At 44.5% G+C, this 71,890-nt stretch overlaps 3 protein-coding genes across 3 annotated transcripts; all 3 read left to right on the top strand.

The window, feature by feature from the left end:
• The first annotated feature begins 8,512 nt into the window (after positions 1-8,512).
• LOC144482851 (extracellular calcium-sensing receptor-like) lies at positions 8,513-19,757 on the top strand. The gene is made up of 6 exons (XM_078201698.1): positions 8,513-8,625; positions 10,393-10,684; positions 13,898-14,734; positions 15,992-16,219; positions 18,628-18,751; positions 18,844-19,757. Exons 2-6 carry the CDS (start codon positions 10,427-10,429, stop codon positions 19,755-19,757), a joined length of 2,361 nt encoding a protein of 786 aa, XP_078057824.1. The 5' UTR covers positions 8,513-8,625; positions 10,393-10,426.
• A 4,760-nt stretch (positions 19,758-24,517) lies between these two features.
• Positions 24,518-31,552, top strand: LOC144482861 (extracellular calcium-sensing receptor-like). The gene is made up of 6 exons (XM_078201705.1): positions 24,518-24,630; positions 25,493-25,784; positions 27,059-27,895; positions 28,359-28,586; positions 30,423-30,546; positions 30,639-31,552. Exons 2-6 carry the CDS (start codon positions 25,527-25,529, stop codon positions 31,550-31,552), a joined length of 2,361 nt encoding a protein of 786 aa, XP_078057831.1. The 5' UTR covers positions 24,518-24,630; positions 25,493-25,526.
• A 25,453-nt stretch (positions 31,553-57,005) lies between these two features.
• Positions 57,006-65,823, top strand: LOC144482870 (extracellular calcium-sensing receptor-like). The gene is made up of 5 exons (XM_078201712.1): positions 57,006-57,284; positions 61,197-62,024; positions 62,827-63,051; positions 64,698-64,821; positions 64,910-65,823. Exons 1-5 carry the CDS (start codon positions 57,027-57,029, stop codon positions 65,821-65,823), a joined length of 2,349 nt encoding a protein of 782 aa, XP_078057838.1. The 5' UTR covers positions 57,006-57,026.
• The last annotated feature ends 6,067 nt before the right edge of the window (positions 65,824-71,890 follow it).

A 71,890-nucleotide genomic window follows, 5' to 3' on the forward strand; every position in this document is an offset into this window, starting at 1 on the left:
TGGAGGAGTTCAGAGAGGTTCACCAGATTGATTTCAGAGATGAGGGATTTATCACGTGAAGAGAAGGGAGCTTGGGGACATAAATAGTGATGTCTTGAGGAGTGTACATATTACAGAGAAGGAGGTACTGGAAGTCTTAAAGTGCAGCAAGGTAGATAAATCCCCAGGGCCCAATGAAGTGTATTCCAGGACATTGTGGAAGGCGAGGGAGGAAATTGCGTGTCTCCTAGCAGAAATATTTCAATCATCAATAGTCACAAGTGAGGTCCCTGAAGATTGGAGGGTGGCAAATGTTGTGCCTTTGATTAAAAAGGGCTGCAGGGAAAAGCCTGTGAACTACAGGCCAGTGAGCCTCACATCTGTGGTGGATAAGTTGTTGGAATGTATTCTGAGAGACATGATCTGCAGGCATTTAGAGATGCAACGACTGATTACAGACAGTCAGCATGGCTTTGTGAGTGGAAAATCATGTCTCATAAATTTGATTGAGTTTTTTGAAGTGTTAACCAAGAAGGTAGATGAGGGCAGTGCAGTTGATGTTGTCTACATGGATTTTAGCAAGGTCTTTGACAAGGCACCGCATGATAGGTTGTTGCATAAGGTTAAATCTCATGGGATCCAGGGTGAGGTAGCTAAATGGATACAAAACTGGCTTGATGACAGAATGTGGAGATGCCGGCATTGGACTGGGGTAAACACAGTAAGAGTTTTAACAACACCAGGTTAAAGTCCAACAAGTTTATTTGGTAGCAAATGATGACAGAAGCCAGAGGGTGGTTGTAGAGGGTTGTTCTTCAAACTGGAGACCTGTGACCAGCGGTGTGCCTCAGAGATCGGTGCTGGGTCCCCTGTTATTTGACTCTTATATTAATGATTTGGATGAGAATGTAGGAGGCATGATTAGCAAGTTTGCAGATGACATCAAGATTGGTGGCATAGTGGACAGTAAAGAAGGTTATCTTCGATTACAACGGGATCTTGATCAATTGGGCCAGTGGGCTGATGAATGGCAGATTAATTTAGATAAATGCGAGGTGATGCATTTTGTTAGATTAAGCCAGGGCAGGACTTACTCAGTTAATGGTAGGGCACTGGGGAGAGTTACAGAACAAAGAGATCTAGGGGTACAGGTTCATAGCTCCTTGAAAGTTAGTCACAGGTGGACAGAGTGGTGAAGAAGGCATTCAGCATGCTTGGTTTAATTGGTCAGAACATTGAATACAGGAGTTGGGACGACTTGTTGAAGCTGTAAAAGACATAGGTAAGGCCACACTTGGAACATTGTGCACAGTTCTGGTCATCATATTATAGAAAGGATATTATTAAACTAGAAAGAGTGCAGAAAAGATTTACTAGGATGCTACCGGGACTTGATGGATTGAGTTATAAGGACAGGCTGGATAGACTGGGACTTTTTTCTCTGGCGCATAGAAGGCTGAGGGATGATCTTATAGAGGTCTATGAAATAATGAGGGACATAGATCAGCTAGAAAGTCAATATCTTCTCCCAAAGGTAGGGGAGTCTAAAATTGAGGGCATAGGTTTAAGGTGAGAGGGGAGAGATACAAAAGTGTCCAGAGGGGCAATTTTTTCACACAGAGGGTGGTGAGTGTCTGGAACAAGCTGCCAGAGGTTGTAGTAGTGGCAGGTACAATTTTATCTTTTAAAAAGCGGTTAGACGGTTACATGGATAAAATGGGTATAGAGGGATATGGGTCAAATGCGTGCAATTGCGACTAGCTTAGGGGTTTAAAAAAAAGGGTGGCATGGACAAGTTGGGCCGAAGGGCCTGTTTCCATGCTGTAAAGCTCTATGACTTGAAGAGCGATTGAACAGTTTAGGCCTGTACTCTCTGGAATTTAGAAGAACGAGGGGAGATCAAATTGAGGTATTCAAGATGATAAAAGGTATGGATAAAGTAGATGTGGAGTGGATGCTTCCGCTGGTGGAGTATTCTAGGGCGAGAGGCCATAGTCTTAGGATAAGGGGTAGCAAATTTAAAACAGAGTTGAGGAGAAATTATTTCTCTCAAAGAGTTGTGAATCTGAAATTCACTACCCCAATGGGCAGTGGATGCTGGGACAGTGAGTAAATTTATGGAGGAGTTGGACAGATTTTTAATTGGTAATGGGTTGAAAGGTTATGGGGAGGGGAGGCAGGATAATGAGGATGAGGAGCATGTCAGCCATGATCGAATGGCAGAGCGGACTCAATGGGCCAAATGGCCTAATTCTGCTCCTATATCTTCTGAACTTGAAGGTAAACCAAAATTACAAAGCTCTTACTTTATTGCCCCAGAATCGCCACTATCCTGCCAGAATAAATCAATTGCTTTAACAATATAAACGGCCATGTTCTATCATTTTATCATAGCTTTATCTTCTCCTCACTTAAAGAAATTCAGAACATAACTATATATACATATTAAACAAGAGGAGGTGATGGCCTAGTGGTATTGTCCCTGGACTATTAATCCAGAAACTCAGCTAATGTTCTGGGGACCCAGGTTCAAATCCCATCATGGCAGATGGTGGAATTTGAATTCAATAAAAAAAATCTGGAATTAAGAATCTACTGATGACCATGAAACCATTGTCGATTGGCATCTAGTTCACTAATGTCCTTTAGGGATGGAAATATGCCATCCTTATCCTGTCTGGTCTACACGTGACTCCAGAGCCACAGCAATGTGGTTGATTCTCAACTGCCCTCAGTCAACCAGGGATGGGCAATAAATGCTGGCCAGCCAGCGACGCCCACGTCCCATGAATGAATAAAAAAAGAATTTAAAAAATAAACAACTTTAAACAATTAAAGGAAACAGACCACAGAGGGCTAACTAATACAATTCAAAGACACAGACCCTGGGGACAGACTCACAGTCAAGAAAAACCATACAGACGCTGTAACACAGACTAAAACATACACAAACACGAGCTTTCCTTTTCACCAGTATGTTAACTTTAGAACAAAGAACATAGAAAAGTGCAGCACAGGAACAGGCCCTTCGGCCTTCCAATCCCGTACCGATCATGATGCCCTAACTAAACTAAAAAAAAACTTTTGCCCTCACTTGGACCGTTTTCCCCCATTCCCTCCTTATTCATGTACCCATCTAGATGCCTCTTAAATGTTGCTAATGTGCCTGCTTCCACCACCTCCTCTGGCAGCGCATTCCAGGCACTGACCACTCACTACGTGAAAAACATCCCCCGCTCATCTCCCTTAAACTTTACCCCCCCCCCTCATCTTCATTGTGAGCGTCCAAACCATTTTCTTTCAATCTCAAATGCTACAGCTGCATATCTGATCAGTTAAAATATTTGGATGACAATTAACTCTCGTTGCTTTGCACTGAATGAATGCCAAAACACCGTCGGAAAGAACTTGCATCTCAGACTCAAATACTTAGACATGCACTGAGTAATTCCTTGACGGTATCAACTTCTCACGCCCTGTCCCGTTTTTCCTGGAAGGTGAAGAAACACGAAAGCTTTCCTCTTATCACCTGATATTATTCCAGCACTTCTGTACAAATGATTACCGCGCATTGTTATTGATTTACTGACCTCACCGTTCTACGTCCAGCGTTCTCCTATCGGTTCCCTTAACTGAATCTAAAAGGCTAATCAAACTAATTAGACCGAGGTCCCACTTGCCAGTCATTCAAATTTAGCTTTTCTCAATGTCAGACCCCACATTGGGGCCAATATGTAGGGTTTGAGGGTTTTATACCTCAAAACCGTAAAATCCTACAGAGGGACCTCGGGGTATATCTGCATAAATTGGTGAAGGTGGCTGAGCAAGTTGAGACAACGATTGAAAAGGCAGAAGGGCATGCACTGAAGAAATTGCCGCATAGCGTTACAAAGGTAGGAAGTTATGGCGAACCTTAAAGTCAATTGGAGTATTGTGTTCAATTCTTGGCAGCACACATTAGGAAGGATCTAAAGGTAATATTGAGCGTTCAGGGATTTTACACAGAAATGGCTCCAGAGATGAGGAACTTCAGTTACATGGATACACTGGAGATGCTGATTACTGTAGAGAAAGTTGAAAGGAGATTTGATAAAAACATTTAATTGCACGAGGACTTGAATACAGGGATAAAAATGCCTTGCTACAACTGTACAGAGCCTCGGTGAGCCGGCGATGTGCGGGTTAGGTTGATTTGCAATGCTAAATTGACCCTAGTGTCAGGAGATTAATAGGGTGAATATGTGGGGTTTCAGGAATAGGGCCGGGGTGGGATTGTGGTCAGTGCAGACTCGAGGGGCCGAATGGCCTCCTCTTGCACTGTAGGGATTCTATGATTCAATGTTGAGACTACTCCTGGAGTATTTTGGTCTTCTAACCCAGAAAGAATATACTTACCACAGGGTGAGAGCAGCAAACGTTCATCAGATTGATTTCTGCAATGGCAGGATTGTTGTCTGAGCAGAGATTGGGTCATTTAAGCCTATATTCACCAGAATTTAGAAGATCGAGAGGGGATCTCATTAAAACATAAAACATTCTACCAGGATATGACAAACTCGATGCATGGATGATGTTTTTTCTGGCTGGGGGGGGGGGGGGGGGGGGGGGTTCTAGAACAAGAGGCTCCAGTCGCAAGATACAGGGTTGGTCATTTAGAAGTCAGATGAGGAAAACTTTCTTCATTGGAAGGGTGGTGAACCTGTGGAGATGTCGACGTTGGACTGGGGTGGGCACAGTAAGAAGTCTCACAACACCAGGTTAATGTCCAACAGGTTTATTTGGTAGTACGAGGTTTCAGAGTGCTGCTCCTTCATCACGTGAATGGAACATTTACCTGATGAAGGAGCAGTGCTCTGAAAGCTCGTGTTACCAAATAAACCTGTCGGACTTTAACCTGGTGTTGTGAGACTTCTTACTGTGCACATAACGTCATGGATGCCAAATCACTGAATATATTTAAGAAGGAAATAGATAGACTTCTAAGATATCAAGGGGCATATGCAGAGTATGGGCATATGGTGTTGAGCTAGAGCATCTGCTGTGATCATAATGAATGGTGGAGGAAGCTGAAAGAGCCAAATGACCTACCCCTGCTCATATTCGGATTGTTTCTATGTAAGATACAGAGGGGACTTGACAGTATGGGTGCTGAGAGGCTTGTGTCCCTTGTGGTGAGCAGAACTAGGGGACATACTTTAAAGATAAGGCAGAGATCAGGATATTTTTTCCTTCTCAGAGGGCTTTGATTCTTTCGTACTCTCTTATCCAGAGAGCTGTAGATAGAGATTCATTGACTATTATAAAGTAGGTGTAGATAGATTCTTGACTAACAAGGTGGTTAAAGGGTATGGGGGTAAGCAGGAAAATGGCATTCATGCCACAATCAAGCCAGCCATGATCTTACAAAATTGTCTGAGGCCCAATGGACTATTCCTGCTCCTGATTCATATGTTTATATGACATGCGGGAAAACCTATTTTACAGAAAATGGTTAGAGTTCAGAATGCACTACCTGATTGTTATTGTGGAGGAATGATGAAGCTAAGTTAGTTTGAATTAATATCTATTTGTATTCATGGTCATTAGAAATAAAGTACAACTTTAACTAAGTTTACTTTTGTGTTTCCGTGGTAATGAAGAGTTAACAATTCAGTCAGTTCATTTCAAACAATGGTGCCTAAATGGCTGTGAGTTCTGGCTTCATTTTAAACTGTGCCTGCATTGTAATTGAAGGGTTTACGATGTGCAAAACAAACAGGGTTTAAAGAAAGACTACGCTGTTGCTTAGCACCAGGGACCCAAACTGAAAAGCATAAGCACTGGTAGTTCAGTTGGAACCAGGGTTCTGAGAAGAAAGGAGCTCATGGAAACTGCCAGCACAGAGTCAGGACAATGGAGTAAGGGACAGAAAACAAGTTCCAGAAACTAAAGAAGATATAGAGATAGAAATCAGAGGGTGAAAAGAGGAGTCCCAGGAAGACTGAAGTCAAAAGGAAAAATAACTGGAATCTAAACAAGGTACTGCTCACTCAAGTAAAATATAGGGGCAGAGAGAGGCTCTCAGCTAAAGATAGAGTGGAAAGGTGCAGACCTGGTGAAGTTGGCTGATGAGAAACCAGAGATGTGAAGTAACCCGAAGGTTAGTGATACCTTAATACAGCCTGCGGAACAGTGGCATCCTGTTGGTATGGCTGGGTATCTGAGAGATTTTCTGGAAGCTTAAATGCAAGTGACAATCCAAGGGACAGTAATCTGAAAGGAGAAATTGAAATCCTGGAAGTGGATTCTTGGCGAAAGCATCTGGGAGAAAACATTGTTTGCCAGAAGTTTCTAAGGTGTGTTTTTTCGAGAGTGGAGTTTGGAAACACTGGTGTGGAAGTTGGAGTTTCAGTGAGATCAGTTGGCTCACAGTGTAACAAGCATCTGGGAGGTTTGATGAGCAATCCGCAGAAGTTATATTTGTTGTCATTTGCCACTTGGTTTCAGAGTGCGGCATGTCTGATCATAACAGGGCTATTGGTTTGCAATCGACTGTGGACTTAGCGAGAACATTAGAGTATATGGTATATTTTGTAAGTTGCATTATCCTCAACATCGGTGTACATTGTGAAGAGATAGATGGGGAGAAGGAGTATTGCATTCTAGTCAATGTTTTTTTATGTTTAATATGTATCTTGTTCTTTAGTTTTAAGCTGATTGACAGTCCTATGACTCTGTTCACCCACTCTCTAAACAAAACATTAGAGTTATGGTCTGTTGAGTCTAACTGTCCAGTAGTGACATTAGCTGGGATCGTAACAAAAGCAGATTCAATCACGTCTTCCAAAAGAGAATGAGATAATTATATGAATAGAAATAATTTGAAGGACTATTGGGAAAACGCGGAAATGTGGGAGAAACTGTGATTATCTTGCAAAAAACCGGTACAGACACTTCGGACTGATCAACCTCGTCTGCGACTTGACCATTGATTGTGCATTTATTGACTTTCCTAAGACAGCTGAATTCTCCCGCCTGAACGATATGTCATTATAACCATTGAGAAATATTTGTTCCTTGGCGCAGGTACTGGACAAGCAATATAATCCTTGTAAATTCTAGTCTCACACACGCCACTTCCGAATTTGAATTCAATAAACTCATTAATGTTGGTGTTGGGCTGGTGTTCGAAACATACGACCTTGATCGGGCGAGGCTCGTAAAATCCCGCCCGAGAACAACGGAGAATTCCGTTCTGCGAGCCGCGCCCGTCCCGATTCCTGGGCCAGCGTGGCGGTAAAATATCCAATTAGCTGACTAACACCTATCACCCTGATGTGACAGCGCCCCGCTCTTAGTAGGTGGGGACTCTTAAAGCTCTCGAAGGGTGCCCAGTATGATATTGAGTTGCAGAAGCAATTCCTGCTGACATGCGCCTCAAAGGCCGAATACCTTCCAGGACAATTCGGCCCGGAATTCAATGGTGCTGTTTTGGCATCAGCTTGTTTTCCTTATCTTGAATATCAGAAGTATTATCCCGTTTTTATCTTAGTTAAATGCAGCTTTACGACTGGATCTGCTCTGCTGAACGAGATTCATCTTCCGAGTACGCTGATTCGTTTGTCTGGCGTCAGTTCACACTCTTTCTTCCCTTGAGAGTGGTGTGGACGTTGGAGGGACTCATCCCCCCCTCCCTCTCCCCCACCCCCACCCCACCCACCCTTACAGTCGGCTTCGCTCCTTGAAGAAGCCTGAATCATTCTTCGGTGGCCCACACGCTCTGGAGTGGGAACTGAACAATTGAATTATGGAGGAATTCTAATATCAGACATGTGTTATGATTTGAAATTATGGGCCCAATGCTCCGACAGCGCCCGCAGCTGGAAATCCCCCGGTCCCATTGCAGTGACCGGAGATTTGGCTGGGCTCCAAATTATCCGTTCTCGGCGGTGGTGAGGTGTGAACCGTCGGCGAATTCCCCGGCCTATGTCTTAGATTGACTGGGAAAGCAAAACAAGGGATGACAGTTTGATCGCTCTGCACTCTATACCCTTGAAAAAACAATAGCACGGTGAAGGGTGTAACTGCAAAATAAATAATATATTCCTGGCACGGGTGACTGGTTTTTAATGCTAGATTATGTAAGAAAATCCACAAGCGTCAATAAATCCCTGCCCTCATTATCTGTTGTAGTTTCCAAATGAAACAATTATAACTAGAGTTCTTACTCATCTGGGTATATCTGGTTCTCATTAAGAGAATATTTAATATCTTTCTCCATTTCCCTTCAGGTGGAGTTTTCTTCTGGGAATTTTCACGGAACAATCCAACATTTCCGTATTTAAGATCGATTTACGTTCGTCTTACCCAAGTACAGGCCATATATTGCAACACGTCAATCCGTTTCAGTTGCCCACATCTTAACTCGGTGTCCTGCTCTGCAAGGAGTAACATGTACCACCCTTTAACATGGGGGATACTTCTATCCGTCGTTGCTTCGCTGTGGGGAAATGATAAAAATACCTGCAAACATTGGGGAACATTTGATTTGCCTGGCGTGTTCAAGGGTGCGGATTTTGTCTTAGGCGGATTATTTAGTGTTCACTCTAATGTGGAACATCAGGAACTTTCCTTCCAGACCCAACCCAATGCAATTAAATGCAAAAGGTGAGTTGTTGAATTGGTGAGTTTCTGTCAAACTTTGCATTGCGTTTAATGAAGGAAGTTATTTTATTGACGGTTCTATTTATTTCATACCGCATTGCGCTATTGACCAGGGTACAAACACAGAGAATACAATTGGGAGAAAATATTTTTTTATCATGTTGGTTATTGAGTATTTCACTTAAATAAATTACGTTTTTGTATTAAACAATATGTTAAATTAATAACAGTAAAAGAGTTGTAATGCATCAGTAATCTGCTATCGACCAGACCAACCTCATGCCCAGGAGTCGCAGTTATTCTCTCATTTTTCTTTGACGAGTTTATGTTCGGCATTTAGACATGAGATTATTCCGAAAAAAAATCTTGTTGTTCATCTGGCGTCAGTAGGAGCTGGTTTACGAGAATGATAACATTTAGACGATTTCAAAAGATATGTGCACCATAATTTGTATCATAGAAACCCTACAGTGCAGAAGGAGGCCATTCGGCCCATCGAGTCTGCACCGACCACAATCCCACCCAGGCCCTACCCCCACATATTTTACCCGCTAATCCCTTTAACCTACACATCCCAGGACACTAAGGGGCAATTTTTAACCTGGCCAATCAACCTAACCTGCACATCTTTGGACTGTGGGAGGAAACCGGAGCACCCGGAGTAAACCCACGCAGACACGAGGAGAATGTGCAAACTCCACACAGACAGTGACCCAAGCCGGGAATCGAACCCGGGACCCTGGAGCTGTGAAGCAGCAGTGCTAACCACTGTGCTACCGTGCCGCCCGTATGTTTTCTCTAGACAGAGGCATCTAATCTTCAATCCGCTAAGTGATCCATTTTCTACTATTGCGCTTCTAAGTAGCTGACCGAGAAGTCAGCAATTCATCTTTATCTCCCAAATTTATTCTTGCTGGCGTGGGGGCGCCAGTGACAATCATTTGTTGCCCATCCCCAATTGCTCTCGAACCAGGCGGCTGTCTTGAGTTAAATTACAAATTTTATTCATTAGCAGGGTGCTATTAGCATAAAAACATATAAACATAGAAGATAGGGCCAAGAGGAGGCCATTCGGCCCTTCGAGCCTGCTCCGCCATTAATCACATCATGGCTAACCTTCCAACTCAAAACCCATTCCTGCTTTCTCCCCATGACCTTTGATCCCGTTCGCCCCAAGTGTTATATCTAGCTGTCTCTTGAATACATTCAATGTTTTGGTATCAACTACTTCCTGTGATAATGAATTCCACGGCCTCACCAATCTTTGGGTGAAGAAATGTCTCCTCATCTCAGTCCTAAATGGTCTACCCTGTATCCTCAGACTGTGACCGCTGGTTCTGGACACCATCGGGAACATCCTTCCTGCATCTACCTTGCCTAGTCCTGTTAGAAGTTTATAAGTCTCTATGAGATGCCCCCTCATTTACTCCAGTGAAAGCAATCATAACCTAGTCAATTTCACTTCATACATCAGTCCTGCCATCCCCGGGATCAGCCTGGTAAACCTGCTGGACTCCCTCGAGAGCAAGAACATCCTTCCTCAGAAAAGGAGACCAAAACTGCGCACAGTACTCTAGGTGTTTGAACCCATGTCCCCAAAGAATGAGTCACTGTATTACTTGTCCAGTGGCATTAACAATACGCCACCATCTCCCCATCGTGATGCTATTGAAAAATGCATTCTCAGTTACACCTGCATGAATATTTAGTTCAGCAAATATTTGCGTTTTTTTGTGTACTCAACGCGCCAATCTGTGTTGTGTTCTGCAGCTTTGACTTCAGAGAGTTTCGATTTGTGCAGACGATGATATTCGCTATAGAAGAAATAAATAATGATTCGTCCTTACTTCCAAATATTACACTGGGCTACAGGGTTTATGATTCATGTGCCATGACGCACCTGTCCATTAAAGGAACACTACAGATGATAAACACAGCAGAGGCAGACTCTTCAGAGCCCCTCTGTAAAACATCTTCGGCGGTCTCTGCTATTATTGCGGCTTCTGGATCGACGCAATCTGTAGCAATAGCAAGTTCCATTAGTCCTTTTAGAATTCCCGTGGTAAGTTCGACAATAGAAGATTTACCTCGTGTCATTTTTAAAATTCTAAGACAAAAGTCATGAACGATGTGTTTGACATTATGATATAGTTTCAGGAACGTTGCCTGCACGTTGCTTACTTTAAAACTTCAGGTACAACATAATCCACAATCTATGGCGGTCCTACAAGGCTGAGAAAGTAATTTTGTGTAAGTAGTGCTGCATCAAGTGCGCTTGATATGTTACCACATCAAAGTGAAGTAAAATTCAATCACTGGGGCAGGGGGTTTAAATTCAATTATTTTGATGACATTGAAACGGTTTCATGTGGTAGACACATGGAAGATGGTACAATTGTCGGGGAGACCACAACTAGGGTCACAGCTAGAGGAAAGTCAGTAATCAATCCAACAAGGAATTCAAGAAAATAGTACCTAACTCAGTGGGTAGTTGGATTGCTGAAGTCGCTGCCACAAAGAATAGTTGAGGTGATTAGCTTGAATGCATTTCAGGTGAATCCAATTGAGAGTCTGAAGTAGAAAGGAATCGAAAGATATGCTGATGTTCTTGAATGATGATGGGTGGAAGAAGTTCCTGTGAAATACAAACACCAACCTGTGGAGTCCAGTGCCCTGTTTTCCCACTGCACACTCTATCTAATATGTCTGCTCATAATTCTGGTCACCAGAGGAAGGCTGAGAGAATGCCGCTGTTACTCAAGTTAACAAACTGCAATTGGTAAATTACATGTATTTTGGAACTGCAACAACAGCTTCTATTTACATTGAGTCTTAATGTAATTAAACCTACCCAGATTATTCACGTGATCAATATGGAGCAAAATATGATATTGAGCCACAATAAAGGAGACATTGGGTCCAATGACCCGACGTTTGCTCAAAGAGAATTTTCCCGCCCCGCCCGCCACTGGATTGGTAGCGGGCGGGCGGGGGATGGGCCATGCAACGGTCCGTTGACCTCGGGCGGGATTTTCCATTTTTGGGGCGACGCGGTCGGAAAATCCTGCCCTTTAAAGAGCAGAAAAATGAGGTAGCGAGATGGAGCAGTGTACAGTGGGTATTGCAGAGCATAGGGTCGAGGCAAGCGGTAGAGTGATTCATGAAGAGGAGAGAATTCGATGGGTGCAGACTCCTGGGATGGTTGTGGGGCTAAGAGGAAATTAGAGATATTAGGACGAACGGGGACATTGCGATATTTGAAATCAATGTTGGGAATTTTAAAATTCAAGACAATACTTGACCTGGAACCACTGTAGGTCAGTGAACACAGCATGGTAAGTGAACGGGATTTGGTGCGACTTAGGAAATGGGCAGCAGCGTTTTGACTGACCTCAAATTGACGGAGTGTATAATGTGTCAGACCACCCAGTGGTGCGTTCGGATAGACAAGCCTACAGTCACCAAAGGATGAAGGAGGGGTTAAGAGCAGAAAGGCGATGCTGTTACAGTGGTGGTGTTAGTGAGGGCACGAATATGTGGACAAAGTTTAGGACAAGGAGGGACTATGGCAGCGAATTTCCAGGGACTTTCCCAAGCTCATCTTGTGGGAGAGGCAGACAGCCGTTTCCCTGAGTTTTCGCATCTTCCACCAACGTTACAGCGTTTAATGGGGAGGAATAAAGATAGCCCCGCCCTAACAGCACTGTGGATGTACCTACACCACAGGGATTGCAGCGGTTCAAGAAGGCAGATCACCACCACCTTCTCAAGGGCAATTAGGGATGGGCAATAAATGCTGGTCTAGACAGCGATGCCCACATTCTGCAAACGAGTACAAAAATCACACGCTATTTTACATGCCACATTGGCTCAGTGAGAGCACTCAAACTCACCAATCGGAAGAGTGTGGGCTGCAGAATCACTCCCAAGTTATTCATGCAGCACTGAAGGTTGCCCTGAATTGCTACTGGTGTCATACTTGTGATCAAACTTTAAAGCCAGGGCCTGATACCTTTTAAACGCTCTTAAACTGATCTCATCTGAGATGTACTGATAGAGTGGGATTGTCCAACCATTTTAATCCCACCAATTCCATCAGCGTCAATGGTTAAGTGAAGTCCAGTTGGGTGTAATCCAATGAAAATCCCAATCACCAGTCTTCCCCGGGCAGGTTGGGATCATTTATTTCTCTCACAGGAAGAAAATGTACTTTTGCAAGAAAAACAAATCAGTTCCCATGTCAAAATTTCCTCCAATTGAGGGAGTGAAAACAATTGTAATCGCTTAACTATTTGCGCAATTGGGCTATTTTCTACTCTGCAACAGTGACCAATCGGAGGAATTTTAATCCCGCGGGTCATGGACAGTAAAAGGGCTGTGCTGAAACTCTTACCCAACTCACCTCCAACACGCCCGTTTCCGGTTTTGGTGAGGCGAGTGAAGGGACTGGCAGTTAACATACTTTCTCGAGACAGGTCTTCTATTTGAATATACTAAAGAGACTGCGCCCATAACGGACAATTAAATGTAACTGCTGCAGATTGGGTTTCCAACTACCGGGGAACCCAGAGTGCTGCTTGTGGTCCTGGAGCTTCTCCACTCTCAATCAAGCTTACTTTCCTTCTCGCGATCGCCCTCTCCTGGTGATCTTTAAACTGCACCATCTCTTCTGTGCTTGCAGTCCCTTTAACCCCACCATGCCCACTCTCTGTCTCTGCCGCACTCCTCTTTGCTCCCTGAGTATGGGCCACAGGCCCACCCATCCCGACATTGAAAGTAGACAATTTTCATGCTGACTCTCCTGTTAGAATCGGCGGATCTCCGCATTACCGGCAAGACAGGAACACGGGAATTGGGAGTAGATTTAGACAATTTCAGCCCTTCGAGCCTGCTCTGCCATTCAATCAGACCATGGCTGATTTCTCACTGGTCTCAAATCCATCTCCCTACTTGTTCTCCATATCCCCTTATCCTTCTTTTATTAGAAATATATCTATCTCCTTCTTGAAACCATTCAACGATTCAGACTCCACCGCGCTATGGGGCAGCGAGTTCCACAAATTCCCTACCCTCTGCGAGAAGTAACTACTCCTCATCTCAGTGTTTTCCGAGATTCCTGTTCCCGCTCTTTCTATTGATCTGAAATAGATTAGCATGGTTGTGCTGAATGGAATATATTGTAACAAAACCCATTGACCCTGGTTCAAGGGAAAGCAATGTCCAACGAAAGGATATTTCACTCCATTGTAACTCACTTTGATTATAATTTCCTCAGGTTAGCTACTTTTCCACGTGTGCCTGTCTCAGCAATAAAGTGGAATATCCTTCCTTCCTACGAACAATTCCGAGCGATTACTTTCAGGCCAGAGCATTGGCCAAGCTGGTAAAACGATTTGGGTGGACTTGGATCGGGACAATTAGAAGCGACGATGATTATGGTAACTTTGGAATGCAAGCTTTCACAGAGGCCGTGCAACAATTAGGTGTTTGCATTGCATATTTTCGGTCTTTTCACAGAACATACCCGAGGGAGAAATTGCTTAAAACTGTCGAGGTTATAAAGCAATTTAGTACGAAAGTTGTCGTGGCATTTCTTGCACAAGCGGATATGGCCATTCTTCTGAGGGAAGTTGCAAGACAAAACATCAGTGGCATTCAATGGGTAGGAAGCGAAGCGTGGATTTCCACTTCACTGGTCACTCCCCAAGAAAACAGGCAATTCCTAACCGGAGCAATAGGGATTGCAATCCGCAAAGGAAAAGTGCCAGGCTTAAAAGAGTTTCTAATTAACGTCCATCCTTCAGCTTATCCGGGAAACATTTTGATGAAAGAATTTTGGGAAACGAGTTTTGACTGTATTCTGAGACGGACGGAAAATAAATCGGAAGGATTGAAGTCCTCCCCACAGACAAATGAATGCAAAGGGACAGAACATCTTCAAGAATTAAGCAATGCATACACTGAAGTATCACAGTTCAGGATTAGCTATAACGTGTATAAAGCGGTCTATGCTATCGCCCACGCTCTTCACAATATGTTCGCCTGTGAGCGCGGTCAAGGTCCATTTGCGAACAAAAGTTGTGCAATGATTTCAGCTTTCGAACCATGGCAGGTAAACGACCCTCTGATTTCAGCCTCTCTGCCGTTTGGCCTTTCACACCTTCTATTCTCTGTATCGACTGCCAGTAGCAGCCTTTTCCCCTTGTTTTTGTGGCTATGACTCATCTTTCATTCCCTCACCCTACAGATTGAATATCTCCCACTTTCTATGCCTTTTAGCTATGACAAAGGGACATCTGGACTCAAAAAACAAGTGAGGTAATGCATTTTGGATGGTCTAATGCCGATAGGAAATACACAGTAAATGGCAGAACCCTGAAGAGTATTGATAGAGGGATTTGGGTGTGCAGGTACACAGGTCACTGAAAGTGGCAACGCAGGTGGAGAAGGTAGTCAAGAAGGCATACGGCATGCTTGCCTTCATTGGCTGGAGCATTGATCTTAAAAATTGACAAGTCATGTTGCAGCTTTATAGAATCTTAGTTAGGCCGCACTTGGAATATAGTGTTCAATTCTGGTCGCCACACTACCAGAAGGGTGTGGAGGCTTTGGAGAGGGTACAGAAAAGATTTACCAGAATGGTGCCTGGTATGGAGTGCGTTAGCTATGAGGAGAGGTTGGAGAAACTTGGTTTGTTCTCACTGGAACGACAGAGGTTGAAGGACGACCTGATAGAAGTCTACAAGGTTATGAGGCGCATGGACAGATTGGATAGTCAGAAAATTTTTCCCAGGGTGGAAGAGTCAATTACTAGGAGGCATAGCTTTAAGGTGCAAGGGGCAAGGTTTAAAGGAGATGTATGAGGCAAGTTTTTTACACAGAGGATGATGGAGGCCTGGAACTCGCTGCCAGGGGAAGTAGTGGAAGCAGACACGATGGTGACATTTAAGGGGCATCATGACAATACATGAATAGGGTGGGAATAGAGGGATACGGTCCCCGGAAGGGTAGTTCAGTCGTGCAGTGTGGTCAGTGCAGGCTTGGAGGGCCGAAGGGCCTGTTCCTGTCTGTAATTTTCTTTGTTCTTTGACCCGAAACGTCAGCTCGTTTCTCTCCTTCCAGACCTGTTGAGATTTTCCAGCATTTTCTCTTTTGGTTTCAGATTCCAGCATCCACAGTAATTTGCTTTTAAATGAAATGCATTGCTCTTGGGATTGAAAACTCATTTAAGTTATGTTTCTAAAAAACTGTTGGGCCAATCTGAAACTATGTTTAAATATTGGTGCATAGCATTGAGTATTTAAGTAATTCTAAAGAATCCAGTTAAGATTTATTATCTACTGCCTATTCATTTTATTTTTCTCGGCAGCTCCTTCATTACATAAAAGCAGTGGATTTCACAACCAAGACTGGTGAAAGAGTGCATTTTGATGAAAATGGAGATCCAGTCCCAACATATGACATTGTGAACTGGCAGCCCAATGACTCTGGCGGTGCTGATGTTTTGACTGTCGGAAGGTACGATGGGTCTGCACCTCCGGGAAAAGAATTAACATTAAAGGAAGAGCTGATTGTTTGGAGTGGTGGCACAAGCGAGGTAAGATCACAGCTGTAGTTGGGCACAAATGCGGAGGCGATGGCACTGCCAGAAAAAAGTAACCAGGTTCAGTCAAACCACGTGTTTGCTTTCTCCTGACCCCCCAAAAATATACTTCACTCATAAAATTCATATGGCAAAATATTTCAACTTGAATTTACAGAAAGTGCCATAAAATTCGACTTGTTTCCAACAGTTTGTTCCACACCTGGGTGCTTCTATATCGTGTAATTCTCTTGATAGTCACAGTATAGATTCCATGTCAGGCACACAGCCTGAGGGGAAAGGTTTACACTGAAAAATAAAGTGCCATAAAATTCAACTTTACTTGATACTCCATTTTCCTTGCTGAGATGCCGCATTACAATTTCAATACTATTGATATTAGAAGCACAGAACCATAGAAAAGTTACAGCACAGAAGGAGGCCATTTGGACCATTTTATCCATGCCCACCCGAGGACACCAAGGTGCCCTTTCGAATCCCATCTTCTTGCACCCTTCCCATAACCCTGTATCTTACAGCACTTAAGGTACATATCCAGGTATTTTAAAAAAAAAGGCTTTCATTAACACTGCAATGAAGTTGCTGTGAAATTCCCCCAGTCGCCACAGTCCGGTGCCTGCTTGGGTCAATACACCTGACCAGTATATCTTTCAGAATGTGGGAAGAAACCGGAGCACCCAGAGGAAACCCACGCAGACACGGGATGAACATGCAAATTCCACACAGAGTGACCCAAGGCGGGAATCAAACCCACGTCTCTGGTGCTGTAAGGCAGCAATGCTAACCACTGTGCTACCATGCCACCCACAATACTTTAGGGTCTCTGCCTCCACCACCAACGCAGACAGCGAATTCCAGACATGCACCACCCTTTGCATAAATACAGTTCTTCCTCATGTCCCCTCTGCACCTACTGCCATTTACCTTGAATCTAAGTCCCCTGGTTCTAGAATTTTCCACCAAGGGAAACAATTTTATCCTGTCCAACCATTTCTTCCCCTCATAATTTTCAACACCTCTATCAAGTTATCCCTTCTTTGTTCCAAGCAAAATAACCCCAAACTATCCAATCTCTCCTCATAGCTGCACTCTTCGGACCTGGAAACATTTTTGTAAACCTCCTCTGCACTCTGTCCAGAGCAATTATGTCCTTCCTGTAATGTGGTGACCAGAACTGCACACAATACTCCAGTTGTGGCCTCACCAGTGCTTTATACAGTTCCAACATTATATCACAAGAATGATCCCAGGAATAAAGGGGTTGTCTTATGAGGAGCGGTTGAGGAATCTGGTTCTATACTCGATGGAGTTTAGAAGGTTGAGGGGGGATCTAATTGAAACTTACAGAATACCGAGAGGCCTAGATAGAGTGGACACTGCGAGGATGGTTCCACTAGTGGGAGGGACTAGAACTGGAGGGCACAACCGCAAAGTGATGGGATGCTCCTTTAAAACTGAGATGAGGAGGGATTTCTTCAGCCAAAGCGTGGTAAAGCTGTGGAACGCATTGCCACAGAGGGCTGTGGAGGCCAGGTCATTGAGTGTCTGTAAGACAGAGATAGATAGGTTCTTGATCAATAAGGGGATCAAGGATTCGGGGAGAAAGCAGGAAAATGGGGATGAGAATCATATCAGCCATGATTGGATGGCGGAGCAGACGCGATGGGCGGAATGGCCGAATTCTGCTCATATACCTTATGGTCTTATGGTCTACCCTTACTCTTATATTATACCCCTCTGCCAATGAAGGACATCATTCCGTATGCCTTCTTTACAACACTGGGTTTAGCGAGCTGTGCACTTGTATGTCAAGCTTTCTCACTTCAGCTACCCCTCTTAGTATATTCCAATTTATCGTGTATTCCCTATAAGTGTTTGATCTCCCTAAATGCATTACCTCAAACTTCTCTGTATTCAAATCCATCTGCCACTTATTTGCAAATTACGTTCAGTATCAAGAATACAACTTTCTTTTTTGGCGATAAAGATCCTTTATTCATAAAATCTCAAAGAATATTACGAAACATTTCAAACTGGCCACAACAGAAAGTGCATTGGTGTTCCCTGTTTCTACATAGACCATGTTACACACTGATACTTCAAACCGCTTTACACGGTAACACAGTAGTGCAGTGGTTAGAACTGCTGCTTCACAGTACCAGGAACTCGGGTTCGATTCCGGCCTTGGGTCACTGTCTGTGTGGGGTTTGCACGTTCTCCCCGTGTCTGCGTGGGTTTCCTCCGGGTGCTCCAGTTTCCTCCCACTTTCTAAAAAACGTGCTGTTTAGGTGCATTGACCCGAACAGGCGCCAGACTGTGGCGAGAGGGGAATTTCACAGTAACTTCATTGCAATGTTAACGTAAGCCTTGTGACTAATAAATAAATTTTAACTTAACTTTAGATTCCGCGCGCAGTGTGCTCCGAAAACTGTCTCCCCGGAACGAGGAAAGCAGCAAGAAAGCACCAGCCTCTATGTTGTTTTGACTGCCTTCCGTGTGGCGACGGAGAAATCAGCAACACTACAGGTGTGTACAGGTTTATCAGCTGCAGATCCTTTTCGAAAGATTCGGTCCCAAAATAAATTGCTGTCCTTTCCCCTCCCTTTGCCTCACCTTAGATTCGATACACTGCATCAAATGTCCCCCCGAATATTGGACTGGCCTGAGGCGAGATCAGTGTATCCCGAAACAAATTGAATATCTCGGCTTTACAGATATAACAGGAGTTGTATTGATGGCACTCACAATAGTTGGAGCATTCCTCACAATGGGTGTAGCCGTTCTCTTCTTTGTTTACAAACGCACTCCTATTGTTAAAGCTAACAATTCTGAGCTCAGCTTTTTCCTGCTCTTTGCACTCACGTTCTGTTTCCTTTGCTCATTTACTTTCATTGGTGAGCCAACATTTTGGTCATGTATATTACGCCACGTGACTTTCGGCATTAGTTTTGTTCTTTGCATCTCCTGTGTTTTGGGGAAAACCATTGTTGTGGTCATGGCATTTAAGGCCACGGTTCCGAACAGAAATATGATGAAATATTTTGGTCCCACCCGACAGAGACTAACCGTTTGTACACTTACAATGGTGCAGTGTTTCATATGCACAATGTGGCTAGCTACATCGCCACCTTTGCCACGGAAAAACACCAATTATTTTAAGGATAAAATCCTTCTCGAATGCGATGTGGGATCGGCAACAGCCTTCTATTGTGTGCTAGGCTATATTGGCTGTCTCTCCTGTGTGTGTTTTGTCGTTGCGTTCCTCGCTCGAAAACTGCCCGATAACTTCAATGAAGGCAAATTCATAACCTTTAGTATGCTTATATTTTGCACAGTGTGGATAACATTTATTCCAGCTTACACAAGCTCGCACGGGAAATATACCGTAGCTGTCGAGGTGTTCGCTATTTTGGCATCTAGCTTTGGTCTTCTTTTGTGCATTTTCGCGCCTAAATGTTACATTATTTTACTAAGGCCAGAAAATAATACAAAGGAACATATGATGGGCAAAGTGAGTTCCAAGAAGTTGTGAGAACTATTCGGCTATAGTTTAATGCCGATACAATTTGCTATTAAATAAATTGGCTTTAGTACATTTCACAGTGTTTCCATACTTTGTTCAAAACATGCCTTCATATCTGATCTTGATGTGTATGTGTTTGCATTGTAAAATGTTCAGTATACTATAAAAATAAAAATGTTTTCAAAAATCTCCAAGGAATACAATGTTAAATTAACATAAATCCGTCCAATTTCATTCACGAAATTACTATTAAGCTTTAGAAATAAAGTAACACTTTGCACAAGATTTAATGAACGAAAATTTTCTGTTATTAAAGAAAGGCGAGAAAAGCAAAGTACAATTCACGAATTTTCACCATTTCCAAGAAAATATCGTGACGACACAAGCAACAAAAATACTTCTCATAATTTTTTGAACAAATACTTTTCACGTTGTACGAATTTGTAAAAGACTTTTACATCCGGAACGGAAGACTGTGGATTCAGCAGGAAGGCACGGTGCACTGCGGCCTCATAGCTCCAGGGACCTGGGTTCAATTCCCAGCTTGTGTCATTGTCTGTGTAGAGTTTGCACGTTCTCCCCGTGTCTGCGTGCGTTTCCTTTGGGTGCTCCGGTTTCCTCCCACAGTCCAAAAAAGTGCGGGTTAGATGCATTGGCCATGCTAAATTGCCCCTTAATGCCCCGGGGATGCGTAGGTTAGCGGGGTTAAAATGTGGGGTTGCGGGGATAGGGCCTGGGTGGGATTGTTGTAGGTGCAGACTCGATGGGCCGAATGGCCTCCTTCTGCACTGTAGGGATTCTATGGAAATTCAGAAGACTCACTCATTCCACAGCCTAATGCTGCACTTACGGACTGCATCACTTAAAAACCTTGCTGAGACCCCGACAATTATCTTCCAAAGTTCTCTCATTTTGGGAAATGAATGCCACTCGCTATTTTAGGGCGTAGAGAGGGAAAGCAGCGAATTATAGACCTGTTAGCGTGATATCCGTTATCCGTGAGCCACTAGAGTCTATCATTAAGGATAGAGTGACCTTGGAAATTTTCGGCTGAACCAGGAGAGTTTAGATAGATTTGTAAAGGGCAGGTCATGCCTAACAAAGCTGGATAATATGTCGAAGAGGTGACTGAAGTATTTGACAGCGGGAAATCCAGCACGAGGGGGCATGGCTTTAAATTGAGGGGGGGTAGTTATAGAACCGATGTCAGGGGTAGGTTCTTTACCCAGAGGGTGGTGAGGGATTGGAATGCCCTGCCAGCATCAGTAGTAAATGCGCCTAGTTTGGGGGCGTTTAAGAGATCCGTAGATAGGTTCATGGACGAAAAGAAATTGGTTTAGGTTGGAGGGTCACAGTTTTTTTTTTTAACTGGTCGGTGCAACATCGTGGGCCGAAGGGCCTGTTCTGCGCTGTAATGTTCTATGTTCTATGTTCTATGTCTGTGGATGGTTTTTATAGGGACTCCCAAAAGGCACTTGATAAAGTTTCTCGGAAGAAACTGTTGAATAAAACTGCAACTCATTGAATTGCAGGCAAGTTATTTACCTGGTTACGGAATTGGTTGGGCGACAAGAGATAGAGAATAGCAGTAATGGGAAAGTCACCGAATTGGCAGAATGGTGTCTCAAGGATCTGGGGCTCCCAATATTCACTACTGCTAACAACTTTAGCTGAGGAAATAAGAAGCACCATATCCACAGTTGCGGATTATGCAAAGATAGGCAGTATTGTCAGCAGTTCTTGATGGAAGCACAAAGTTACAAAGAAATATTAATGAATGGGTGAAACTGGCAAAAGGAAGCAATGCAAGATCACCTACTTTGGACCTACAATGCCACTTTTTAAATCGTGAAAAGCCAGAAGCAGTGGTGATCTTAGGGTCTTTGGGGTTTTATTTAGATAGATCATTAGCCTGTCTTTAGCAGGTACCGAAAATATTCAGGAACGCCAACAGAATGTTGATCGTTCTATATACTGGAATGAGAATAAGATGAGAGAAGTGATGTGCCAGTTATACAAAGTCCTGGTTAGACCTCATCTGGCGTAATGTGAGCGGTGCTGCAAGCTTGGAAAAGATATGTTGGCAATGGAGGGACTGTAACATAGATTCACCAAAATGATAGCTGCATTCAAGAGTTATCTTTACAGGGTCACTAATTGGCCTCTTAATGGCCTCAATTAGCGGTGGGGTGGGAAGGTCATCTTGGGAAATCATGGTTTCCGCCCAGAATTTAATTGTGGAAGGGATGAGAAGGTGGCAGAGTTCAGGTAAGCAGGATTCCGCCTAATTAAATGCTCTTCCATCTCCAAGCGGGGCACCAAATACAACAGATGATTCCACTCTTTAATTGCACTATTAGTGCTTACTTTAGGGACTCATCAAACCACTGCTGGTATTCAACCAGTGGAGGGAGGAGAATTCATCATACGGGGAGCCTAAAATCAAAATCAATCCTTGCTGTGTTTGCTTGTGAGCTCCCAGAATGTGTGAGGGGCATGGGTGAGGCGGGCATTGTCAGCGCCAGGGCCTGAAGAAGTGAATCAGCATTGGGAGGTGGGGGGTAAGGTGGTGGTTGTCGAGAGCCAACCCTCCGGCTTTATGTCAGTTCCCTCCCGCCCCAGTCGCCTGTCCCAACCCCCAATCTATGACCCCCATTTTGCTCTCTCTTACCTGAGGCCTGGCTCTGTCCATTACCCTGGGCCTCTCCCTTGGTGCATTGTTGTCAGTTCATATCAAACAATGATGCCTGTATGACTGTGAGTTCGGGTTTCATTTTAGATTGTGCCTGCATTGTAAGTGAAGGGTTTACGATGTGCAAAACAAACAGGGGTTAGCGAAAGACCAGGCTGTGGCTCAGCATCAGGGACTCAAAGTTGGAACCAGGTATCTGAGGAGAAAGGAGCTCTCACAGAAGCTGCCAGCACAGAGGCACGACAATGGAGTAAGGGACAGAAAGCAAGTTCCAGAAACTAAAGAAGATATAGTTTGAGAAATCAGGGGGTTAAAAGACAAGTAAGACTGAAGTCAAAAGAAGGATGGGGTGGTGGGGAGGGGGGGGGGGGTGGCGGGGGAGTGGGGGGATCTTATTGAAACTTACAGGATACTGCGAGGTCTTCCAAAAGAGAATGAGACAATTATGTGAATAGAAATACTTTGAAGGACTATTGGGAAAAGGCGGGAATGTGGGAGAAACTGTGATTATCTTGCAGAAAACCAGTACAGACACTTCGGACCGATCAACCTCGTCTGCGCCTTGACCATTGATTGTGCATTTATTGACTTTCCTAAGACAGCTGAATTCTCCTGACGAAACGATTATGTCAGTTATAACCATCGAGCAATATTTGTTCCCTGGCTCAGGTACTGGACAAGCAATATAATCGCCGGAAATACTAGTCTCACGCAGGCCACTTCCGAATTTGAATTCAACAAACTCGTTAATGTTGGGCTCACTCGGGCGAGGCTCGTAAAATATTGCCCGAGGACAACGGAGAATTCTGTTCTGCGGGCAGCGCCCGCCCCGATTCCGGGGCGGGCGTGGTGGTAAAATTCCAATTAGCTGACTAACACCTATCACCCTGATGTGACACGGCCACGGTCTTAAGTAGGTTGGAACTCTTAAAGCTCGTTAAAGGAGCCTGGACTGATATTGAGTTGCAGAGGTAATTCCTGCTGACGTGCGCCTCAAAGGCCTAATATCTTCTGAGCCCATCCGGACCGGAATTCCAGAGGGCTGTTTTCCTTATCCTGAATATGAGAAGTATTATCCCGCTTTTTTCTTCGTTAAATGCGCGCTTACGACTGGGTCTGCTCTGCTGAAGGAGATTTATCTTGCGAGTGCGCTGATTCGTTTGTCCGGCGTCACTTCACACTCTTTCCTTCCTCGGAGAGTGATGTCGACGTTGGAGGGACTTTTTCCCCCCTTGCAGGCGGATTAGCACCTTGAAGAAGCCTGAACGATTCTTCGGTGGCCTACACGTCCCGGAGTGGGAATTGAACAATTGAATTGTGGAGGAATTCTACCAGCAAATATCAGGCATGTGTTGTGATTTGAAATTATGGGTCCAATGCTCCTACGTCGCCCGCAGCTGGAAATCCCAGGTCCCAGTGCAGTGACCGGAGATTTGGTTGCGCTCCCAATTCTCCGTTCTCACTGGCAGCGGCGGTGAGGCATAAACCGTAGGAGAATTCCCAGCCTATGTCTTAGATCGACTGGAAAAGCAAAACAAGAGTTGACAGTTTGATCACTCCGCACGTTATAAGCTAGAAAAAAAACAATAGCACGATGAAGGGTGTAACTGCAAAATAAATAATATATTCCTGGCACGGATAACTGGTTTTCAATTATAGATTATGTAACATAAACTACAAGCGTCAACAAATCCCTGCCCTCATTACCTGTTGCAGCTTCCAAATGAAACAATTATAACGAGAGTTCTTACGCATCTGGGTATATCTGGTTCTCATTAAGAGAATATTTAATATCTTTCTCCATTTCCCTTCAGGTGGAGTTTTCTTCTGGGAATTTTCACGGAACAATCCAATATTTCCGTATTTAAGGTCGATCTAGGTTCGTCTTACCCAAGTACAGGCCATATATTGCAACACATCAATCTGTTTCCGTCGCCCACATCTTAGCTCGGTGTCCTACTCTGCAAGGAGTAACATGCACCACCCTTTAACATGGGGGATACTTCTATCCGTCGCTGCTTCGCTGTGGGGAAATGATGAAAAGGCTTGTAAATATTGGGGAACATTTGATTTGCCTGGCGTGTTTAAGGATGGGGATTTTGTCTTAGGCGGATTATTTAGTGTTCACTCTAATGTGGAAAATCAGGAACTTTCCTTCCAGACCCAACCCAATGGAGTAAAATGCAAAAGGTGAGTTGTTGCATTGGTGAGTTTCTGTCAAACTTTGCATTGCGATTAATGAAGAAAGCTATTTTATTGACGGTTCTATTTATTTCATACCGCATTGCGCTATTGACCTGGGTACAAACACAGAGAATACAATTGGTGGCAAAAATATTTTTTATGATGTTGGTTATTGAATATTTCCATTAAATAAATGATTACTTTTTGTATTGAAAACGTATCAAATTAACAACAGAAAAAGAGTTGTAATGCATCAGTAATCTGCTTTCGGCTTGACAAACCTCATGCCCACGAGTCGCAGTTATGGTTTCATTTTTCTTTGACGAGTTTATGTTCGGCATTTAGACATGATATTATTCCGAAAACAAATCTTGTTGTTCAGCTGGCGTCAGTAGGAGCTCGATTCCGAGAGTGATAACTTTTAGACGATTTCAGAAGATGTGTGCACCATAATTTGCATGTTTTCTCTAGACAGAGGCATCTAATCTTCAATCTGTTAAGTGATTTATTTTCATATTGCGCTTCTAAGTAGCTGACCAACAAGTCAGCAATTCATCTTTTTTTCCCAAATTTATTCTTGTTGGTGTGCGGGCGCCAGTGACAATCACTTGTTGCTCGTCCCCAATTGCTCTCGAACCGGGCGGCTGCATTGAGTTAAGTTACAGATTTTATTTATTACCAGGGTGGTGTTTGAACCCATGCCCCCAAAGAATGCGTCACTGTATTATTTGTGATACAGTGACATTAACATTAGGCCACCATCTTCCCATCTTGATACTATTCTCAGTTATACCTGAAGCAATATTTTGTTCAGCAAATATTTGCGTCTTTTTGTACTCAACGCGCCAATCTGTGTTGTGTTCCGCAGCTTTGACTTCAGAGAGTTTCGATTTGTGCTGTCGATGATATTCGCTATAGAAGAAATAAATAACGATTCGTCCTTACTTCCAAATATTACACTGGGCTATAGGGTTTATGATTCATGTGCCATGACGCATCTGTCCATGAAAGCAACACTACAGATGATAAACACAGCAGAAACAGACTCTTCAGAGCCCCACTGTACAACATCTTCGGCGGTTTCTGCAATTATTGCGGATTCTGGATCTTCGCAATCTGTAGCAATAGCCAGTTCCATTAGTCCTTTTGGAATTCCAGTGGTAAGTTCGACAATAGAAGATTTACTAGTATAATTTTTAAAATTCTGAGACAAAAGTCGTGACCGATGTGTTAGACATTATACCATAGTTTCTGGAACAGACGCACGTTGCTTACTTTAAAACTCCAGGTACAACATAACCCATAATCTATGGCGGTCCTACAAGGCTGAGGAAGTAATTTTGTGTAAGTAGTGCTGCATCAAGTGCGTTTGATATGTAACCACATTAGAGTGGGTCAAAATTCAATTGCTGGGGCAGGGGGTTTAAATTCAATTATTTTGATGAAATTATCAAACGGTTTCATGTGGTAGACACATGGAAGATGGTACAACTTGTCGGGAGGCCACAACTAGGGTCACAGCTAGAGGAATGTCAGTAATCAATCCAATAGGGAATTCAAAAAAAAGTACCTGACTCAGAGTGGTTGGATTGCGGAAGTCGCTGCCAGAAAGAATAGTTGAGATGATTAGCTTGAATGCATTTCAGGCGAATCCAGGTAAGAGTGTGAAGAAGAAAGGAATAGAAAGATATGCTGGTGTTCTTGAATGATGATGGGTGGGAGAGGTTCCTGTGAAATACAAGCACCAACCTGTGGAATCCAGTGCCCTGTTTTCCCACTGTACACTCTATCAAGCTTACTTTCCTCCTCGCGACCGCCCTCTCCTGGTGATCTTCAATTTGCGCCATCTCCTCTGGGCTTGCTGTCTCTTTAACCCCACCATGCCCACTATCTGTCCCTCCTGCACTCCTCCCTGCTCTCTGAATATGGACTACACACCCCTGCAATGAAAGTAGACAATTTTCATTCAGACTCTCCTGTTAGAATCGGCGGATCTCCGCATTATCGGAAACACAGGAACATGGGAATTAGGAGCAGAAGTAGGCAATTTCAGCCCTTTGAGCCTGCTCTGTCATTTAATCAGATCATGGCTGATCTCTCCCTGGCCTCAAATCCACCACCCCACCTGTTCCCCATATCCACTTATCCCTTTTTTAAAAATGGAAATATATCTCTCCTTCTTGAAATCATTCAACCATTCAGACTCCACCGCGCTTTGGGGCAGCGAGTTCCACAAATCCACCTCCCTCTGCGAGAAGTAGTTCCCCTCATCTCAGTGTTTTCCGAGATTCCTGTTCCCTCGCTTTCTATTCATCTGAAATATATTAGCATGGTTGTGCTGAATGGAATATATTGTAACAGATCAAGGGAAAGCAATATCCAACGAAAGGATATTTTACTCCATTGTAACTCGCTTTGATTATAATTTCCTCAGGTTAGCTACTTTTCCACGTGTGCCTGTCTCAGCAATAAAGTGGAATATCCTTCCTTCCTACGAACAATTCCAAGCGATTACTTTCAGGCCAGAGCATTGGCCAAGCTGGTAAAACGATTTGGGTGGACTTGGATCGGGACAATTAGAAGCGACAATGATTATGGTAACTTTGGAATGCAAGCTTTCACAGAGGCCGTGCAACAATTAGGTGTTTGCATTGCATATTTTCGGTCTTTTCACAGAACATACCCGAGGGAGAGATTGCTTAAAACTGTCGAGGTTATAAAGCAATTTAGTACGAAAGTTATCGTGGCATTTCTTTCACAACCGGATATGATCATTCTTCTGAGGGAAGTTGCAAGACAAAACATCAGTGGCATTCAATGGGTAGGAAGCGAAGCGTGGATTTCCACTTCACTGGTCACTCCCCAAGAAAACAGGGAATTCCTAACCGGAGCAATAGGGATTGCAATCCGTAAAGGAAAAGTGCCAGGCTTAAAAGAGTTTCTAATTAACGTCCATCCTTCAGCTTATCCGGGAAACATTTTGATGAAAGAATTTTGGGAAACGAGCTTTGACTGTATTCTGGAACAGACGGAAAATAAATCGGAAGGATTGAAGTCCTCCTCACAGACAAGTGAATGCAAAGGAACAGAACGTCTTCAAGAATTAAGCAATGCATACACTGAAGTATCACAGTTCAGGATTAGCTATAACGTGTACAAAGCGGTCTATGCTGTCGCCCACGCTCTTCACAATATGTTCGCCTGTGAGCGCGGTCAAGGTCCATTTGCGAACAAAAGTTGTGCAATGATTTCAGCTTTCGAACCATGGCAGGTAAACGACCATCTGATTTCAGCCTCTCTGCCGTTTGGCCTTTCACACCTTCTACTCTCTCTATGGAATGCCATCAGCAGCCTTTTCCCCTTGTTTTTGTGGCTATGACTCATCTTTCATTCCCTCACCCTGCAGTATAAATATCTCCCACATTTTGTGTTTTTAGCTTTGACAACGGGTCATCTGGACTCGAAACGTCAGCACTTTTCTCTCCTTACAGATGCTGTCAGACCTGCTGAGATTTTCCAGCAATTTTTCTTTTTGTTTAGATTCCAGCATCCGCAATAATTTGCTTTTAAACGAAATGCGTTGCTCTTGGGATTGAAAACTCATTCCAGTTATTTTTCTAAAAACCGTTGGGCCAATGTGAAGCTATGTTCATAGCACTGAGTATTTAAATAATTCTAAAGTATCCAGTTATGCTTTATTTCCTACTGCCTATTCGTTGTATTTCTCTCGGCAGCTCCTTCATTACATAAAAACAGTGGATTTCACAACCAAGACTGGTGAAAGAGTGCATTTCGATGAAAATGGAGATCCAGTCCCAACATATGACATTGTGAACTGGCAGCCCAATGACTCTGGCGGTGCTGATGTTTTGACTGTCGGAAGGTACGATGGGTCTGCACCTCCGGGAAAAGAATTAACATTAAAGGAAGAGTTGATTGTTTGGAGTGGTGACATGAGCGAGGTAAGATCACAGCTGTAGTTGGGCACAGATGTGGAGGAGATGGCACTGCCAGAAAAAAGTAAAAGCGAAACCACTTGTTTGCTTTCTCTCACCCCCCAAAAAAATCCTTCACTCAGAAAATTTACACGACAAAATATTTCAACTTGAATTTACATAAATTGCAATAAAATTCGACTTGTTTCCAACAATCTGTTCCACTCCTGGGTGCTTCTATATCGTGTAATTCTCTTGATAGTCACAATATAGATTCCATGACAGGTATACAGTCCGAGGGGAAAGATTTACACTGAAAAATAAAGTGCCATAAAATTCAACTTTACATTTTCCTTACTGAGATGCCGTATTCCAATTTCAATACTATTGATGGTAGAAGCATAGAATCATAGAAAAGTTACAGCTCAGAAGGAGGCCATTTGGACCATTTTGTCCACGCCAGCCCGAGGACATCAAGGTGCCCTTTCTAATCAGGACCATCTTCCTGCACACAGCTCATAGCCCTGTAGCTTACAGCACTTAAGGTGCAGATCCAAGTATGTTAAAAATATTTCAGGGTCTCTGTCTCCACCACCAATTCAGGCAATGAATTCCAGACACCCACCACCCTTTGCATAAAAAAGTTCTTCCTCATGTCCCCTCTGCACTTACTGCCACTTATCTTGAATCTATGTTCCCTGGTTCCAGAATTCTCCACCAAGAGAAACAACCTCATCCTGTCCACTCCATCTCTTCCCCTCATAATTTTGAACAAGTTACCCCGTCTTTTTCCAACGAAAATAACCCCAATCTATCCAATCACTCCTCATAGCCACGCTATTCTGGTCCTGGCAACATTCTTGTAAACCTCTTCTGCATTCGGTCCAGATCAATTATGGCCTTCCTGTAATGTGGTGACCAGAACTGCACACAATGCTCTAGTTGTGGCCTTACCAGAGCTTTATACAATTCCAACATTATATCACAAAAATGATCCCAGGAATGAAAGGTTTGTCTTATGAGGAGAGGTTGAGGAGTCTGGGTCTATACTCGGTGGAGATGAGAAGGATGAGGGGGGATCTAATTGAAACTTACAAAATACTGAGAGGCCTAGATAGAGTGGACGTGGACTAGTGGGAGAGACTAGAACTGGAGGGCGCAATCTTAGATTGATGGGACGCTCCTTTAAAACTGAGATGAGGAAGAATTTCTTCAGCCAAAGGATGGGGAATCTGTGGAACTCATTGCGGCAGAGGGTTGTGGAAGCCAGGTCATTGAGTGCCTTTAAGACAGAGATAGATAGGTTCTTGATCAATAAAGGGATCAAGCATTCCGGAGAGAAGGCAAAAGAATGGGTGTGAGAATCATATAAGCCATGACTGAATGGTGGAGCAGACACGATGGGCTGAATGGCATAATTCTGCTCCTATGGTCTTCTGGTCTATCCTTACTCTTATATTCTATACCTCTGCCAATTAAGGAGAGCATTCCATATACATTCTTTACAACACTGCCTTTGGGGAGCTGTCTACTTGTTCGTCCAGGTCTCTCATTGCAGGTACCCTTTTTAGTATATTCCAACTTATCGTGTACTCCCTGTAACTGTTTGACCTCCCTAAATGCATTACCTCACACTTCTCTGTGTTAAAATTCAGCTGCTACTTATTCGCAAAGCACGTCCAATATCACCCATACAACTTCCCTTTTTTGCGATAAATATACTTTATTCATAAAATCTCAAAGAACATTACAAAACATTTCAAACTGGCTACAACAGAAAATGCGTTGATATTCCATGTTTCTACATAGACCATGTTGCTCGCTGAGGTGCCTCAAGCTGCTTTCTTTTTGCTTTGAACACAGATTCCGCGCGCAGTGTGCTCCGAAAACTGTCTCCCCGGAACGAGGAAAGCAGCAAGAAAGCACCAGCCTCTATGTTGTTTTGACTGCATTCCGTGTGGCGACGGAGAAATCAGCAACACTACAGGTGTGTACAGGTTTATCAGCTGCAAATCCTTTTCGAAAGATTCGGTCCCAAAATAAATTGTTGCCTTTTCTCCTCCCTTTGCTTCGCCTTAGATTCGATACACTGCATCAAATGTCCCCCCGAATATTGGACTGGCCTGAGGCGAGATCAGTGTATCCCGAAACATATTGAATATCTCGGCTTTACAGATATAACAGGAGTTGTATTGATGGCACTCACAATAGTTGGAGCATTCCTCACAATGGGTGTAGCCGTTCTCTTCTTTGTTTACAAACGCACTCCTATTGTTAAAGCTAACAATTCTGAGCTCAGCTTTTTCCTGCTCTTTGCACTCACGTTCTGTTTCCTTTGCTCATTTACTTTCATTGGTGAGCCAACATTTTGGTCATGTATATTACGCCATGTGACTTTCGGCATTAGTTTTGTTCTTTGCATCTCCTGTGTTTTGGGGAAAACCATTGTTGTGGTCATGGCATTTAAGGCCACGGTTCCGAACAGAAATATGATGAAATATTTTGGTCCCACCCGACAGAGACTGACCGTTTGTACACTTACAATGGTGCAGTGTTTCATATGCACAATGTGGCTAGCTACGTCGCCACCTTTGCCACGGAAAAACACCAATTATTTTAAGGATAAAATCCTTCTCGAATGCGATGTGGGATCGGCAACAGCCTTCTATTGTGTGCTAGGCTATATTGGCTGTCTCTCCTGTGTGTGTTTTGTCGTTGCGTTCCTCGCTCGAAAACTGCCCGATAACTTCAACGAGGGCAAATTCATAACCTTTAGTATGCTTATATTTTGCACAGTGTGGATAACATTTATTCCAGCTTACACAAGCTCGCACGGAAAATATACCGTAGCTGTCGAGGTGTTCGCTATTTTGGCATCTAGCTTTGGTCTTCTTTTGTGCATTTTCGCACCTAAATGTTACATTATTTTACTAAGGCCAGAAAATAATACAAAGGAAAATATGATGGGCAAAGTGAGTTCCAAGAAGTTGTGAGAACTATTCGACTATAGTTTAATGCCGGTACAATTTGTTATTAAATAAATTGGCTTTAGTGCATTTCACAGGGTTTCTATGCTTTGTTCATGTCTGATATTGATGTGCAGTTGTTTGCATTATAAAATGATTACTATACTATAAATATAAAAATGTTTTCAAACAAGTCCAAGCAATAAAATATTAAATTAATATAAGTCCATTCAATTTCATTCACGAAATTACTATTAAGCTTTAGAAATAAAAAACACTTTGCAGAAGATTTAATGAACCAACATGCCTTGTAGATATTCAGTTATTAAAGAAAAGCGAGAAAAGCAAAGTACAATTCACCAATTTTCACTATTTCCAAGAAAATGTCGTGGCCGACCTCAGTAACAATACGACACAAGCAAGAAAAATACTTCGAATCATTTTTTTAACAAATACTTTTCGCGTTGTATGAATTTGTAAATGCAAACTTTTACATCTGGGGCAGAAGATTGTGGATTCAGAGGCCTCACTGCAGAGATGTAAGCACATTATCTCATTCCACAGCCTAATGCAGCACTTACATCACTTAAAAACCTTGCTGAGACCCCCGACTATAATATTCCAAAGGTCTCTCAGTTTGGGAAACGAATGCCTTTCTTAAATTCATTTGTGCGACATGGGCATTGCTGGCTGGCGAGCGTTTATTGTCCATCCCCAGTTGCCCTAGAATTGAATGACTTTGTCGGCAATTTCAGAGGGCCGTTAAGTGTCAACCACATTGCTGTGGCACTGGAATCATATTTAGGCGAGACCAGGTAAGGACAGCAGATTTCCTTCCCTAAAGGACATTAGTGAACCAGATGGGTGTTTCGGCAGTGGTTTCATGGTCATCGGTTGATTCTTAATTCCAGACGTTTTTATGGAATTCAAATTCCACCATCTGCCGTAGCGGGATTTGAACCGGGGCCCCCAGAACATTAGCTGAGTTTCTGGATTAATAGTCTAGCAATAACGCCACCAGGCCATCGCCTCCCCAGAACAACTCGCTATTTAAGGGAGCAGAGAGGGAAAGCAACGAATTATAGACCTGTTAGCGTGATATCTGTCACCCGTGAGCCACTGGAGTCCATCATTAAGGATAGAGTGACCGTGGAAATTTTTGGCTGATCCAGGAGAGTTTAGATCGATTTGTAAGGGGCAGGTCATGCCTATCAAACCTGGATAACATGTCGAAGAGGTGACTGAAGTATTTCACAGAGGGACGACTGTGGATGATGTTTGCAGGGACTCCCAAAAGGCACTTGATAAAGTCTTTCAGAAGAAACTGTTGAGTAAAGCTGCAACTCACTGAATTGCAGGCAAGTTATTTACCTGGTTACGGAATTGTTTGGGCGACAAGAGACAGAGAGTAGCAGTAATGGGAAAGTCACCGAATTGGCAGAATGGTGTCTCTCAAGGATCTGAGGCTCCCATTATTCACTCCTGCTAACAACTTAGCCGATGAAATAGGAAGCAATTGCGGATTACGCAAAGATAGGCAGCATTGGCAGTCTGGATGGAAAGCTACATATAAATATTAATGAATGGGTGAAACTGGCAAATAGAGGCAATGCAAGATTACCTATCTTGGACATACAATGGCACTTTTAAAATGGTGAAAAGTCAGAAACAGTGGCGATCTTAGGATCTTTGGGGTTTATTTACATAGATCATTAGCGTGTCTTTAGCAGGTACCGAAAATATTCAGGAACGCCTCCAGAATGCTGATCTTTCTTTGTAGTGGAATGAGAATAAGGTGGGAGAAGTCATGCTCCAGTTATACAAAGCCCTGGATAGGCCTCATCTGGCGTACTGTGAGTGGTAATGCAAGCTTCGAAAGGCTATATTGGCATTGGAGGGAGGGTAACAGATTTACCAAAATGATAGCTCCATTCGAGGTCTTTCCAAATTCACTAACTGGCGGTGGGGCGGGAAGGTCATCCTTGGGAAACCATGGTCTCCGCCTAGAATTTAGTTGTGGAAGGGATGAGAAGGTGGCGGAGTTCAGGCACGCAGGATTCCGCCTAATTAAATACCCTTCCCATCTCCAAACGGTTCACCAGATACAGGAGACAATTCCACCCCTTAAGTGCACAATTAGGGCCTCATCGGACCACTGCCGGTATTGAACCAGTGGATAATTCATCATACGGGGAGCCAAAATCAATAACAATCCTTGTGTTTGCTTGTGGGCTCCCAGAATGTGTGTGCGCGAGTGTGGTGCGGGTATTGTCAGGTACCCAGGACCTGAACAAGGGGCCCAGCATTGGGAGGTGGTGGTGGGTGGAGGGGGGGAGGGGGTAGGGTGAGGGGGACAGTCGAGAGAGCCAACCCTCCGGCTTTATGTCAGTTTCCTCCCGCCCCATTCGCCTGTCCCAACTCCCACTCTACGGCCCCCATGCTGCCCTCTCTTACCTGAAGCCTGGCTCTCTCCATTATCCCGGGCCTCTCCCTGGGTGCATTGCTGGTAGCCGTCACCTCTCTCGCTGGTGCTGGCTGCAATAGGCAGCTGTCAGCCAATAATTGGTCGACAACGTTTGCGGAGAGTGATTTATATGATCGGAGTCCTTGATCACAAGGAAGGCCTGCCACGAGCACTGAGAGGCAGTTAGTTCCGGCGGGCCTTCCCCAGAGGAAGTGCTTTGTCATGGATGGGGTTGTTGGAGTTTCATTCACGCCTTGCAGAGATGGTGGGTAGGCTTTTCTCAGTCGGAAGGTGAGTTGATCGCTTTAGAATTCCTAGCCTTTGACCGATTCTTGTAGCCACAGTATTTACATGGATGGTACACGTCAGTTTCTGGTCAATGATTATCCCCAGGATGCTTATCAAATTCAAAGACCATCGGAAACATTATTCTTGCATTAACCTGTCCAGTAACAAATGTATTGGTTTCTACATGATTTCCTCCCATTCTTCTGAATGCAGCGAATGCAATCCTAACCGACTCAACCTCCCTTCATACATTAGTCCCACCACCCCAGGAACCAGACTGGTAAACTTTCTCTGCACTCCCTTCAGAGAGTAAAAAATCATTCTTCAGATAAGGAGAACAAAACTGCACACACTACTCTCGGTGTGGCCTCACCACGGTCCCATATAATTAAAGCAAGGCACACCTTCTCCTGCACTCGAATCCTCTCTCTATGAAGTTCAACATACCATTACATACCATACAGTGGCTATCACTGCTGCCTCACAGCACCAGGGATGTTGGTTCGATTCTTGGCTTGAGTCACTATCTGTGTGGAGTTTGCACGTTCTCCCCGTGTCTGCGTGGGTTTCCTCCGGGTGCTCCGGTTTCCTCCCACAGTCTGAAAGACGTGCTGGTTAGCTACATTGACCCAACCAGGCGCTGGAGTGTGGCGAAGAGGGGAATTTCACAGTAACTTCATTGCAGCGCTAATGTAAGCCTACACTAATAAACTTTAAAATATTGCTTTTTTTACTGCCTGCTGCACCTGCATGCTTACCTTCAGAGACTGGTGTAGGAGGACATCCAGGTCTCGTTACACATTCCCCTCTCCTAATTTATAGCCATTCTGATAATAATCTGCATTCCTATTTTTGCTACAAAGCGGATAACCTTAAATTTATCCAAATTATACTGCATTTGCCATTCATTTACCCATTCACGCAACTTGTCAAAATCACACTTTGTCTTTTAAAAAACATTTAGACAGTTACATGGGTAAGATGGGTATTGAGGGATATGGGCCAAATGCGAGCAATTGGGACTCACTGAAGGCTTTTAAAGAAAAGGGTGGCATGGACAAGTTGGGCCAAAGGGCCTGTTTCCATGCTGTAAACCTTTATGACTCTATGGCTCTAGTGGATCTCTGCATCCTCCTCACAGCTTGCTCTCCCATCCAGCTTTGTGTCAGGTGGACTGGAAAATCAGGTAGGCAGTGTATCCCAAGAAAGTGAATTTGTGGAATGTCGAAGAGCTTTTTTTTGGAGCAGCTTGTGACAGAGCCCACTCGGGAACAGGCAATTCTGGATTTGGTCATGTGTAATGAGGCAGACTTGATTAGGGAACTTAAGGTGAAGGAACCCTTAGGGAGCAGTGACCACAATATGATAGAATTTACCCTGCATTTTGAGAGGGAGAAACTGTAATCAGATGTAACGGTATTACAATTAAATAAAGGTAGCTACAAAGACATGAGGGAGGAGCTGACCCAGAGTTGATTGGAAAGGGAGACTAGCAGGGAAGACAATGGAATACCAATGGCAGGATCTTTTGAGGGTTATTCGGGAGGCACAACAGAAATTCATCCCAAGGAGGAGGAAACATGCTAAAGGGAGGACGAGGCATCCATGGCTGACAAGGGAAGTCAAGGACAGCATAAAAGCAAAAGAAAAAGCATACAAAGTGGCAAGGATTAGTGGGAATCCAGAGGATTGGAAAGCCTTAAAAGTGAGCAGAGGACAACTGAAAAAGCAATAAGGGGGTAGAAGATGAAATAGGAGTGTAAGCTAGCTAGTAATACAAAATAAGATAGGAAGAGTTTTTTTCCAATATATAAGAGCTAAGAGAGAGGCAAAAATAGACATTGGACCACTGGAAAATGAGGCTGGAGAATTAATAATAGGAAACAAAGAAATGGCAGAGGAACTGAATAGTTACTTTGCATCAGTCTTCATGGTGGAAGACACCAGTGGGATGCCAGAGCTCCAGGAGCATCATGGGGCACAGGTGAGTGTAGTGGCCATCATGAAGAAGAAGGTTCTGGGGAAACTGGAAGGCCTTAAGGTGAATAAATCATCTCGACTGGATGGACTACACCCCAGGGTTCTAAAAGAATTGCTGAGGAAATTGGTGGTGATCTTTCAGGAATCACTGGAGGCAGGGAGGGATCCAGAGGACTGGAAATTAGCTAATGTAACATCGCTGATTAAGAAGGGAGGGAGGCAGCAGACAGGAAATTATAGGCCAGTTGGCCTGACTTCAGTCATTGGCAAGGTTTTAGAGTCCATTATTAAAGGTGAGATTGCGGAGTACTTGACAGTGCATGATAAAATAGGACTGAGTCAGCAAGGCTTCGTCAAGGGGAGGTCATGTCTGACAAATCTGTTCGAGTTTTTTGAGGAGGTAACAAGGAAGTTAGATAAAGGAGAACCAGTGGACGTGATTTATTTAGATTTCCAGAAGGCCTTTGACAAGGTGCCGCATAGGAGACTGTTAAATAAGGTAAGATTATGGTGTTAAGGGTAAGATCCTGCCATGGATAGAGGATCGGCTGACTGGCAGAAGGCAGAGAGTGGGGATAAAGGCGTCTTTTTCAGGATGTCAGCCGGTGACTAGTGGTATGGCTCAGGGTTTGGTGCTGGGATCACAACTTTTCACCATATATATTAACGATTTGGTAGAAGGATCTGAAGGCACTGTTGCTAAGTTTGCAGATGATACAAAGATGTATAGAGGGACAGGTCGTATTGAGGAAGTACGGGGGAGGGAAGGTTGTGGCTGCAGAAGGTCTTGGACACGTTAGGAGCTGGGGAAAGAAGTGGCTGATGGAATACAATGTGGAAAAGTATGAGGTTATGCACTTTGAAAGGAGGAATGGAAGGATAGACTATTTTCTAAATGGGGAAATGCTTAGGAAATCAGAGGCACAAAGGGAATTCGGAGTACTTGTTCAAGATTCTCTTCAGATTAACATGCAGGTTCAGTCAGCAGTTAGGAAGGCAAATGCAATGTTAGCATTCACGTCGAGAGGGCTAGAATACAAGTGCAGGGATGTACATCTGAGGCTGTTTGAGGTTCTGGTCAGACCCTATGTGGCGTATTGTGAGCAGTTTTGGATCCCATATTTAAGGAAGGATTTGTTGGTCTTGGAAAGGTTCCAGAGGAGGTTCATAAGAATGATCCCTGGAATGACGAGCTTGTCGTATGAAGAATGGTTGAGGACACTGGGTCTGTACTCGTTGGAGTTTAGAAGGATGAGGGGGGATCTTATTGAAACTTACAGGATAGAGTGGACGCGGAGAGGATGTTTCCAGTAGTAGCACACACTCGAACCAGATGGCACAACTTCAGACGAAAAGGACAATCCTTTAAAACAGTGATGAGACAGAATTTCTTCAGCAAGAGAGTAATGATTCTGTGGAACTCTTTGCCACAGAAGGCTGTGGAGGCCAGGTCATTGAGTGTCTTTAAGACAGAGATAGATAGGCTCTTGATTAATAAGGAGATCAGGGGTTATGGGGAAAAGGCAGGAGAATGGGGATGAGAAAAATATCAGCCATGATTGAATGGCAGAGCAGACTCGATGGGCCGAGTGGCCTAATTCTGCTCCTATGTCTTATAGTCTGATGGTCGTATCTGCAAATTTGGGGATATTACATTTTGTTCCCTCATCTAAATCATTAATGTGTATCGTGAATAGCTGGGGTCCCAGGACTGATAGACACTGATGTGTCTATTTTAACGCCAGGAGTGTAGTGAATAAAATGGATGAGCTTAGAGTGTGGATCGATGCTTGGAAGTGTGATGGGGTGGCCATTACGGAGACTTGGGGACAGGGACAGGACTGGATAGTTCAGGTACCGGGTTTCAGATGTTTCAGAAAGGACAGAGAGGGAGGCAAAAGAGGTGGGGGGGGGGGGCGGAGTGGCACTGCTGATCAGGGATAGTATCACAGCTGTAGAGAAGGTGGAAGCCGTGGAGGGATTGTCTACGGAGTCTCTGTGGGTGGAAGTTCGGAGCGGGAAGGGGTCAATAACTTTGCTGGGTGTTTTCTACAGGCCGCCCAATAGTAACAGGGGTGCTGAGGAGCAGATAGGGAAACAGATCCTGGAGAGATGTAATAATAACAGGGTTGTCGTGATGGGAGACTTTAATTTCCCAAACATTGATTGGAATATCCCTAGGGTAAGGGGTTTGGATGGGGAGGAGTTTGTTAGGTGAGTTCAGGAGGGCTTCCTGACACGGCACGTGGATCAGCCTACAAGAGGAGAGGCTGTACTCGATCTGGTACTGGCTAATGAAACTGGATAGGTGTCGGATCTCTCAGTGGGGGAGCATCTTGGGGATAGTGATCATAACTCTATCTCCTTTACGCTAGCATTGGAAAGAGATAGGATCAGGCAAGCTAGGAAAGTGTTTATCTGGAGTAAGGGGAAATATGAAGCCATCAGGCAGGAGATTAGAGGTGTAAATTGGAAGGAGGTATTCTCGAGGAAAAGTACCAAAGTAAGGTGGCAGATTTTCAAGGAATGTTTGTCTGGAGTTCTGCATGACAAGGTTCCGATGAGACAGGGAGGATTTGGTAGGTTATGGGAACAGTGGTGCACGAAAGCTGTGCTGAATCTAGTCAAAAAGGAAAGGAAAGCGTACAAAAGGTTCAGAGAGCTAGGCGATGATAAGGATCTAGATGAGTATACAGCTTGTAGGAAGGGACTTAAGAAAGAAATTAGGAGAGCCAGAAGGGGTCACGAGAAGGCCTTGGCAGGTAAGATTAGGGAGAACCCTAAGGCGTTCTACAAATATGTGAAGAGTAAAAGGATGAGATGTGAAGGAATAGGACCTATAAAATGTGAAGGTGAGAAAGTCTGTACAGAACCAAAAGAAATAGCAGAGGTGCTTAATGAATATTTTACCTCGGTATTCACGGTGGAAAAAGACCTGGGTGGTTGTACTACAGGATTGAGGCGGACTAAAAAGATTGAGTATGTGGACATTAAGAAAGAGGATGTGTTGGAAATTTTGAATAGCATCAAGATAGATAAGTCGCCGGGACCGGATGGGATGTACCCCAGGTTACTGTGGGAGGTGAGCGAAGAGATTGTAGAGCCTCTGGTGATGATCTTTGCGCCGTCGATGGAGACGGAGATGTTCCGGAGGATTGGAGGATTGCGGATGTGGTTCCTATATTCAAGAAAGGGAATAGGGATAGCCCAGGAAATTACCGACCGGTGAGTCTAAGCTCAGTGGTTGGTAAGTTGATGGAGAAGATCCTGAGGGACAGGATTTATGAACATTTAATAGTAGTTAGCACGGCTTTGTCAAAGGCAAATCGTGCCTTACGAGCCTGGTGGAGTTCTTTGAAAATGTGACTAAACACATTGACGAAGGAAAAGCGGTAGATCTGGTTTACATGGACTTCAGCAAGGCGTTCGATAAGGACTTCGATAAAGACTTCTCGAGAAAGTGAGAGGACATGGGATCCAAGGGGCTGTTGCCTTGTGGATCCAGAACTGGCTTGCCTGCAGAAGGCAGAGAGTGGTTCTAGATGGGTCTTTTTCTGAATGGAGATCGGTCACCAGTCGAGTGCCCCAGGGATCTGTTCTGGGACCCTTGCTGTTTGTCATTTTCATAAACGACCTAGATGTGGAAGTGGAGGTGTTAGCGCGAGTGGGCGAACACGACCACTTCGGACTCAGAGTCAGGTTCAACAGCCGTACAGCTTTATTAACATCGACAGAGGTGCAATCAGGACATACAAACAGCACTGTCCCGAAAGCACTCTGAAGGCCGCCAAAACGAGTTATAGTTATAGTGGTATTCTGTAGTTGATGTGTAAATGGTTTGTTTATGGTTTTCTGCTATGGTCATCCTGTTTAATGGGTTTTTAGGTGCGGAGTTGATGTGTTAAGTCTGGTGATTGCCCAGTCGAGGGAGGTGAGAATTGTCTGAGATCTCCGGAGTTTCTTATACAATAGGTGTTCAATTGGATATCAGGAAGTCTTCCAGGTCTCAGAGACCTTCTGAAGTGTTTGATAAGGGCTTCCTGATATCCGTGGAGCCAATTTAATTAAATGGAAGGGCATGCTAATGTGAGTTCCTGAGTCCTTTTGTCAGCCTTGTTTCTGCGTTTTAAAATACCTGTTTGTCTGTTCACACTTTGTGCCTGGGTGCTGCTTTGTCCTGTTTCATTTATTTGATTTTATTCTAAGAAATATTTAATCTAAGGGATCACAGAAATTTGTGTCTGCTTACAGTTCCCCCCTGTCGGTCGGGAGTGGACTTGTTCCACCTCCCTCAGACCGATTTTCCCCTTTAACATATTTTGTGCCCGGTGCTCCCTGCCTTTGCACGCTGCAGTCATGCAGTTTAGGGGAGCCCCGAGGTTTTTCAGATTAGGTGTACGCGGGAGAAATCCTCCCGATTTGTTAACTGTCCGACCATGCCAATTGTCCTAACTAAGTCTTTACGTGATTTCGTTTTCTTCCGCTGGCGGTATGTGTAGCATGTCGCTACTCCCCAGGAAAGTGCTGAGGTGAATTGGATGACAACCAGTATATGTGAAATGATTCGGATCCAGGGGTGAATGTTTACATTTAGACCCCAGCCCCATACCCTCTGTGCCCTGTTTGGCTCTGTAGGGCTGACTCTGTGTCGTGCTCTCGGGTTTTGATGTGTGACTGTAATTGGTGGTACAGCCGAACGGAGTGTCCCACTTTGAGGCGGAGCTCCCTCAGCACTTCGGCTAGGTGTGGGATGGGGGCCTGTTCTGGCTCTCGGTAGTATTTGAGGTCATCTCTCAGTGGGTCCATGGCATTAAGTGTCAGAGTCTGCCTACTTCGAATGTTGGTGATGTGGGCCTGGCCAATGGTGACTGGTCTGCGAGGGGTGAAGCAAAAGTTTGAGCTGGGGATCGGACATGTCAGCCCATTATATACAAAGGATGTCTTTGTTGTGGCTGCGCAGTACCTGCCTCGTCCTCCATATCCTGCCCGGGCAAAGTGTGGATCTGTCGGTATGATTTCTAGAGTGCAGCCCTGTGTTTGATTAAACCCACATTCAGCTGCCTCTCCTTATCCCAGTGGGTGAGGGCAAATGGTTATCTCTCCCCTTTGTTTGCATCCCGAGAGGGAGGCGCTTGACATCACGCCATGCCTTGAGATGTCCGTGACTTCGGTTAGGTGGTAGCGGAGGGAGGTATTGCTCCTGACAACGCCAATGTTCTCGATCTGGAAGATGGGGAATGGTCCCGAGTCTGGTGTAATTATCGGAATCAATAGGACCATCCCTACTCCTGTGCCCTCGCTAACCTCGCAGTCGGGGATTACTGGATACACCCGCGTCATTCCTTTCAGGGTCCAGTTATCCAGCTGAGAGTTGTGCTAGCTGGGCGTTGTCAATCCAGTCGGGCACCTCGCCCCTGTGTACCTGGTCCAAATTATGTCGTAATTGGGTTATCATCCACAGACCATACACATGGCACTGCTGTCCCTGTTGTACCCGGGCCGTGTTCTCTCTCTCTCTATCTATGAGGCGGTTAATGGTACGGGCGTGCGCTTCCAATATTGTGATCCCATCCAGTTGGATATGGGCGCCCTCCTCCCCTAAAAGAGCCTGCTCGGCCTGTTGGTCCAGTGACCGCTGCAGGATATCTTTCATCACCCCCTTTAATTGTTCGATCTTATCATTGAGGCCCTGTATGTCAATAGAGTTGACCACTGTGGATCCTGTGTTTATTCCTGTGAAGGTGTCGTTGACTATATCCCTTTTGTTTCTGTGTGTGTGTGTGTGTGTTGTCTCTATAGTGTGTTGCTCCCATTGCATCTATGGCCCGCTTTATGGTTTCCCCACCCAGCATCTGATACATATTTTGTGTCTGTTCTGAACAGTATCCCGGCACCCGGATTCCTGAGATATCGATCAGAACAGGCACGACCTCGTGTCTTACATTGTCGAACACAATTTCCCCCTCGTTCCACAGCACCAGTCCTCCCTCCGGCCCCTTGCTCTGCAAGGGGCAGGGTAAGATTTCGGGCGCTGTGGTCGTGGGGGCCCGCGTTGTAGGAAGCGTAAAACATACATATAGTGAGACTGCAGGAGCCTCAGCTAGTCCATAATATCCGCAAATGTCAATGTCCGGTTTAAGAATGTCACTTTGTCGTGGGGTCTGTGGATCTTCAGGGTCGTGCTTCATCTCCTTTGTGCGCAGATGGTCCCGAAGGTGCAGTCAGTGTTCCTCCGAGAGTCCGACCGTTGGATGCATGCTTGGTGCATATCTAGTGTGCAGGTGAGGCAGATCATATCAGTGCCTGGATAGACCTGCAGCCACGCGTTGAAATGCGTCCTACTGTCCTCGAGATATGGTGCGGCCGGCACGCACAACGCCTCGATGTGTTGAACATTATTCCGTGGGATTGTTGATAGGTGGCGTAGCCCCGGAAGGCAACACTCAAGAGGAAGGTCTCAGTGAGGATCATCCTCCAAGTGGTCCACATGGTCCTGGAGAGGGGGTTGGGGGGGGGGGGGGGGGCGTATATAACCTGGTGGCCACCAGACGTTAGATTGATATCAAATGACTAACTTAATCTATTTATCTATTCATGTTTATATTCCTATATACATATATACATCCGTGCCACGGTTGGCGCACGACTCCTTTGTGCCAAAAATAAAAGTTGTTATTCCGACCTCCGCTGTCTGGACAAAGATGGTTAGGGGCCAATACGTGGAGTGGTCGGAGCATCCCTGTCTTTACAGTCAGTCTGTCCTGTCTCTTTCCCGTGGTGGTAGGATTTTAATTGTGACCAATGTTTCCAGCGGCCCATGGGCACATGTGTCGCTGGTAAGGATAATCTTGTGGGGTCCTATCCATTTTGGTGCAAACCCGGGTCGGTCTGGGGCAACCCGAATTAAAACTTTATCCCCTACTTGGGGGAGGGTGGTGGTGTGACTGACATTTCGATCTCTAGCCTGGTCTCTAATGGCTTGCTGGTCTCTGGCTGCGTGGTGCAAACCTCGGAGCTGTAAGTCTAGTTGCTGTACATATCTCTTGATTTTGTCCCGAAGTGGTGCAATTTCTTCCCCCCCCCCCCCCCCCCCACGGCAATGTTTTCTGGGAGTCGCATTGCCCACCCGGTCATTAGCTCAAACGGGGTGAGCCCTACGGTACGATCTGGGGTGGCCCGTAGGCGCATCAAAATACAAGGAAGGACATCTACCCACCCCTGACCTGTCTCTGCGATGGATTTGGCTATCGCATTTTTGATAGTGCGGTTCATCTGCTCTACCATTCCAGCACTTTGAGGGTGGTATGGGGTGTGGAATCGCTGTCAGATTCCTAGGGCTTTGCAAGCGTGCTTCATCACCTTGCCTGTAAAGTGTGTCCCCTGGCCGGAGTCCAATTGCAGCGGGACTCCCCACCTTGGTATTATTTCATCTACCAGGATGCGGGCTACAGTGGTCGCCCCGCAATCCCGAGTTGGAAAGGCTTCTACCCATTGGGTGAACTGGTCTATGAGGACTAGGCATGACCTTTTCCCGCGGCTGGTGGGTAGGGGGCCGATGAAATGAATTTGGAGGTTTTCCCAAGGTCTCTTTGGTCTGGGTTGGTGAGCTAATTTAACTTTCAAGGGCCGACCGGGGTTGTGCTGAGCGCATATAATGCATCTTTGGCAGTGCTTAGCTACATCTCGCCCCATCCCTGGCCACCACCAATCAGCTGATAAGCGGGCCAGGGGATATGAACCCGGGACCTCTCGCACAATTTTAATGGACTGATCCCGGGGAAGGAGCACTGCCTCCCAGTTGGCCCTCCGAGCGTCCGAGACAGTTCGGAGTCGACCGGTATTCAGTAGCTCAACTATAGTGTGTTTTGTGTGCAAAATGATCTGCCCTAACATAGTGATGGGTTCACACACCCTGACTGCCCATGCCGCACAGTCCAGGGCTGCCACACATTTGTGCAGTCCTTTGGCTACCGGGGACTGTCGGGCGGGGTAGTATGCTACGGGTCGTATGGTGTCCTCACATTCTTGGGTCACCACGGAGCTGTAAAATCCGTCCTCCGAATTGTAAAAGAGGTGGAAGGGTTTCGTTATCTTGGGCAGGCACAAAGCTGGGGCTGCTTGTAGTTCTGATTTTAGGTGGGTGTATGCTGCCTCCTGTTCAGGTCCCCATGGTCTGGACGATATCATTTTTAAAGTCTGCCTGAGCCTGATCCTGCTCTCGGCGACTCTCATCCAGGTTTGCACACCAGGACCCATTCTGGTGCTCTGCCTGAAGCCGGATCCAATAATTCTCGGGCATCTTGGCTCTTACCAGCCCTGCTATGTCCCGGTTATGTAGGTTATGACACAGTTGCATTTCCTTAATCTTCTGCCAGAAGATCGCATGACTGTGTCTGGGCTGGAGGGTCGGGCGTTTCTCTAATAATTTCATTGTGTCTCCCGGTGTGAGTGACACATAGATCATTTTAATCTGGGTCTGCCGCCCTCGCCTACCTCTCCCTTGTCCCCCAGGAACGCATTCGATCTTAAAGGGAGCTGCCATAGCGTCCTGGGGCGGGGAGGCCGGTGGTCAACGGGAGGTTCCCCCCTGTCGGGCACAGTGAGCCCGTTTCATCCATTAAGCATTCCCAATCGGGACACTCCTCACTTGGAAATTCATGTGAGAAGTGGGACAGTGCTGGCAGCACGGGGTTACCAGCCATCACAGCGGCGCGCTTTCGCTGTGCGGACTGTTCTTGCTTGACCTGAACATATTTATGAACTCGCCCTGCTAGAGTGATGTGGGCTTTAAATATCAGGATCCAAGCCTTATCATCTTTATTCCTCTTTTCTTTCGCCCACCATTCCCGTTGGTTTTCAAGTGGGTCTTGGGGTTTCCACCCTGCTTTGATCATGCTTTTAATTCGTGTCTTATTTTTGTCTGCTAGATAGCGGGTGAGGGACCCTTCTGGTCCCCATTCGAAGGTGGTATCATTGCGATCCATGTCTGGTCTCTTAGCTAGGACCAGTGGTATACTAATCCTGGCTCTGGTGTTTCTCACGGATACTTGTGTGGGTATCTCTGAGGTTACTGGTTTGGTGTTCCCACTGTCAGTGTGTTTAAACTTTCAACAGCAACACGCAGAGCCCGTCCCGTGTGTAGCGGGGAGATTACCGCGCACAGAGGCAGGTGAGCTCTGACCACGACTACAGGGGCCGGGGCCACCCTTTCCTTGCCAACTCCTATCGCTCAGTCAATCCTCAGACGCTCGCCGTTTTCCCTATCTCCTCGGGATCACCCTGACCTGGGTGCAGACAGGCGTGGAATTGACCACAGATAGGAGTTCCCCCAGCTTATAGCCGTTCTTTTGCGCTACCAGAGGTCTCCTGCTTGTAGTGGTCGAGGCACTCACAGAGGCTCCAGACTTAGTAGCGCCCGGACATGTAGCAGACTCCTCGTGGATTCTGCCCCCAGTGGCCCGAACCTTTCGCGCCTGCAGAGGTCCTACCCGACTTGCAGCGCCGGGACTTGTACCGAACTCCGAGAGCCCGTTCACAGTGGCCCAAACCTAGACGTCCTCCCGGCTTCTACTATTCTCAAACTCTGTCCTGTCAGGTACCTATAGGCCAGTTAGTTTATGGTCGGGTTCATCGTCAGGGGTACACGGAATGTAATGGCAACACAATCAATCACAGTTCGCGACCCCACCCGCCCGCCCAAAAAGAAACTTAAACACTACTTTACCGCTATACAGCTATCGAACGGACTCTGTTCACAGGTTCAGATCGCGGCAGCCGTGAAACACCGCTCTGACACTGGGAATGCCCGCGGATTTAAATGAGTAAAGATACTCACCCAGTGCCCAGAGACGATGTTCCAGCGACGGTCACGATCCCGGACGAGCCCCCAATTGTTAGTGCGAGTGGGCGAACACGACCACTTCGGACTCAGAGTCAGGTTCAACAGCGGTACAGCTTTATTAACGTTGACGGAGGTGCAATCAGGACATACAAACAGTACTGTCCCGAAAGCACTCTCAAGGCCAGCCAAAACGGGTTATAGTTATAGTGGTATTCTGTAGTTGATGTGTAAATGGTTTGTTTATGGTTTTCTGCTATGGTCATCCTGTTTAATGGGTTTTTAGGTGCGGAGTTGATGTGTTAAGTCTGGTGATTGCCCAGTCGAGGGAGGTGAGAATTGTCTGAGATCTCTGGAGTTTCTTATACAATAGGTGTTTAATTGGATATCAGGAAGTCTTCCAGGTCTCAGAGACCTTCTGAAGTGTTTGATAAGGGCTTCCTGATATCCCTGGAGCCAATTTAATTAAATGGAAGGGTATGCTAATGTGAGTTCCTGAGTCCTTTTGTCAGCCTTGTTTCTGCGTTTTAAAAGATCTGCTTGTCTGTTCACACTTTGTGCCTGGGTGCTGCTTTGACCTGTTTCATTTGTTTGATTTTATTCTAAGAAATATTTAATCTAAGGCATCACAGAAATTTGTGTCTGCTTACAGAGGGATGGGTTGGTAAATTTGCTGACGACACGAACGTTGGTGGTGTTGTGGATAGGTTGGAGGGATGTCAGAAGCTGCAGCGTGACATAGATAGGATGCAAGACTGGGCAGAGAAGTGGCAGATGGACTTCAACCCGGATAAATGTGTAGTGGTCCATTTTGGCAGGTCAAATGGGATGAAGGAGTATAATATCAAGGGTAAGTCTCTTAGCAGCGTAGAGGATCAGAAGAACCTTGGGCTCCGGGTCCATAGGACTCTTAAATCGGCCTCGCAGGTAGAGAGGTAGTTAAGAAGGCGTATGGTGTGCTGGCCTTCATCAATCGAGGGATTGAGTTTAGGAGCTTTATAAGACCCTCGTCAGACCCCACTTGGAGTACTGTGCTCAGTTCTGGTTACCTCATTACAGGACGGATGTGGAAATGATTGAAAGGGTGCAGAGAAGATTTACAAGGATGTTGCCTGGATTGGTTGGCATGCCTTATGAGGATAGGTTGAGGGAGCTGGGTCTTTTCTCCTTGGAGAGACGAAGGATGAGAGGTGACCTGATTGAGGTGGACAAGATGTTGAGAGGGATAGATCAGGTGGATTCTCGGAGGTTTTTTCCCAGGGCTGAAATGGCTGCTATGAGAGGACACAGGTTTAAGGTGCTGGGGAGTAGGTACAGAGGAGATGTCAGGGGTAAGTTTTTCACTCAGAGGGCGGTGGGTGGGTGGAATCGGCTGCCATCAGTGGTGGTGGAGGCAAACTCGTTGGGGTCTTTTAAGAGACTTCTGGATGAGTACATGGGACTTAATAGGATTGAGGGTTATAGGTAAGCTTATATATAAGCCTAGGTAGGTAGGGACATGACCGGCGCAACTTGTGGGCCGAAGGGCCTGCTTGTGCTGTATTTGTTTTCTATTTTCTATGTTCTATGTTCCATGATCCATGTTGTACCCCACTAGTCACTGCCTGCCATTTGGAAAAAGACCCGTTTGTTCCTACTGTTTGTTTCTTGTCTGCCAACCAGTTTTCTATCCATCACAATACACTACCCCAAATCCCATGCTCTATAATTTGACATGCTAAATTCCTATGTGGGACTTTGTCGAAAGTCTTCTGAAAATCCAAATAAACCACATCCACTGATTCTCCTCAGCAACTCTACTAGTTACATCCTCGAAAAATTCAGTTGGATTTGACAAGCATGATTTCCCTTTCATAAATTAATGCTGAGTCTGTCCAACCCTGCCACTGTTTCCCAAGTATCTTGCTATAAAATCTTTGATAATGGATTCTAGATTTTTTTCCACTACCAACATCCATTTTACTGATCTGTAATTCCTGTTTTCTCTCTACCTCCCTTTTTAAATAGTGGGGTTACATTAGCCACCCTCCAATCTATAGGAACGCTTCCAGACTATCTAGAATCTTGGAAGATGATGACTAACGCATCCAATATTTCTCGGGTCACTTCCTCATGTACTCTGGAATTTAGATTATCAGGATTTATTGGCCTTCAATCCCATCAGTTTCCCCAATACCAGTTCTCAACGAATACTGATCTCCTTCAGTTTCACTCTCTCACTAAACCCTGTGTACCCCAACATTTCTGGTATCTTATTTGTGCCCTCTCTTGTGAAGATAGAGCCAAAGTATGTATTCAGTTTGTCAGCCATTTTGTTGCTCCCCATTATAAATTCCTCTGCTTCTGACTGCATGAAGACCAACATTTGTCTTCACCAATCGTTTTCTTCTCACATACCTATAGAAACGTTTACAGCCAGTTTTTATGTTCCCTCCAGCTTACTCTCGTACTCTATTTTCCTTTCTCTACTCAGTCCCTTCCTCCTCCTTTGCTGAATTCTAAACTGCTCCCACAGGTCTGTTGTTTTCCTTGACCAATGTGCATGCCTCTTCCTTTGATCTAATACGATCTTCAATCTCCCAGCTCACCCATGCACTCCTTGAATGTTTCCTATCCACCGTCATCTCTTTAAGTAACTTTTCCCAATCTATCATAGCCAACTCGTGCCTCATATCATCGTGGTTTCCTTTAATAGAAACATATTTTGTGTCCGCAATTCCTGGAGTGGAACTTAAGCCTTGTGACTTGGAGTTGCTAGTGGTAGACCAACTGAGCTGCCACGAGTCACACTGTTTCTATGACAGGCAATGCAGTAGATTGTCCTAAACATACGGAAAGGAAAGAAAATAAGCAGGCTATTTGTTCCTTAATTAGCTGCTTCAATAAAATAGTAGAAACATTCAACTGTGGTACCGGCAAGATGCATCTGAACTCAAATAGATTCAACTCAATTTCCACAAGACTCACTCAGCTCCAGACCTCATTTAAGTCATGATAAAAGTTTGGATAACATAGTTAATTGTCAAAGGAGAGGGGAATCATAGCTACCCCTGACATCACTCCTACATTTGAGCATGTGTAGCACCAAGCAATCCTAGGAAATCTAAAGAAAATGGGGGGAGGGGGTGGTGGGGCGGGACCCGTCTAACAGGCCTGAATCATACTTGAAGAATATGAAGATTGCCATTGTTGCTAAATGCCAGAGATCACAAACCCACGACACTGTTTTAAGATTTCTTGAGTGTATTGCCCTTAGTCTAACTATCTTCTATTGTTTCTTCAAGTATTATCGCGATTGCAGAGTCAGAAATGGTGGAGTTGGTTTATAATTCCACAGGGTTCATCTCCATTCATAGATCATCTAAAAATGAAACATCCATGCCAGATTTCATCTCGACCGGAATAACATCCACACTTCGTAAACTTCGTTTACACACGGTAGCACAGTGGTTAGCACTGCTGCTTCACAGCTCCAGGGACTTGGGTTCGATTCCCGGCTCGGGTCACTGTCTGTGTGGAGTTTGCACATTCTCCTCGTGTCTGCGTGGGTTTCCTCCGGTTGCTCCGGTTTCCTCCCACAGTCCAAAGATGTGCGTGTTAGTTTGATTGGCCATGATGAAATTCCCCCTTAGTTTCCTGAGATGCGTAGGTTAGAGGGATATGGGGGTAGGGCCTGAACAAAGAACAAAGAACAAAGAACAGTACAGCACAGGAAACAGGCCCTTCGGCCCTCCAAGCCTGTGCCGCTCCTTGGTCCAACTAGACCAATCGTTTGTATCCCTCCATTCCCAGGCTGCTCATGTGACTATCCAGGTAAGTCTTAAACAATGTCAGCGTGCCTGCCTCCACCACCCTACTTGGCAGCGCATTCCAGGCCCCCACCACCCTCTGTGTAAAAAACGTCCCTCTGATGTCTGAGTTATACCTCGCCCCTCTCAGCTTGAGCCCGTGACCCCTCGTGATCGTCACCTCCAACCTGGGAAAAAGCTTCCCACTGTTCACCCTATCTATACCCTTCATAATCTTGTATACCTCTATTAGATCTCCCCTCATTCTCCGTCTTTCCAAGGAGAACAACCCCAGTCTACCCAATCTCTCCTCATAGCTAAGACACTCCATACCAGGCAACATCCTGGTAAACCTTCTCTGCACTCTCTCCAATGCCTCCACGTCCTTCTGGTAGTGCGGCGACCAGAACTGGACGCAGTACTCCAAATGTGGCCTAACCAGCGTTCTATACAGCTGCATCATCAGACTCCAGCTTTTATACTCTATACCCCGTCCTATAAAGGCAAGCATACCATATGCCTTCTTCACCACCTTCTCCACCTGTGTTGCCACCTTCAAGGATTTGTGGACTTGCACACCTAGGTCCCTCTGTGTTTCTATACTCCTGATGACTCTGCCATTTATTGTATACCTCCTCCCTACATTATTTCTTCCAAAATGCATCACTTCGCATTTATCCGGATTAAACTCCATCTGCCACCTCTCCGCCCAATTTTCCAGCCTATCTATATCCTGCTGTATTGCCCGACAATGCTCTTCGCTATCCGCAATTCCAGCCATCTTCGTGTCATCCGCAAACTTGCTGATTACACCAGTTACACCTTCTTCCAAATCATTTATATATATCACAAATAGCAGAGGCCTGGGTGGGATTGTGGTTGGTGCAGACTCGATGGGCCGAATGGCCTCTTTCTGCACTGTAGGATTCTATGATCTACTTCAGTTCACAAGTCTGATATGAATACGAATTCGCTTGATTTCGGAAAATCTGGTGAATGTTTGTTTTTTGGACCAGAGAACTTTGTATTGTTGGGTTCGCATGGTTTCGCCGATAGGACCCTTGGTTTTCTTGAAATATATTAATGACCTAGATCTAGGTATACTGGGTAGAACTTCAAAATTTGTGGATGACGCAAAAGTTGGCAGTATTATAAGCTGTGAGGAGGATGGTGAAGACCTTCAAGAGGGCGGGGGAGACGGAGGCTGTGTTGTGGTGGAGAAGTGATTAAGAGGTAAAGAAGCAGAGGTAACTGATCACCCGCCTTGGGGAAAGTGGGCAACAGAACGTAGCATTAGGGAAAGGGTACGTGGGTTTGGAATTGCCCAAAAGCTTCGGCCAGATCTCATTGCAACCTCGGTTCATGCATGGATAAGAAAAACTGAATTGAAGAGTTGTTGCGAGAGTGACCGCCCGTGACATCAAACAGTATTTAGCAGAGTCACCAAGGAAACTTTGCCAAATTGGACATCAGGAGAGAAATTGTCAGCCGGTTGGAGTCATAGCAAGCACAAAGGAAAATGATTGTGGTTATAGGATATCAATCATGTCAGCCCCAGTACATCACTGCAGAGATTCCTCAGGGTAGTCTCCTCGGCTGAACCATCTTCAGTCCCTCCACCACTAGCAAACTGTGAGAACAGAGTCTTCAATTTGCAAGATGCTGTGCAGCAATTCGCTAAGACTCGTTCGACAGTTCCTTCCAAACCCATGACCTCCAACACCTAAATGTACAAGGGCACCACCACCTGCAAGTCGCCCCCCGCCCCAGCGCACCTCCACATCCCCCTCTCCGCCCCCCCTCCCCGCCCCACCTTGTCCCTTCCCTGCAAGCCGTCCAAACGTCTGACTTTGAACCAAATCACTGTTCCTTCGCTGTGGTTGGATCAAAAACATGGACGCCCCCACCCCCCCACCCTCCCTCCCCAACAGCATTCTGGATGTACTTACACCACATGAGCTGTAGCAGTTCCATATGGTGGCGATAACAAGTAAGTACATATTGGCCTTGTCAACGAACGATCACGTTGTGGAATTAAAAAGTTAATCGATTGATTTATTGACGGAGACATGGCTAAAAGAGCTTATCAATAGAAACCACATGACACCATCGGACTCAGAGTTATAAATAAGAAGAACCGCGTGTTGGTATTTGTCAATCATATAATCAGGCCAAGAGAGAACCTAATTTCTACGGAAACTAGGGTCGCCCATTTTGGGCGACAGTTGATACCCTTAATTATGCGTCTCAAATCTGCCAGTGTTTCATTATAATCGAATTCTTTGCAGTTGACATTGTTCGCCCAATAGCACGGGGCCTAATACATTCAAAAATAAGCAGTTCGTAATTTCCTTACATATAGCGATACGAATAAGTCTTCAGCCAGACGTTTTACCAGTCCTATGAAAGTATGAAGCAAAATGCGTGCGGAATTACTCATAAGACCATAAGACATTGGAGCAGAATTAGGTCATACAGCCCTGCTCTGCTATTCGATCATGGCTGAAACATTTCTCCCTTTTCACCCGCTTCTTTTTCCGTAATGTTTGATCCCATTACCAATCAAGAACCTATCTATCTCTGGCTTAAATACACTCAGTCACCTGGCTTCCACAACCTTATGTGGCAATGAATTCCATCGATTCACCACCCTCTGGCTGAAGAAATTCTTCCTCATCTCGGTTCTAAACGGTCATCTCTTTATTCTGAGGCTGTGCCCTCGGATCCTAGTCGCTCCCCCTAATGGAAACATCTTCCCCACGCCCACTCTGTCCAGGCCTTTCATTATTCTGTAAGTTTCAATGAGGTCCCCCCTCATCATCCTATAGTTGATCGAGTACAGTCCAAAAGCCCTCAAATGTTCCTCATGTGTCAAGCTTTTCATTCCTGGGATTATTGTCGTGAACCTCTTCTGGACTCTCTCCAGGGCCAATACATCTTTCCTTAGTTACGGGCCCAAAATTGCTCACAATAGTCCAAATGTGGTCTGTCCAGAGCCTGCTAAACCCTCAGAAGAACATCCCTACTTTTGTATTCTAGTCCTCTCGAAATGAATGTTAACATTGCATTTGCCTTCCCAGCTACCAAGTCAACCTGCAAGGTAGCCTGAAGAGAATCTTGAACTCGGACCCCAAGTCCTAAAACACGCAGGAGTATTTTTGGTTGACTTGGTATCGCGTGTTCTTATCCATTGATTCTGCATGCTATGGGGTTCAAAAACAGGTGCACCAATGTCAGTCATGATTAATTTTAAAGGTTATTGCTTCGGGATCAAGTTGGTCCTCTTGGATTCAACGTGAAGAATATCACTGAGGCATTTTTAATTTCCCAGATGACTGTGGGAATGGTGAACAGATGCAACAGAGCGCTCTGGGGATTTTCTCGGTAATAAATATGCCATTATTTTTGTTTTCTTCTATGTTCAATTATGCTTCCCTCCATTAAGGAAAAGCCATGTGCTAATCGATTCCCTTTTGGGACGTGTAGTTAATTGGTTAAAAACGAAGCATGAGAGTAATGTAAGGTAGTTTTACGTATCCAACACTATATAAAGTGGGCTAAAAGGGCAGTACTTTGGGATAACACCAGTTACATTTCACGAGGATGGGTTATCTGTTGTCCTCTCTGGTATTTCTATCTGTTCTTGCCCCTGTTCGCTTGGCGGACGAACCAACGTGCAAACGCTGGGGAAAGCTTGACTTACTCGGGTTGTCTAAGGAGGCAGACATCGTTCTGGGCGGAGTTTTTAGTGTCCATGTGGATGTGGAAGATCAAGATCTCTCCTTCAGAACGCACCCGAAAGCGTTGAAGTGTACACTGTTCGTAAAACTTTGCAGTATTCTTTTTTGTGTTTCATTTAATCTAATTTGTTAATTGGTTAATTTTGTTATATGCGCCTGCAAAATGATCTGTTCCTGAATTCGGAATTCGTTTTTCAATATTGATTAATGTCAGTTTCTCACCATTACCGGGTGATCACAAGGCTTGTCATTTAAATGCAATTCTATGGAGTAAATTGGAGCAAGTCAAAGATGTAAACTTTACATTATACATTATCATTCGGTGGAAATTTGTCACGGGTGATTTAGGAGAACCAATGCTTTATGAAATTTTGACCCACACTGGATTGAAAAGTTGCAAAAGGCTCTGATTATTCGATATCTTCGTGCTAATTTGCTTGTCATTTAAATGCAATTCTATGGAGTAAATTGGAGCAAGTCAAAGATGTAAACTTTACATTATACATTATCATTCGGTGGAAATTTGTCACGGGTGATTTAGGAGAACCAATGCTTTATGAAATTTTGACCCACACTGGATTGAAAAGTTGCAAAAGGCTCTGATTATTCGATATCTTCGTGCTAATTTGTGTGAATTCAATTGGTAAACATAGAATATAAGTGCTTCGGCGGCGAATATCGCAGACATACAGAACAGAAATATCTCAAATTTGAATCCCAAATCTGCGGCAAATTAACTGACAGCTGTCTGTCCTGTGTTCAGAGCGCTCTGAATCTTACAAATGATTGTAGTCGGTATTCAGTTCCTTGTGCTAAAATTGTCATTGTGGATCTCCGTGAGGGTAGGATCCAGTGAATATACTCTCAACACCAACTGTCTAAACTCACACTGACAAATGGGTTGATGAAGAAATATGTCGCACCTCTTCCAACTGAAATTGCAACCCGCTTAAAGTTAATTGCAGATCCGTCGAATAATGGCGTTAGAATAGTATCTACATTGGGGTAAAAAATCCTGTTTGCTCTTATTCCAAAAATGTGCGGTTTAGGTGGATTAGTGGGGTAAATACGTGGCATTATCGGGATGGGTCATGAGTAAGATGCTCTGTTGGAGAGTCGGTGCTGACTCGATGGGCCGAATGGCCTCCATCTGCACTATCGGGATTCTGTGATTCTATGATTCCATGTAACGACATCCTTATTTTTTCTGTTTTTTTATGAATTTTCATGTCGGATATTCCTTTTGAAATCATAATCTATTATTTTCGAATATGTTTACGATTTCTCCAGTAGCAACCAGAAGATTCATTTTAACTTCTGCGCTTCTTACCAGACAGCTGATGTGGGCACAACACAGTGATCCAACTACGCATATTATCTTCCTTTGTAGGCAACTGAAGTGAACTGGTCCGACAAGTTTTATTACCGCTAGACTTGATTATTCCAAAGCACTGCTGGCTGGCCCCTTATCTACCACTGTCCATAGACATAAACTCATAACCGGCTGCCATATCAGGCCTAACTAACATCAAGCCCTACTCGCCCATTTACCCTGTGCTGGCTGACGGACATTGGCTGTATTAAGCAATACATTGACCTTAGCTGTGCTAGCGTGGCTCAGATAGCAGCACGCCAGCGTGTGAGTCACAATGTTGTGGGTCCAAGTTTCGATCGAGAGATTGAGGACAAGCAACAGGACTCCGACGCAGTACTGAGGGACTGCTGCACTGTTGGAGGTGCTATCATTTCGATTAGAAATTAAACCAATGGGCCCATCTGATCCCTCGAGTGAATGTAGCAGATCTCATTGTATTCTTTTGAAACAGAGCCAGGAATTCCTTTCGCCGTTCTTGTCAATATTCATCTCTCAATCAACATCACAAAAACAATTATTTTGTCATTATCACAGTACTCATTGTTGGAGTTTGCTGTGTGACACGTTGAAAGCACTTCGCTGGCCGTAAAGCACTTTGCGGCTTCCAGTCGTTGTGACAGGTGCTATATAACATGCAAGTACTTATTTTTAAGATCCTCATCCTTGTTTCAACTTGTTCCATATCCTACTGTGACCCTCGCTGCAACTTCCTACTGCTCTGCGACAGTCTGACATATCTGCATTTCTCCAATCTGGTCTCTTATGCGTTCCCATTTTAATCGCTGCACCACTGAGGGCCAAGCGTTCAGCTGACGAAGCAATAAGCTCTGGAATTCCCTTCCTAAACCACCATACCTCTCTATTTCTCTTCCCCTTTTTAAACGGATATTAAAACCTACTTTTTGAACTAAGCTATGGATCACCTGCCCTTACATCTCCTTATGTGGCTTCTTGTCAGATGTTGTTTGATAACGCTCCCATGAAGCGTGTTCGGACATTTAAATAAGGTCAGTACCAAAGTAGGGAAATAGTTACTGCTGTTCACTCTTTATTGTAGGCATCATCTGCAGGAAATCACTCTGAGGGAGACACGAAAGGAGATTTATAACCTTGAATTGGCAGAATTCATGATGTTTTTCAATTCACCAATATTTAAGTGATCCATCTATAAGAATAGTTAAATGCATGCATCACACTCAAGCAATTTTGATTATTTTTTAAAGAAAAGAACTGATATGATGTACTATCTGTTCCCTTTCCTTACTTGGCGCAAATGTCTCAATAGCAGATCCCATTGATCAAGGATATTATTTCTAACTTGGAATTCTAGGCTCCAAATTACGACATACTTTTCCACTTCACTGTGGTCTCTAAGGATTGTTTTGAAAAATGATAAAGCAAGAGTAACCTAACGCAAGAGAAATAGGTGTTGATAATAACTCATTTTGTTGGGTTATTCCCTTAAGTCTGGAGGCGAATGGATAATTATGTGCAGTAGTGTATCTAAATAAGAGAGTAACTTAATCCTAATACACTGTTTTCTGTCCAATTCTACTTTTTACTGCCGTTAGAGTTCTTACGAATTCACAAAATTATATAATGCCTACAGTGCACAAGGAGGCCATTCGGCCCATTGAGTCTGCATCGATTCTCTGACACTGTATCTTACCCAAGCCCACCCCAACCTTTCCCCATACTCCACGAATCTATCTAACCTACACATTTTTAGCCAGCAAGGGAAAATTCACCATGGCCAATCCACCTCACCTGCCCATCTTTGGGTTGTGGGAGGAAACTGGAGCACCCGGAGGAAACCCAAGCAGACACGGGAGAACATGCAAACTCCACACAGTCACCCAAGGCCAGAATTGAACCCGGGAACTGGCGCTGTGAGGCAGTAATGCTTTTTTATTCCTTCAGGTGACTGCCGTATTAATGAGTCCGAGAAATGCAAATTCCTCTTTTACACCCCTCTACCAATATGTTTTCTGCAGCTTTCGGTTCAGACTTTTTCGGTTTGCAATCGCGATGATCTTTGCAATAGAAGAAATCAACAAGAACCCCGATCTGCTTCCAAATATTACGCTGGGTTACTCGATTTATGATTCTTGTGGAATGCCCGCTGTGTCAATAAAAGCTGCCTTTGAGTTTTTAAACAGATATGAAAGCACATCTTCAGATTCTGTCTGCAAGCGATCTCCCGTGGTTCCTGCCATTGTTGGCGATTCTGGATCATCGCAGACCATAGCAATCGCGTCTTTAATCGCCCCCTTTCGGATTCCTGTGGTAAGTTGTTTCATGAACTGATATAGCAGCTGATGCATGACAATTGGAAAATGAATATGTAATTGTCCTCTTCCATTAAATCCTTGCTGATCAGTCTCTGATAAAACTGCTTTAAGCAACTGGATTTTTCCTTCACAATTTCGGCTAAAATTGTAAACTTTCTGTCTGTGTTCAATTGTTTTCCAGCTCAGTTAAAATATCATGAACTAATTGGAGGGCTCTTGGATACGTGCTATATATTTCAGCGTTTGGAACATGTTTTTACTGATAAAACTAATTCCTTTCAGCATGATAAACTTTGATCTAGCGTGCTATTTAGTTTCTTATCCCAACAGTGGCAATTGAGTTTTGATGATTCAGATAAAAGGGATAAAACCTTATTATGTCCAACTACAAAGAAGCCGTTTATAAATTTTATTTTATTTATTATTGTCACATGAATTGGTAAACAGTGAAAAATATTGTTTCTTGCGCTTTGCAGACAAAGCCTACCGTTCGTAGAGAAGGAAAGGAAAGGGTATAGAATGCAGTGTTACAGTCATAGCTAGGGCATAGAGTTTGATGGCAGCAGGGAAGAAACTGTTCTTGAGTTGGTTGGTTGACCTCAGACTTTAGTGCTTTGCATTTATGGACTGATTTAATATGTACAATGGTAAATAAAATCAGAAGCAATTAATCCATTATAGTATTACCCACATTTGCTGTTATTGCAATATTAAAGGACAGTACAAAATCAACAATTTGCTTAACCACATGTATCTCAATGGATAATATTGCAATGTTTGATCTGATATGTTTATATTCACCCGTGTTACCTTAAACTCATTAGTGCTTTCATACAAATGTTGTTGAGATTTGCCTAATGTATATATATTTTCTAATTTCCATTACGTCTTCTGCAAATCCAATCTATTTTTCAGTTATGTTATTATGAAGAATATTTATGTTTGTATTCACATTTAATGGTAACGTATACTCAAGAGGGGTTGAAAATTAAAATAAAACGAAGCAAAACTGAAGCAGGCATTTGGGATTTGGAGATACTGCAAAAGAAAACCTGCCAATGATTAAGAAAGTTACACTAACGTAGCTTTATTATCTAAAGTCCCTATTGCAGAATGCATATTATTATAGCAAGCAGCATATACTGCAATTGCATACTCCAAATGATATGTTTTTAAATTCATTCATGGGGCATGGGCGTCGCTGGCTGGCCAACATTTATTGCCCAGCCCTAGTTACTCTTGGAGGGCAATTGAGAGTCACATGTAGACCAGACCAGGTGAGGATGGCAGATTTCCTTTCAAAGAACAAAGAACAAAGAACAATACAGCACAGGAACAGGCCCTTCGGCCCTCCAAGCCCGCGCCGCTCCCCGGTCCAGGATTGAATCCTGAATCCAGGATCCCCACCCAATTTTCCAGCCTATCTACATACCAATATCCTATCCACCGAGCTGTCCCTCACAGCTACGATGCTTTGTTCATTACAACCTATTAACTTACCCCCACCCCCCCATTCCAGACCATGTGATCTCCAGGGAGAGGCGAAAACCCAGAGTGAAAAACCCCAGGGCCAATATGGGGAAAAAAAATCTGGGAAATTCCTCTCCGACCCCCTGAGGCGATCGAAACGAGTCCAGGAGATCACAATGGCCCCGATCGGAAAATGCTTCCCAACCCTAGTCATTTCCACTTCCACGAACACCATATGAATCCCCTGCCCCCGAGACAGGTTCCCAACTATCCGCAGTCTCACTCTGTACTGGCACCAGCAAGATGATCGTAGAATGAAGCCTTGAAACGAGAAACCAGGAACAATTAGCCCGCGCCGCTCCCTGGTCCAAACTAGATCACTCTTTTGTATCCCTCCATTCCCACTCCGTTCATATAGCTGTCTAGATAAGTCTTAAACGTTCCCAGTGTGTCCGCCTCCACCACCTTGCCCGGCAACACATTCCAGGCCCCCACGACCCTCTGTGTGAAATATGTCCTTCTGATATCTGTGTTAAACCTCCCCCCCTTCACCTTGAACCTATGACCCCTCGTGAACGTCACCACCGACCCGGGGAAAAGCTTCCCACCGTTCACCCTATCTATGCCTTTCATAATTTTATACACCTCTATTAAGTCTCCCCTCATCCTCCGTCTTTCCAAGGAGAACAACCCCAGTTTCCCCAATCTCTCCTCATAACCAAGCCCCTCCATACCAGGCAACATCCTGGTAAACCTCCTCTGTACTCTCTCCAAAGCCTCCACGTCCTTCTGGTAGTGTGGCGACCAGAACTGGACGCAGTATTCCAAATGCGGCCGAACCAACGTTCTATACATCTGCAACATCAGACCCCAACTTTTATACTCTATGCCCCGTCCTATAAAGGCAAGCATGCCATATGCCTTCTTCACCACCTTCTCCACCTGTGACGTCACCTTCAAAGATCTGTGGACTTGCACACCCAGGTCCCTCTGCGTCTCTACACCCTTTATGGTTCTTCCATTTATCGTGTAGCTCCTCCCTACATTATTCCCACCAAAATGCATCACTTCGCATTTATCAGGATTGAACTCCATCTGCCATTTCCTTGCCCAAATTTCCAGCCTATCTATATCTTTCTGTAGCCTCTGACAATGTTCCTCACTATCTGCAAGTCCTGCCAGTTTTGTGTCGTCCGCAAACTTACTGATCACCCCAGTTACTCCTTCTTCCAGATCATTTATATAAATCACAAACAGCAGAGGTCCCAATACAGAGCCCTGCGGTACACCACTAGTCACAGGCCTCCAGCCGGAAAAAGACCCTTCCACTACCACCCTCTGTCTTCTATGACCAAGCCAGTTCTCCACCCATCTAGCCACCTCCCCCTTTATCCCATGGGATCCAACCTTTTTCACTAGCCTACCATGAGGGACTTTGTCAAACGCTTTACTAAAGTCCATATAGACAACATCCACGGCCCTTCCTTCGTCAACCATTTTGGTCACTTCTTCAAAAAACACCACCAGGTTCGTGAGGCATGACCTCCCTCTCACAAAACCATGTTGACTATCGTTAATGAGTTTATTCCTTTCTAAATGCGCATACATCCTATCTTTAAGAATCTTCTCCAACAACTTCCCCACCACGGACGTCAAGCTCACCGGCCTATAATTACCCGGGTTATCCTTCCTACCCTTCTTAAATAACGGGACCACATTGGCTATCCTCCAATCCTCTGGGACCTCACCTGTGTCCAGTGACGAGACAAAGATTTGCGTCAGAGGCCCAACTATTTCATCTCTCGTCTCCCTGAGCAGCCTTGGATAGATTCCATCAGGCCCTGGGGATTTGTCAGTCTTTATATTCTCTAACAAACCTAACACTTCCTCCTTTGTAATGGAGATTTTCTCCAACGGTTCAACACTCCCCTCAGAGACACTCCCAGTCAACACATCCCTCTCCTTAGTGAATACCGACGCAAAGTATTCATTTAGGATCTCCCCTACCTCTTTGGGCTCCAAGCATAAGTCCCCACTTTTGTCCCTGAGAGGTCCGATTTGTCCCTGAGAGGTCCGTTTTGTCCCTGAGAGGTCCGTTTTGTCCCTGAGAGGTCCGTTTTGTCCCTGAGAGGTCCGTTTTGTCCCTGAGAGGTCCGTTTTGTCCCTGAGAGGTCCTAGAGGACATTGGTGAACCAGATGGGTTTTTCCGGCAATCCACAGTGGTTTCATGGTCATCAGTAGATTCTTAATTCCAGATATCTTTTATTGAATTCAAATTCCACCATCTGCCATGGTGTCATCCGAACCCGGGTCTCCATAACATTAGCTGAGTTTCTGAATTAGTAGACTAGCGATAATACCACTGGGCCACCTCCAATGTATCAATTACACACATATATCAATTATTAGTTATGTGTATTGTTTAACATTTCTCTAGGTTAGCTACGTCGCGACATGTGCATGTCTGAGTAACAGGCATGAATATCCGTCGTTTTTTAGAACAATCCCGAGTGATTACTTTCAGGTGAGAGCTTTAGCTCAACTTATGAAACATTTTGGATGGACTTGGATCGGGACAATTAGAAGCGATGATGACTATGGTAACTTTGGAATGCAAGCTTTCACAGAGGCCGTGCAAGAGTTAGGCATTTGCATCGCCTTCTCTGAGTCTTTTCACATTACATATTCAAGGAACAAATTACTTCAAACTATGGAAATTATAAAGAAATCTTCCACCAAAGTTATTCTTGCCTTCCTTGCGCAAGCCGATATGAGCATTTTACTGCAGGAAGTCGCAAGGCAGAATGTAACCGGCATTCAATGGATAGGAAGTGAAGCATGGGTCACCACCACTGTTATGCCCCCCAAAGAGAGTAAACAATTCCTTGTTGGCACAATTGGAATTGCGATTCGAAAAGTACATGTGCCTGGATTGAAAGAGTTTCTGATGCAGGCTCACCCATCTGAATATCCGGGAAACCCGCTAATGGAAGAATTTTGGGAAAGAGCGTTCAGCTGCCATTTAAAGAACGCAGGAAACACATTCGAATCTGATTCTTGGTTCAAGGAATGCACTGGAAAAGAGAATCTACATTCCGCACACAACGATTATACCGATTTGTCAGAGTACAGAGTCACTTACAACGTATACAAATCGACTTATGCTATAGCCCACGCTCTACACAATATGCTCTCGTGTCAAAAAGGCAACGGACCATTTTATAATAACAGTTGTGCAAATGTTTCAAACTTTAAACCTTGGCAGGTAACTGACTCATTAAATAATTTATTTCATGAATGATAATGACATGTGTAAGAAAAATGTCTAACAATGCTTAGAATTTGAATGTAAGGAAAACTTAGAGTCATAGAGGTTTACAGCATGGAAACAGGCCCTTCGGCCCAAGCTGTCCATGCCGCCCAGTTTTTACCACTAAGCTAGTCCCAATTTCGCGCATTTGGCCCATATCCCCCTAGATCCATCTTACCCATGTAACTGTCTAAATGCTTTTTAAAAGACAAAATTGTACCTGCCTCTACTACTGCCTCTGGCAGTTTGTTCCAGACACTCACTACCCTCTGAGTGAAAAAAATGCCCTTCTGGACCATATGTATCTCTCCCCTCTCAATTTAAACCTATGTCCTCTAGTTTTAGGCTCCCTTACCTTTGGGAAAGGGTGTTGACTACCATATATATGACCCTCATTATTTTATAGACCTCTATAAGATCACCCCTAAACCTCCTACGCTGCAGGGGAAAATGTCCCAGTCTATCCAGCCTCTCCTTATAGCTCAAACCATCAAGTCCGGGTAACATCCTAGTAAATCTTTTCTGCACTCTCTCTAGTTTAATAATATCCTTCCTCTCATAGGGTGATCAGAACTTGCATCTATAGAGCGCCTTTGCGACCCTGGATTAGACACATCAGGGTTTCACAAAAAGGTGATAATGTGTTTTAGTAATGTTGGTTGAAGGATAAATATTTTCCAAGACAGCGGGAATACTGTTCCGCTCCTTGAAATTGAGACAAATGTTCTTCTTACTACATTTTCAATTTCTGATGCAGCTTCTACATTACATGCAAAGAGTAAACTTCAGAACAAAGATTGGCGAACACATATATTTTGACAGTAATGGCGACCCAGTGGCGACATATGACATCGTAAACTGGCAGGCGACAGATGTCGGTGCCGAGATTGTAACTGTTGGGCACTATGATGGAGCTGCCCCCCCAGACCAAAAATTTATATTATCCGAAGACGCAATCGTATGGAGTGGAGGCCAGGCTACAGTAAGGATTCCCATTACGTTGAAAAAAACCCTCAAATGTTACAGGTGTTAACTTAGATGAGTCTATTTGTAAACGGAGCAAGCATTATAACTCATGATGAAATCGTCACATTATAAATCTACTTAGGACTGTGATTTGTCTCAGACCCAGATGTGAGAAACAGGTGAAAAAGAACAGAATCAGAAACATAAGAATGAACGGATCTTTTCAGTAAGTTATAAAATGTGACTAGACAGCAGGAACCACTCACAACATCCAACCTCATATCACTTGATGTTTGGATCTTCGAATGCCTTCATAGCCCTCATCGTCACCCCTCGCCCCCCCCCCCCCCCCCCCGCCCCCCCGATCCCCGCCCCGCCCCCGGACTCTGCAACCTCCTTCAACCGGCTTTCAATGAACCAGACCTGAACTCTGGAATAGCACCTGTAAACTTACCAGCTTCTCTCGGTCCCTCTTCCCCTTTCAGATTTTGATAACATCTACTTCTTTGGCGAAGTGTTAGTCGCCTGCCCTAATGTCTCATTCTTTCTCATTTCTATCTGTGTCTACCCTTAGAAATCATAGAATCATAGAAACCCTACAGCACAGAAAGAGGCCATTCGGCCCATCGAGTCTGAACCGACCACAATCCCACCCAGGCCCTACCCCCTTAGAATAAAAGACACCCGACCAAGTCTCTCATAAGGGAACTTGCAAAGCTTTAACTGCCAGGTCCTATTGCCTCCGTTTGCCACAGTGCATTCGCAGCGAATAATTTGCTTAATCACCACCTCAACACTACTTTTTACACTCATGCACTATCAAAGTATTTACTCTCCACGTATATCCTACCGCATGGCACTCACTATACATATTCCGGCAACAACTTTAATAGCCGTCACCAGTGATGGTTTGGTTTCAACAAATACGTTGGGGCCCTAATTCTTCCCAGCCAAACCCACGCAAACTTCTCGCATAATACATAGAAGCACAGTGCAGAGGGAGGCCATTCGGCCCATTAGGTTGGCACCGCCCACAATCCCAATTGGGCCCTATTCCCGTAACCCCACACATTTACGCTGCTAATCCCTCAGGCACTTAAGCATGGCCAATCAACTTAACCTGCGCATGCTTGGACTGTGGGAGAAAACTGGAGCACCCGGAGGAAACCCACGCAGACGCGGGGCGAATGTGCAAACTTGACAGTGACCCAGAGCCGGAATTGAACCCGGGTCCTAGGCGCTGTGAGGCAGCAGTGCTAACCCTTCGATGCTCAGCATTTTTCATTTTGCACTATAAATGTTTATCTGAAATGCCTCCACCCCACCCTAGACTGCAGAGGTGAAGAATTCACGCTTTTCCTTTCTTAAAATGTATGATCAACCATTCGGCTGCCGCTTTCTCCTCCGCTTCATTGCATTGACCATAACTCTCCCCGAAATTTAGTCCTGCCTTACCCTGAACATTTTTAAACCAGTCTCTTTCCCTTATATCTAAAGTCCTTCAACAAGCTGACAAGCCCCCTACCTGTGCCCATCTTACCTAAAAATGAAATAAACAACAGCTTTTGCAAAGTAGACCGATCAGATCATTAGAAAAAACATTGCCAATTGCAAACTCTATTATTAGTGAACTCTTGATTAATTTTTGGCTTTAATTCAAAGGTTCCAAAAGCAATATGTTCTGAAAGTTGTACTCCAGGAACAAGAAAAGCTGCACGGATAGGGCAGCCCAAATGTTGCTTTGATTGTGTACAATGTTCGCAGGGAGAAATTAGTAACACTACAGGTAAGATATATCTCAGACCCCTTCATTCATTTGACAGATAAGAATTCAGCAGAACCATACTTTACAATGTCGATATGTTTCTTTTTAGATGCGACCGATTGCATTCCATGTCCAACCGATTACAAGTCCAATCAACAGCGAGACCAGTGCATTTTAAAAGAGATAGAATTTTTATCCTTCTATGAGACCATGGGGATTATTCTTGTGGCGCTGGCATTGCTTGGATGCTGCATTACTTTAATCGTGTTTGTTACCTTTTATACTCACCGAGATACTCCAATTGTCAAAGCTAACAACTCGGAGTTAAGCTTCCTCCTCATTCTTGCATTAATGCTTTGTTTCCTCTGTTCCATTACGTTTGTTGGTGAACCCTCAGTCTGGTCCTGCATGTTACGCCACACAGCATTCGGTATTACGTTTGTTCTTTGCGTGTCTTGCGTCCTGAGTAAAACAATTATTGTGGTACTTGCATTTAAAGCAACTCTTCCCAACAACAACATAATGAAGTGGTTTGGACCAGCGCAACAGCGACTGACTGTTTTAACACTTACTTTGTTGCAATGCCTAATTTGCATGACGTGGCTTACCACATCTCCACCTTATCCTCTGAAAAACAGCGAGTATTTTAATGAGATAATCGTCTTTGAATGCAATGTAGGGTCTTCAATCGCCTTCTATTGTGTCCTGGGCTACATTGGAGTTTTGTCTTGTGTGTGCTTTGTGGCAGCTTTCCTAGCTCGACAACTTCCTGATAATTTCAATGAAGCCAAGCACATAACTTTTAGCATGCTTATCTTCTGCGCCGTCTGGATAACTTTCATTCCAGCTTATGTAAGCTCTCCTGGGAAGTACACAGTAGCTGTAGAGGTGTTTGCTATTTTGGCATCTAGCTTCGCCTTGCTGGTCTGTATTTTCGCGCCGAAATGTTATATTATCTTGCTGCAACGAGAAAAGAACACTAGGAAACATGTAATGGGCAAAATGCCTTCCAAAAAGCTTTGAAAACTTATAAAGCCGTATCCAGTTTTGTTTGACCATTTTTGGTTCTTAATTGCTTGGTGGAAAATAAAATTTATTGTGTTCGTATTGAGCGCTCATACCTGTAAGGCAAGGCATTCCTCATTCAGGGGCAATGCAAATCTGGTAAAGTTACGAACGCTAATTGAATTTTGTTAACAATTTTATCATGGCACCCGTTTCATTTTCATTAAAATGGATCAATTACTTGTTAATTAATGTGGTTGCACAAAGCCATGTATTTTGTTTGAACACCAGGCAGATGGACCACCTGTGACTCTGTTAGAACATAAGCTGCTGGTGGAAACTTAACGGGAATCAATTCTGAAAGTGTTTAATCTATTCAGACTGCACAAAGTATCCTGTAATTGGAATAGTTTATATGTTTTTTATTCATTCGTGGGACATGGGCGTTGCTGGCTGGCCAGCATGTATAGCCCATCCCTAGTTGCCTGAGGGCAGTTGAGAGTTAACAGCATTGCTGTGGGTTTGGAGTCACATGTAGGCCAGCCGGTGTAAGGACGGCGGATTTGCTTCCCTAAAGGACATTAGTGAACCAGATGTGTTTTTCCGAAAATCGACAACGGTTTCATGGTCATCAGTAGATTCTTATTCCAAATATTTTAAAAATTGCATTCCACCATCTGCCGTGGCAGGATTCGAACCCGAGTCCCCAGAACATTAACTGCGTTTGTGGATTAAGGGTCTATTCGCTCCAAGTATTAACGGCGACCGGTGACCGCCCATTTAAATTGCAAAGAGATCACCTCGAATTTGAGATGCCTTTAGAATTGGCAGCCGGTGGGATGACAGGTGAAGCGGGCTGATTTGAGGAGTCAGAATCAGGCTGGGCCAACTGTTAGTCTGCTATGTTGCGGGGTAGAGAAGGGTCGCGATTGAGAACCATATAATCCCTACAGTGCAGTAAGAGGCCATTCGGCTCATTGAGTCTGCACTGACTCAACGAAAGAACATCTTACCCAGGTCATCCTCTCCTCCCTATCACCATAGACGTGAGCATTTACCATTGCCAGTCAACCTAACCTGCACATCTTTGCCCTGTCGGAGGAAACCGGAGCTCATGCAGACACAAGGGAAAAGTACAAACTCCACAGTCACCCAAGGCCGGGGTCGAATCAGGGTTCTTTGCGCTGTGAGGCAACAGTGCTGACCAGCGTGACTGCCAGTGTAAAAAAAACGTCGAGACGTCGGAGCAGGGGTAGGAAATTAGGCCCCTCGAGTCTGCTCTGCCATTGAATTATATAATAGATAATCTTCTACTTTAATTCCATTTACCCGCGCTATTCCATAACCCATGATATGTTCAATATCCAGATAGCTATCAATCTCTATCTTGAGTGTACTCAACAACAGCCCTCTGGAGTAAATAATTCCAACGATTCATCACACTGTGGTTACAGAAATTCCACCTCACCCCAGCCCTAAATGGCCCACTGTGTCCCCGAATTCTAGACCAGAAACATCCCCCCTGCATCTATTCTGCCGAGCCCTGTAAGAACTTTGTGCACCTCAATGGGATCACCTTCCATTCTTCAAAACTCTAGAGAATACAGCAATTTATTTATTTAGCAAATTCAAAGTTCCTAAGCCGAGCAGTTTCTTCTGGTGCTGCTGCGTTGAGCGAGTCTGTGGATTGGGCACTCTCTATGATATGGTGCATTGTTTGCTCTGTCCCACAGGCAATGCATCAATACAATCCCAGCATCCCAGGAATTAGTCTGGTGAACTCTTGTTTAAAGTTTGTGTACTAGTGTCACAAGTAGGCTTACATTAACACTTCAATGAAGTTACTGAGAAAATCCACGAATCACCATACTCTGGCGCCTCTTCAGGTACATTGAGGGAGAATTTAGCATGGCCAATGCACCTCGCCAGCACGTATTTCGGACTGTGGGAGGAAACTGGAGCACTTGGAGGAAACCCACGCAGACACGGGGAGAACGTGCAGACACCACACAGACAGTGACCCAAGCCGGGGATTGAACCCAGTCCCAGGTCCCTGGCACTGTGAGGCAACAACGCTAAATCACTGTGTCACCATGCCGCCCACTCGCTCAGGTTTTACCTTTTTAGGTAAAGAGATCAAAACTGTAGATAGAACTACACGTGTGGTTTTACCAAGGTTTTATAAAACTGCGGCAAGACTTCCTTACTCCTGTATTCAAATCATCTTGCAATAAAGGCTGACACATCATTTTCCTTTTTAATTGTTTGCTAAACCTGCATATCAAATTACAGTGATTTATGATGAAGGACCACTCCCTTTGGACTTCAACATTTCCCAACCTCTCAACATTTATGAAATGCTCTGCTGAGACTTTGACACACATTTGACACTTAACCTTGCTTAACCTTAATGGTTCATCTGCCAAGTAACTGGTCGGAGATAGTATGTCGCAGGCTGCGGATCAAATCATAAATCGTGCCCTTTTTACGACCAGGATTTTTATATAAAACAGCTTATTGCCTGAAGCAGGCGCTGGCTGTGGACGTTCAGCTGTAGAATCCTCTCAAGATCGATATAGCCTCAAGGCCAGTGTTAAAATAAGAATAAGGCGATAGACATCATTTCAGGTGCTATCATCCTTGTAAATGTCTGACGAATGGGCTAAAAGATACCCTAAATTGTATTCAATACATGTTTGAGCAGGCAAGTAGAGCGGTGGTACACACCAGGCAGGATCTAGTCGAACGGTGGAACAGGGCCAATGAGCTGGGCGTCACATTCCTGTTCCTATGAATCTGTGTAACGTACTAGATATGCCGTAGTTGGAACATCATTTTTAGTTTTGGTCCTTCATTGTGGGAAATGTATTAGAGCCGAGGGAAGGGGAACTGAGGACTTACATTTATGAGGAAATGTTGAAAATGTGCTTTTTTCTTGGCACGAGGAGGCTAACAGGGGACCGATTGTAAATTATGCAAAGTATTGAAAAGCTTTGGATAACTTCTTTTGCCTGAACCTATTGGTGGCACAGTGGTTAGCACTGCTGCCTAACAGCGACAGGGGCCTGGGCTCGATTCATGGCTTGGATCACCGTCTGTGCGGAGTTTGCACATTCTCCCCATGTCTGCGTGGGTTTCCTCCCACAGTCCAAAGATGTGCAAGCTAGGTGGACTGGCCATGCTAAATTGCCCCTTAGTGTCAGAAGATTAGTAGGATAAATACGTGGGGTTATTTGGTTAGGGCCTGGGTGTGATCGTTGTCAGTGCAGGATCGATGGGCCAAATGGTCTTCTTCTTCACTGTAGGGATTTTATGATTCTATGAAATGAAACACAACTTCAAAAATTAAATGGCACTGAATTTCAGTGCAATAATTACGGCATAGTGACGTCAGGAGTTTCAGACTATAGAACCGTACAGTCATACAGCACAGAAACAGCCCCTTCGGCCCACCATGTCTATACGGACCATCAAGCATCAATTTATACTAATCCCATTTACCAGCACTTGGACCATAGCCTACTATGTCTTGGCGATTTAAATGCTCATCTGGATGCTTCTTAACTGTTCCGAGAATACCACCCTCTCAGGCAGCACGTCCCATATTTCCACCACCTTCTGGGTGAAAATAAATCCGGAAATCCCTTCGAAACCACTTACTCCTCACCTTAAACCTATACGCTCTGGCCTTAGGCACCCCTGCCATGTGGTAAATATTCTTATGATCTACCCTGCCTATGCCTCTCACAATTTTGTAGACATTTATCAGATCCCTCCTCAGCATCCACAGCTCCAGCGAAAACAAACCCAGCCGATTCAGTCTCTCCTCACAGCTGAAACTGAAACTGAAGTTGAAACCAATATAATTACATCACAGAATTTGGCGATGCAGTTTCAAGCCAAAGTATTTTCATGGCATTTGTTTCCGAGCCAAGACTGTAGTTCCAAAAACATACTCAATGTGGATGACGGGGGAGCCGAGTATGTCACTGCAAGCGACAAGGTTGAATCATTTACTGCACCTGAATTGAAGAATCGTGTGAAGGTGAAGAACTTGGTGCGAATGGAAGTTTGGTCCAGAAGCCTCCAATGCATGCAGTATTTCATGCCATTTAATTTGACTTATAGAGCCATAGAGGCATAGAGGTTTATAGCATGGAAACAGGCCCTTCGGCCCAACTTGTCCATGCCACCCTTTTTTTTAAAGCCCTAAGGTAATCCAAATTTCCTGCATTTGGCCCATATCCCTCTATACCCATCATACCCACGTAACTTTCTAAATGCTTTTAAAAGTCGACATTGTACCCGCCTCTACTACTACCTCTGCAGCTTGTTACAGACACTCATCACCCTCTGTGTGAAAAAATTGCCCCTCTGGACACTTTTGGATCTCTCCCCTCTCACCTTAAAACTATGCCCTCTAGTTTTAGACTCCCCTATTTTTGGGAAAATATATTGACTATCTAGCTGATCTATGCCCCTCATTATTTTATAGACCTCTATAAGATCACCCCTCAGCCTCCTATGCTCCAGAGAAAAAAAGTCCCAGTCTATCCAGCCTCTCCTTATAACCCAAACCATCAAGTCCCGGTAGCACCCGAGTAAATCTTTTCTGCACCCTTTCTAGTTTAATAATATCCTTTCTATAATAGGGTGAGCAGAACTGCACACAGTATTCCAAGTGTGGCCTTACCAATGTCTTCTACAACTTCAACAAGACGTCCCAATTCCTGTATTCAATGTTCTGACCGATGAAACCAAGCATGCCAAATGCCTTCTTCACCACTCTGTCTACCTGTGATTCCACTTTCAATGAGCTATGAACATGTACCCTTAGATCTCTATGTTCTGTAACTCTCCCCAATGCCGTACCATTAACTGAGTAAGTCCTACCCTGGTTCAATCTACCAAAATGCATTACCTCGCATTTGTCCAAATTAAACTCCATCTGCCATTCATCAGCCCACTGGCGCAATTGATCAAGATCCTGTTGCAATCGAAGATAACTTTCTTCAGTGTCCACTATGCCACCGATCTTGGTGTCATCTGCAAACTTACTAACCATGCCTCCTATATTCTCATCCAAATCATTAATATAAATGACAAATAACAGTGGACTCAGCACTGATCCCTGAGGCACACCGCTGGTCACAGGCCTTCAGTTTGAAAAACAACCCTCTACATCCACACTGTGTCTTCTGTCAAGAAGCCAATTTTGTATCCATTTGACTTGTTTATAACCCAATGAGATCCAAACCTCTCTTTCAAAGCTGAACATTATAAACTAAGTCGATTAAATACTTATACTGAATCATTCATTAAAAAAGGGAAAAAACATTCTGGGGTGGAACAGGAAGTGTTTTGCCACGCCTTCAGCATGTGGGAGTTTGCGGGAGAGGCATTGTGACCCCACACAACTACATCTAAAATAAGCGCCTAGCTCGAAGAACTCAGAGCTGTTGAGCTGTAAGGTGCCGATTTTATGAAGCTTCCGGATGTGAGTGCGACTTGGACACTTTGATCCAGGAAGCAGCAACACTCCTCAGTTGAGGGAGCGGGACCGGCCTGGTTAGTGGTCCTGGCAGGAAGTTGCGACAGTTAGCCTGACAAGTAAGGGGCATGCAGTGTAGTGCTGGAGAGGTCTTGGCCTTTGCTCTTATTCTGTTAACACAAAGGTGAGAATGTGTATAAGGTAAATTGAGAAGAGGAAAGGGTTAAAATTGGGAATCAGTTGAGGGATAAACTGGTTATGGAAAGGGCCTGAGGCGAGGGTGACAAGGCTCATCGAAACTAATGATCACGTTAAAGAAACCGCTAATACGTAATTGTGGTTCTGGCTTCGTAGGGCAGGGCCTTATCGATTGGCCTTTTGTTCTTGAAAGTAACCTAATCAGAAACTTTAATAGCCATGTCCTTACGTGGCTATCTCCTTTTGTTCTTGAAAGTGATCTAATCAGAAACTTTAATAGCCATGTCCTTACATGGCGAGCGCCTTTTGTTCTTGAAAGTAATCTAAACAAAATGTAACAATACAGCTATGCCCTATTGGCTAACATAGAACATAGAACAGTACAGCACAGAACAG

This window comes from Mustelus asterias, chromosome 3 (assembly GCF_964213995.1).
Source record: "Mustelus asterias chromosome 3, sMusAst1.hap1.1, whole genome shotgun sequence".
Taxonomy (NCBI): Eukaryota; Metazoa; Chordata; class Chondrichthyes; order Carcharhiniformes; family Triakidae; genus Mustelus; species Mustelus asterias.

Excerpts from the sequence above, each read along its gene's own strand:
- LOC144482851 (XM_078201698.1), top strand. The coding sequence starts at position 10,427 with ATGATATTCGCTATAGAAGAAATAAATAATGATTCGTCCTTACTTCCA. Across the intron at positions 10,685-13,897 it reads GTCCTTTTAGAATTCCCGTG|GTTAGCTACTTTTCCACGTG; the intron begins GTAAGTTCGACA and ends TAATTTCCTCAG. Across the intron at positions 14,735-15,991 it reads CAGCTTTCGAACCATGGCAG|CTCCTTCATTACATAAAAGC; the intron begins GTAAACGACCCT and ends TTTTCTCGGCAG.
- LOC144482861 (XM_078201705.1), top strand. The coding sequence starts at position 25,527 with ATGATATTCGCTATAGAAGAAATAAATAACGATTCGTCCTTACTTCCA. Across the intron at positions 27,896-28,358 it reads CAGCTTTCGAACCATGGCAG|CTCCTTCATTACATAAAAAC; the intron begins GTAAACGACCAT and ends TTCTCTCGGCAG. Across the intron at positions 30,547-30,638 it reads AGAAATCAGCAACACTACAG|ATTCGATACACTGCATCAAA; the intron begins GTGTGTACAGGT and ends GCTTCGCCTTAG.
- LOC144482870 (XM_078201712.1), top strand. The coding sequence starts at position 57,027 with ATGATCTTTGCAATAGAAGAAATCAACAAGAACCCCGATCTGCTTCCA. Across the intron at positions 57,285-61,196 it reads CCCCCTTTCGGATTCCTGTG|GTTAGCTACGTCGCGACATG; the intron begins GTAAGTTGTTTC and ends ACATTTCTCTAG. Across the intron at positions 64,822-64,909 it reads AGAAATTAGTAACACTACAG|ATGCGACCGATTGCATTCCA; the intron begins GTAAGATATATC and ends GTTTCTTTTTAG.